The sequence below is a fragment of the Pleurodeles waltl genome, chromosome 2_1 (assembly GCF_031143425.1).
Source record: "Pleurodeles waltl isolate 20211129_DDA chromosome 2_1, aPleWal1.hap1.20221129, whole genome shotgun sequence".
Lineage (NCBI taxonomy): Eukaryota > Metazoa > Chordata > Amphibia > Caudata > Salamandridae > Pleurodeles > Pleurodeles waltl.
In genome coordinates this window covers 286,966,125-287,038,213 of record NC_090438.1, presented here as the reverse complement: position 1 = coordinate 287,038,213, position 72,089 = coordinate 286,966,125, and positions in this window count along the sequence as shown.

Below are 72,089 nucleotides of genomic sequence, written 5' to 3'. Positions count from 1 at the left end.
AGCCCGTTTTCCTTAAAGGAAAATGAGTTGCAAAACAAACGAAAAAATAAAACGTTTGTGTTTCATTTTTTCAGAGCAGGCAGTGGTCCATAGGACCACTGCCTGCTCTGAAAAAATGTTTTCGGAGCCATTCACAAAGGGGAAGGGGTCCCATGGGGACCCCTTTCCTTATGTGAATGGGTTAGCACCCATTTGAAATGGGTGCTAAATGCCAATTGCTTTGCGACAGCGTTCGCGGTCACAAAGCAATTCTACGTCCCGATGCAAATCGCAAATAGGAAGGGGAACACCCCTTCCTATTTGCGAGTCGCATTCCCATTTTGCGAGCCGGTAACCTGGTTACATCTGGCCCTTGGTCTCTTCCAGGTGAGTCAACATCAATTGAGAGTTAGCAGGCAAGAGTTTTTGGACAAGTGATCACAATTCTGCTGTTTGGAGTCACTTGAATAGAGTCTCCTGGGAGTTGAAATCATGTTACTCCCTCTACTTCCCAACACTTGCCGATTGGTAACCTCCCAGGTGAATAAACTTCATTTGAGGTTACACTGGCAGATGCATTGTGAAAAGTAGACATTGGGCTGGTGATTGCAGTTAGCAAAACAGGGCCCATTGGGTTTTGCATTCATGTCACTCCTTCTACTTTCTAACACTTGACAATTAGTAACTTCCCAGGTGAGTGAACTTCATTTGAGGGTTCCCTGATAGATGCATTGTGACAAGAGGATACTGGGTTGGTGATTGTAGTTAGAAAAACAGGGCCCATTTGGCTTTGCAGTCGTAGCACTCCATCTACCTCCCAAAACATGACAATTGGTAACCTCCAAGGTGAGTAAACTTAATTTGAGGGTTCACTGACAGATGCATTATGGCATGTGGACACCTGGCTTGTGATTGTGGTTAGCAAAGCAGGGTCCATTGGACTTTGCAGTGATGCCACTCCCTTTACTTACCAACACTTGCCAATTGGTACCCTCCCAGGTGAGTAAACTTTATTTGAGGGTTCACTAATAGATGCATTGGGGCAAGTGTACACTGGACTGGTGAGTGGAGTTACAGGAACAGGCCCACCTGTGCGTTGCAGTCATGTTACGCCCTGTACTACACACAGTATAGAAATGTTATCATTCCAGGTGAGTACACTTCCATGGACAGTTGAAGAACAAGGGCATTTGGACAAGTAAACCCTAGGCTTGTGTTTGGAGTAGGTAAGACAGAGCCTCCTGGCCTTGGCAGTCATGTTACTCCATCTACTTCATACACCTGAGAAATACCATGCCCCAGAGTGAGCATACTTAATGTGGGAGCTCCAAAACATGTATTTTGGAGAAGAGAACCCAGGACTGGTGGTTAGACTGACAGTAACAGAGAGTCTTCTGTGATTTGAAGTCATGTAACTCCCTGTACTACACCCACTATACAAATGGTATCCTGCCAGGTGAGAACATGTCAAGAGAGAGTTAAGACACAGGGGTCTTTGTACACAAGAACACTGTACTGGTGGTTAAAGTTACATAAACTGGGCCTACTGGAAGTTGCAGTCATGGCACTCTCTGTAGTACACACACTATTCATATGTTATCCTCCCAAGTAAGCACACTAAAATTATGATTTAACAAACAAGGGTATTTGGTGAAGAGGACACATGGCTGGCTGAGTGGAGTAACAGTAACAGTGCCTCCTGGCCTTGGCAGTCATATCAGTCCCTGTACTACACATACTTCACAAATGTTATCCTCCCAGGTGGGTACACTACAACTGAGAGTATTTGGTGAAGGATACACTAGTTTGGTGTTTGGAGTTGTAGAACAGTACCTGCTAGTCATGTAACTCCCTATAATACACACACTATACACAGATGTTATCCCCTCAAGTGAGTACAGTTCAATTGTGAGATGTCAGACAAGGGTCTTTAGACAGGTGGGAACTGGGCTGGTGAGTGGAGTGACAGTGGATATGGCAAGAGGTAAGCAGTGAACATGCATGACATGGCATTTTGGTGATATCTTAGTGTTGTGACTTACCAGACTCCACTCCCCCAGGCTCTCAGGATGCAGGATGGCCAAGACCTTCTCCTCCCAAGGATAAAGTTGTAGTGGGGCACCGGGGGGGGGGGGGGGCCCTTGCCAGTCTCCTTGGTTTGCAGCTGCTGCTTGGAGACCAGGGAACGGACCTTACCCCTGAGGTCATTCCACCTCTTCCTAGGCAGAGTGGTACCTACAGCATTCCCTGTGTCGACTATCCTGTCCCACATTTCCATTTTCCTACTGAAAGGAGTATGCTGAACGTAGGCTCCAAACAAATGTGGCTCTACTCTTATGATTTTATCCACCATGATTCTTAATTCTTTATCTGTGAAACAGGGATTTGTTGAACGTGACATGGTGGAAAAAAATAGAAACATTGAAATTCAGAATAGTGACAGTGACCTACTAAAGGGGGGGGGTAGTGCAGATGGATGTAACTAGACAAAAATGTGTTCAGGATGTTGTATGGGATGGTGAAAAACATGGTGCCTAGTATGTGTGCAGTGTGGGAAAGCAGTCACTCTGTCTTGCTGGGTCTTACAGTGTAAATGCAAAGGATTGTGGGGGGTGAAGAGGTGTGTTTTGCAGGTGTGTCCAGTGTGGCAATTTGTATCAGCTGTGTTGTTTTCAAATCCATCCAATGTGCCATTGTGTATTACTTTAGTGACTACGAAAGGCTGTGGTTTGAATCACCATGGGCGCCCACCTCTTTGGGCTTGTAATACGGTCAGTGGTTAGTTGCTGAGCTGTCAGGGCTGGAGTTAAGCCCACCTTTTTCCGGGCCTATGGGCCGCTGGCGGTCTGCCATTTTTGTCTCTAAGACCGCCAACATGGCAGTCTTTTCAGGACTGCCAACACGGCAGCCTGGCAGTCAGAAATCGTAATGAAGCCCATAGCTCGTAACTGGAATTCTGACTGCTCTCCTGATCTCTCGAAATGGAAAGCAGCCAAGGACTGGGGCACGAAAATGAAAGAGCCCATTTACCACCCCTTGGTTGCACACACAACCACACCAAAATATGGGGTCAATGGTGGGATTATTTAAGATTAGTCAATCCACCAATGTCTCTCTTATGATATTGCTGATTTTGAGTACATGCACTACCACATACTCGCGACTGTCATATTAGCGGGACAATTGATGGATGTGCTGTATTATACATATGGAAAAAGATTTGGGGGGAAATTAAAAGAAAATAACTTCCCACCCTGTTCCCAAACAAACTCATCAACCCACTACTGAAATACAAAACTACTGAGAAACGTATTAAAATACAGATTATAATTTACAATTTAAACCTAAATATATAAAATAACAATTAAATATTTAAACAGCAAAACATATTAACCAATGATATATTTAATTTACAATCAAAATTAACATATATCTTAATTGTATTATTCTTTAATTAACTTCCTACTCGGTTCCTATAAAAACTCGACAACCTGCCACTAAAATATAAATTTCCTAAATAAATGTAAACATTTAAATTAACAAATTGAAGTTAAGCAAATAAAATAAACAATTGCACAAGTTACATAATTAATAGTTAAATATTTGATTAAAGGGCTGAAATGTACTATTCCTATCCCAAACAAAGCAACAGTAGGAAAAGTGTCGAACTGTGAAGAGGTTAATTTTACTATTCCTACTGCAGTCTAACCAAGAGTAGGGAAAGTACTTTACTTCAAACACATTACATTTTGAGTAACCCCATGAATGTAGATAATATATTAAACTCAATATAAAATGATAAATTAACATTAAATACATACTTATATCTGCAATATATATAATTTAATTAACTTCCCACCTTATTTCCCTAGAAAACCAGCAACCCACTACTACTTTATAAATTACAAATTAAACAAAACAAAAATATGCTAATTTAAAATTTCAAACTGTGGGCCTGATGACGAGTGTGGCGGTCCTCAGACCGCCACACTTGCGGTGGCTGTCAGACCGCCACGGTTGTGGTGGTCTGACCGCTACATTATGAGGTTGGTGGGCAGCCCGCCAACCTACCACTGGGATCTTCGATCTCGAAGGGCTGACGGAATCAGAAATCAGAGTCAGCTACAGTGGCGCCGCCTTTGAGATCACGACCTGGTTCTCCGCCCACCTTTTCATGGCGGTTTCACTGACATGAAAAGGCGGGAGGAGAACAGGTGTAGGGGGCCACAGGGGGGCCCTTGGCATGCACTTGGCATGGGCAGTGCAACGGTCCCCCTGCATAGCACACCCCGCAATGCTCACTGTCGAAATCAGGCCCTATATTTTTAAACAATCAACAATTATACTAACACAGTTAAAATTAACATACTAACATATGTTGTAATAATAAAAAAATACTTAGTACAACAATATTAAAGAATTATAAATATGATATTCTTAAAAAACAATGTTATATATAGGTAAAACAAATGTCCTTATTTTAGATATTCAGTTTCATTATATTTTGTTAGTCACAATATTTTGACACATTATTCATGTGACAATATTTTAATCCCATATTTTGGTCATTCACCATGGAAATGTTATTCCTTTGAGCTCTGTCTGTCAGGAAACTTGCTGAAAGTCTTATTCAGGATTATAGGTTCCCTCATATGCTCTACATTTCCATTAACTACTCCCACTCAAGTTGTGCTGTCTTTGGATGACTATTACTAAGATCAAGTATATTAGAGAAGAAATTCAAACAAGCATTTTTAAGGAATCTGAACTCTTGCTCTCTTATACCGATTATTCTGCCTTCAGTCAGCCCTTCTGCTTTTAAATAACTTATCACTAAGGCTGAATCTTTGAGGATAGTCTCAAACTTTCTGGCTCTTTAAAGGATATTTGTATGGAACAATTTATGACAATTAATCAGTCGACCCAGTATTGAGCAGATTACTATTGCTTCTCTCAGGGAAGATGTTGTGCTAGAGGAACTTAAAACTTCTATTTTGAAAATATCCCCTGAAAAAAACACTCACTTGACCATTTTGAGTCAGCTAGATTTAGGCCAATATCATTGATTCTCTATATAGCTAAGTTAGTGGAATGCCTTGTTGCCGTCCAATTCCAGGATTTTGTTGTGAGGAATCAGTTCCTGAACACTATTCATTTGTACTTTTGCCATAACCGTAGTTTGAAGTTGTGGTTTTGATTCCGGATAAAATGAGGAGCATTGTGGAGAATGGCAGTGTTGGCACCCTGATCTTATTAGATATGTTAGTGGCCTTACATATCGTTGACACCTGCTTCTTCCTTTGAGCGGCGGGTGGTTCCATTAAAGCAGAAGAGCATTACCCTTCCGCTGCAAGTGCTGGAAACATGAAAAATAAAATGATAATACAACAAATGTATTTCCGTTTTATTTTTCATGCTGGCAGCTGACAATTCTGAGGGTGGGGTCACCAGTAGGGAAGAACAGTGTGCACCTCATTTTAAAGTGCTCATGTCATTTTGGCCAACTGCCTTGTGACGGCCAGCCTGACATGCACGCTTTAAACACTCCAACCCAAGGTGTCTTAGCCAGCTAGGTGGAAAGCAAACATAGGCCCCCAGTGCCTGAAGGAGCATCGACAATCCTAGTGCCCCTCTCATGCTGCCTGAGCAGCAAGAGAACAGCGTCTTGATTGGTAGAGTGGAGTTGGACCACTGAGACAAAGAGAAGCACGAGGCAGTTGGTAAGTAAATCTTTTAATTTTTTTCAATTCAAACTTGATTTAACTCACTGACAGGCACTGTGAGAAACTCGCAGCGCATCCAGCCTGAACTCCAGAGCTCTCAATCATGGCCCATTAGAAACACTGTTTAAAACCGACCATGATTGAGAGCTTAGGCATTGAACCTAAGGGCACTGCTGGTTTTTATCAGTGCTTGTCAGTGCTTTAAATACTCATCCCACCAGTTTAATTTGCTGCTATCCGTCACTGCTTCCTTTTTTGCTTTCTGAGCTTGCCATTCCTGGCTCTGTATTGCAATGGGTGAATTATTTTCTCTTAAATAGATATCTTCAGATTTACTTTTGTTTCCTCACCCTTAACCCCCAATAGCCTTAGGTGTATTTCATAGCTCTATGCTCTCACCTTTGCTTTTTGCTTTTTAATCTTTACGTGGTGTCGTTGGCACAATTAGCAGATGGGATAGATATATCATTCTGCATGTATACTGATGAAACACAAAAGTGGCTGAATGTGAGTGCAGGCAGTGAGCAGGGAATTGTTTATTTGCCTGTGGCACTGCAGAGTGTTAGAGAGTGGATGAACAAAGTAGATCAAGCGTAATTCAACTCAGCATGTGGCTACTTTTTCCTCTGCCTTAATTTTTAAACATTGTTATAGGCCTTTTCTTAAAGATTTATGTCCCTCTTTTTTCAAATTAGCAGAATGCATTACTATTTCCCAACCTTTCTAATTCAATCAAGTGATAGAGCACTTCATATTAATATTGTAAGTAATTTGCTATGCGTGTAGCACCAATTTCTCACCATTACATTTATGAGTAACTCCATGAATGTAGCTAATATATTAAACTCAATATAAAAATGATTAATTAACATGAAATATATACTTATATATTTATTTTTTAAACAAAAACAATTTTTCAATTTACAAAATTACTATTCAATAAAATAATGAATTATAAATTAATGAATAGTTGTTCATTGACTTCCCAACATATCCCCCTAGAAACTAGCAGTCCACACCTAACATATACCTAAACAATAAGTATTACATCATTTATATATTTAAAATCAATTAAATAACTGACAATTAGTAATAAATTATATATAGTTAATACTTAACTTCCTACCCTATGCCCCTACAAACCTAACATCCTGTAACTAAAATATAAGTAAAATAATTCAGTATTCCATATTTTACATGATAAAAATCAATTAAATAACTGATAAACAATTCATTCTTAATTAATTAACTTCTCTAAAAAAAAGCACTACAAACCTAGCATCCCGCTACTAAGATTTCAGAAAAATAAATCAGTCTTCCATTTTTTGCATATTTCAACTTCATTTAAATAACTGATTAACAAATAATAAATTGTTAACTATTATACTTAATTAACTTCCCACCCTAGGCCTCTACAAGTCTAGCTTTGCACTACTAAAATACAGGTAAAAGAAATCAGTATTCCATACTTTACATAGTTAACAATCAATGAAATCACACATTAACAATTATTTTGTAATTGTTAATTATTACTTAATTTACTTCCCATCCTAGAGCCCCTACAAATCTAGCAGCCCACAACTAAAATATGAGTAAAATAAATAAGTATTCCATAAATTACATAATTAAAAATCAATTAAATAATGAATTAACAATTTATAATTCATTATTACTTAACTTTACACCCTATACCCTTACAAATACAAACCACTACAACACTATTAATAATTTAAAATGTTCAATCCTTTAAAATTATGAGAAATATTTTTACAAAATTACATTTATGTAAACAGTAAGAAATCAAATTAATATATCAACTAAAACACATTACAATAACGAAAAAACAATATTTTCCCAACTAGTTTACTGAAAATTATTTTACAAACATTGGTATTCTTTAAAACAATAATACTTAACTAAAAAATGATATTCTTGTCAACTATCTTAATGCGCCACAATATTTGTATGCCATTATATTTAATTTATTTTAATTATGTCTCCCGATATTTTAAAATTGAGTTTTGTCTACACACCTTCTTTGGGCATGGTTTCTTTGGGCAGTATTAATTTTTGGCTTATGTGTTTTTTCAAGTAAGTTTCCTCCTGTCATAAATATGCCCTTCTTTTCAGTGTATCTCAATATTTTGATAACTTTGCAGAGAACCTGGTGGTCAGGCTTAAACATTCGCGTCCTGATGGTGATTCATTGCTAGTGAAAGGGTAGAACTACTGTTGATGATTCTGGCAAAAAGACTATAAAAAATCTAATGAAAGAAGACTCAAAAAATGACATCAACACACAAGGTTCACAACCAATCCATTCTCCTCTAGCAAATCTAGAAATAAAATATGTTCCAGAGGACAAGCATATTCCCAATAAAATTGAATTTAAATGTTTTGAATACAATGATAAAAATTCTCTGCTGTTACTTTCTGATATGGTGAAAGATAACACTGAGCAACTTTTTTCAAAAGTTCTGTGAGGTTGTTTGAAATGCTCCACCTCATTCTAAATGCGGTAAAAGAAACTAAATCAATGTTAGTGGAAACAAATGTTCTATTACATACCAAGACTGAGGGAATAATTCCAAGACTGGCGGTGTACTGATAGCCAGACTCGTGGTGGCGGTCCGAACGCCACATTATGACCACGGCGGATGCACCGAGGTCGGACCGCCAGCACTGCCAAGGATTCGTTATACCGGCGGTCTGGTGGTCGTGGCCAGGGCAGTGCTGCCCTTGGGTTTACGACCCCCTTCTCTGCCAGCGGTTTCCTTGCAGTAACTTTGCCATGAAAAGGCTGACAGACAGGGTGCAAGGGAACCGAGGGGGGTTGGCCTGCATTGTCACAATGTTCACTGTCTGCTCTGCAACAGATTGGTATTCAAGCCATATTGTTCCAGCAAACCACTTTAAAACGGAACATGAACAATAAAATAATAATAGTAGTCTTACCACCACAAGAAGCAGAACAGAGTTTGACAGCCAAATCATGAGACATTGTCACAGTAAAATGTCCAAATCCCTTCAGGAAGAAGCATTTGTCCAACACAGTAAGTGCAAGTCATGGTGCCTAAAGAAGGACACAAAGAAAGAAAGGATTGTAAGTAACTTTACTTCACAGGAAGAAAAATAAAGTTTGGGGGACAAAGTAAAGCAGGGTAGGGGCTTTGATTAGGGAGGATCAAGGAGAGCACAGAAGGAACGTTGAGAAAAACATTGAGCTTCTCTTTCTTCCAGTAGAAATGAAAGATTATAGGACTATTTGAGCAAACCTAATAAACAAACATTGTTTTTATGTAAAAGACATTGGGCCTCATTCTGACCCTGGAGGCCGGCTGAAGCACCGCCAACAGGCTGGCGGTGCTTCATTTTGAATTCCGACAGCCGCGGTCGCCCAGCTGGGTCCGGCGGTTTTTCCGCCGGATTTCCCCCAGCAGGGGGAATCCTCCATGGCGGCGCTGCTTGCAGCGCCGCCATGGGGATTCCGACCCCCTTCCCGCCAGCCTGTTTCTGGCGGTTTTCACCACCAGAAACAGGATGGCGGGAACGGGTGTCGTGGGGCCCATGGGGGCCCCTGCACTGCCCATGCCACTGGCATGGGCAGTGCAGGGGCCCCCTAACAGGGCCCCATAAGGATTTTCACTGTCTAAAATCGCGACGGGTGCAACTGCACCCCTCGCACCCCTGCAACTCCGCCGGCTCCATTCGGAGCCGGCTTCCTTGTTGCAGGGCCTTTCCCGCTGGGCCGGCAGGCGCTCTTTTGGCAGTCGCCCGCCGGCCCAGCGGGAAAACCAGAATGGCATCCGCGGTGTTCTGACCGCGGAGCGGCCATTTGGCGGTTCCCGCCAGGCGGGCGGCTCCCGCCGCCCGCCAGGGTCAAAATGACCCTCATTATCTAGTAGAGAAGTAGAATCAGAATGCCGTTCTTTATTTGTAACAAGCTGCAATACCAGAGAGATGGATACCGAATCAGAGGCCATCCACAGTACTGCTGCAAGAAATGTATTGGATAAAACAAATACATGTTTGGGAGTTGGCTGCAACATCTATTCTAACCCTTAACTTGGGGCAGCACATAGGGGTGTGGCTACAATCATTTCTGAATAAATTAATATTTTAGTCAAACATATAGGCAAACATAACAATGGTAAATTGGGTTGAGTCAATTGCAAGATAGCAGAGTAATTTTATACATTGGTTAGCTTCAACTGTTCAATTGAGGACAAACCTAAATCAGTGATCTAAACCCCTCCCCATCTCTTCATTGAAAAGTGAACCAATAGTACAAGGCAATTTTAATTTTCTCCAAATCCAAAGATAACCTCCACAATCCCCAAAAGGAAATTAAATAAGGCTACAGTAGCAGCTAGAACAAGAGATTAATCCTGGTAGATCCCCGCAGGAACAAATATCCCAACATGCCCAGGGTTATCTGCACATCAAGAATGTTTAACTCTTCAGACAAAATAGATTACTTTCTTACCATTAGCGGGATATGAGTACATAGTCCCTGGACCATCAAAATGTTTTTTTCGGACCATTTCACGATACTGGCAAAGTTAATTGGGTTAAACAAAAAACGTTTGGGAGCTGGGCACAAAATAGATTTCAACTTGTAACTTGGGACAGCACATATGGGTGTGGCTACAATAATTTATAAAAAATGTATTATTAATGACATAGGCTAAAAATAATAATGGAAGATTGGTTTGAGTAAACTGCAAAATAGCAGAGTACTTTTATACATTGGTTAGCTTCCATGCCTCAATTGAGTACGACCCTATGGGACTCATTATGACTTTGGTGGTCTGACTGCCAGACCCCTGCTGTGGCAGCCGCCAAAAGACCACTATGTTGGCAGTCATAGAGACCGCCGTATTATGAGCTACACAACCAAGGCCACCAAAATGACAGCCAATATCCTGACACCTCGAGGACTCTGGAGGTTGGGAAAGAGGCGGTCCAATCACCTGCACTGCCAGCCCGTCACCCAACCACCGAACCTATTACAAGTTGAAAATCGCCATTGCGGTCTTGCCATGGTGGCCTTCCAATGGAGGTGTGAACTGCCGCGGTCCCCACAGTAATACAGCACACCACATTGGATAGATTTGAAAACAACACAGCTGACACACACTCACACATTTGACATACCTACTAACCACACTATAAAACACACACCACAATCCTTTGCATCTTCCACGCCAAATACAGAAGCCAGAGCAACATCAGAGCAAACCAAACCATAGATTAGTCACCACGCCATCTCTCACAAAGCACATATCACACATCCTCACAACACCCCCAACACACATATTTGCACCCTATCACATTATTTAATCCCAGTAATCCCCTCATCAGACAGCACATACAATTTATTTTCTTTATCACTTCTTTACCACCACCATGACACCATAAAAACATTCCCGAGTCACAGATGACGAGCTAAGAGTCATAGTGGATGAAATCATTAAAGTAGAGCCAAATACATTTGGAGCAAGTCCAGCAGACTAATATCACTAGGAAAATGGAAATGTGGCAAAGGATAGTCAACAGAGTGAATTGTGTAGGTAGCTACCCATGCACAAGGGACAACATCAGGAAGAGGTAGAATGACCTCATGGGTAAGGTACGTTCCATGTCTGCCAGGCACCAGCTGGCAGTGGTGCGCCACCTCTTCCCCCACAGTTCACATCATGGGAGGAGAAGGTCTTGGTAATTCTGCATCTTGAGGGCTTGACAGGAATTCCTTGGGGAGTCGAGTCAGGTAAGTCACATCAATAAAATTTGCCCACCAAAATGTATTGGCATGCATGCTCACTGATCACCTTTCCCTACCTACAATGTCACACCACTCAACAGTCCAGTGTCCACCTGTCCATAAACCCATTTCTGGCTTCCTACATGCCAATGACACCCATCTTGGGGGACAACATCTCTGTATATTATGTGTAGTACAGGGATTGACAGCACTACAACTCCCAGTAGGCACTGTTCCACTATCACTAATACCAGAACAGTGTAGCCCCATCCAAATCACCACCTTTGTCAACTCTACATTGGAGTGTACCCACCTGAGACGATTTAAACTGTACAGTGTGTGGGTAGGACAGGCAAAGACAGCAATGCCAAGGTCAGCAGGCACTGGTGATATCACTCCACTTAGCCATTACTGTGTTCTTTGCAACTAGGACCATTCTCCCTCTACTCAACCTTTGCCATGTACTCACCTATGGGTATATCAACTGGATAGGGTGTGGGTAGGACAGGCAAAGACAGCAATGCCAAGGTCGGCAGGCATTGGTAATGTCACTTTGCTCAGCCAATACTGTGTTCTCTGCTACTAGGACCATTCTCCCTCTACTCAGCCTTTGACATGTACTCACCTATGGGGATATCATCTGGATAGGTTGTGGGTAGGACAGGCAAAGACAGCAATGCCAGGGTCAGCAGGCATCTACTTAATGCAAAAAACATGCTCACTGTGCATCTGTCCTAACATCCATGTACATCAACTCGCTATAAAAGTCTACTCACCTGAGAGGATGACTTGTGTATGCTGTGTATAGTAATTGGTGTAACATAACTGTAAATCCCAGGAGGAAGAGTCCCTCTAGATTCCATAACCAGGACACTGTCCACAACAACATTGTGCTGCTGTCTGTTAATTCACAAATGCAGGTTACCTACATGGGAGGGACCAACATACAGATCATGGTACACTCTGTGATCTGCCTAAACAACTAGATCCATCTTGAGCAGATGATCCAAGATAAAAAATAATGTGTACAGGAAGGACAGCCCAACCTATGTGTCCAATGAATGTAGGACAATTCTAAGGCACTAATATGCATCATCTAAATGCTTGTGGTAGAACTCATATTCACAGTGCACTGACTACATGATGACAAGTAACATATACAACAACAATGATCCAGGTCTGCCCTCATAACAGTCTACTAGGTCTAGATGACCTAAGCCACATCATACCCAGCCACTGTTTTGACTGCACTGCTGGAAAGGTAGGAGTTAATGAACAGACATCCAACGGCCAAGATACTCAGACATCCTATAGCAAGGCAACTTGATATGGAATTGGACTGTTCCTAAAATGTCAGTTCTATACCGTTGACAGCAGGTGTGCCTCTCACATAAGGGAAAAATACAAAGCCAATTTGTACATGGCCTTAATCAAATGTCACTGTAAACTGTTGGAAGTACATGTCACAATAAAACCTGCAACATTCTTTCTCTCACTTCAACAGGTCTACCTGCCACTGGGTACACAGACCTCTATCAAGAGACTGCTAATCTCCCCATAGATAAAGCTCTCAGTGAGAATACCACTCCTGGATCTATGGACATTGAGGATGGCAAACTAGGGAACCTATAAGATGACACCTGTCAGCCTCACCCTGACCACATCGACTCCTCAACATTGCATCACATCTCAGGCAACCAGTCGCCCCCAATCTGGGTCCAGAGAAAAGAATCAACAATCTTGTGCCACCCATTCCTGGTACCTGAGTTACATCTACACACCTCTGACAATGAGACTAAGGGTGCAGGCATGTTGGGGTAGGGTGCGTGGGAGGCATGGTGTGGGCCAGCGGCATGAGACTGCTGGGGATGGGTCTAGCCAGGACACCATCACCCACGTTTTGGAAGACTACCAACAATCCCAATGTGTGATGGGCCAGGTACTCACCAAAATCAGGGAGATCAAGCAGTTGCAGATGAATTACCACCATGAAATATTGCAACAGTGGGAGGCCCACAATGCCATCTTGGCCTCCCTAACAGGGGTGCTGAGGGACATGAACACCACCCTGAGCAGGGATCTAGAACAACACCAGACCCCTTATAGTGGCCTAGTAACATCTGCCCCTTCGACCTCTGTAGCAGCCAGTGGAAGGGAGGCCCTGCCAGTGGAAGGACCTGCCTCAGACACCCCTGTCTCTGTAGCTGAAGATACCCCCTCCAAGCTGGGACGTTCACCCAAACAACCAGGAGGTGAAAATGCCAAGATCTCAACCACTGCCGGGAAGTGACCCATCCCTGATGGAGCCCCTTTGTGTGCCACAGAATCACTCTTTTGACTGTTTTTCACACACTATCCATTTTCCAGGATAGTAGGACACTGGACTTTGGACTTCAAATGTTGAGACAGGTTCTCCAATGATTACAACCACTATGACTGATTGCTTCACTATTTGACTTTTTTAAATCAAATTCCACCTTTATGTTCAGAGCACATGTGGATAAATACAACTAGCACATAATCAATGCCCAATAGTGATTTTTCATCATAGTGGGATGTATAATGTGAAATTCATGTGATGCAAAAAGGGTACTCTTAAGATGGTAATGTAAGGAGAGATATTAGCAACACAACAACACAATTGGTCACTCACACCTAAAAATTGTATTTACACTGTACAGCTCATAGGCTGCTAATATGTCTGGACTGCCAATGCCAAGAATGAGTAAACATTGTTGCTTCTGGCTACATATCTCAAAGTACCATCCTACTGTCCACAGACGAAAGGGCTATGTCAGACCCTGTCCCGTAGTATGGGCAAACAGATTGGTGTTTGTTGTCACCAGTTTGACTCTTATCACATACCAAACTAGGTCTATCCAACTTAACATACCCATGACCCAGGCAGAGGACAGTACAACAGCCCCTAGTCAGAGACCCATCCTATTACAATGGTTCGCCATCTAGTGGCATGCTATGCACCTATGTCAGTGTTGTGGCACAGGCACTATGGCCTGCAATGAGGAAACACATCGACATCTACGTATAGGGCATACAGGATCATTATCAACACAATGCGAAGGGAGAATGGATAGATTGCACAGGATGACATGGTACAAGGTCACATGAGCATACACAGGAGCACACACATGAAACCAATAGACCAACATACCAGGGCAAACAGGTCTATTCTGCATCTCAGATAACCGCCCTCCCACTGTCCAGGTAGCCTGGGCATGGAACTCACAGAACCAAAATTTGCAACAAACAGTACCTGGATCAATTCCATGTCCCCATTCACATGTCAGACAAACTACAGCCACCTGCCAAATACACTACTCTGAAATGCCCGCATGAGGATGGCATGGTGAAGAGGCCTGGAAGCAAAAAGTGACATACAAGTAGTTTAGGAAGGTAAAGGCATATACGGGACACAAACGTCATTTTAAACTTCTGTTGTTTCTCTGACAGTACAATGTGGCTGCTCCAAACAAAGGAGTTCCTCAAAAGAGGCACACCTTCAAGTCTGATGTAGCCAGCAAACCTGGCCTGTATGATGCATAGCATGAGATGCCCTGTCTCATGGTGACAGAGATACCCTTCTCCACAAATTCTGACCCCTACAATACCCCATCCATTCACAGTAATCACAGAACATCACATTCTTTCTCAACTTTCATCCTCATCACTGTCATCCTCACTTGGCATTTTAGGAGGCTCACCTGGTGAAACTGCCAGCTCTCCATCATCAGGGACGTATGGGATGTTTCTCTTCAGGGTAAGACTGTGGTGCATGCAGCAGACCACAATGATCTTACAAACTTTTGTGGTTGAATAGAGGAAGGCTCCACCTGATTTGTCTATGCTGCGGAATCTTGCCTTCAGAAGGCCAAAAGCTCTGCTTCCCGACACAGCGTGTTCTTCCATGTGCCTCGTTGAAGTGGACTTCCCCTGTGGTAGTTAGGTTCCTCACTGGTGTCAACAACCAGGGAAGGTTTGGGTAGGCAGAATCCCCTGTAAGGCAATGCGACATGCATGCACCCATCAGTCCAGCTCAACGTCTCACTAGCAACAGACATAGCATACAAACACACTTGACATATGTGACTTACCAACGAGCCAGGCACTGTCTGGGTACAGTTGTGTCATCAGCTGGGGAATTACACAGTTCCGCATGATAAAGGCATCATGGACTGAACCAGGATATCAGACACATACTTGAGAAATTTAGAGGTCTGCCAAACACACTACTTGGACATTGATGGAATGGAAGTTCTTCCTGTTCCGATAAACCTGTTCATCGCCATACAGTGGAACCAGGGCTACAAGGGGACCATCAATGGATCCCACAACATGTGGTATGTGTGCCAAACCACAGAACTTTGCTTTCACATAGGCAAAATCCTCACATTGAGGGAAACAAATGTTGCTATCCAGGTGTTTCAACATTGCTGAGAGGACATCCTTCAACACAAAACTGAACATAGGCTGGGACATCCCAGCAGATACAGACACTGTGTGTTGGAAGGACCCTGTGGCCAGGAAGTGCAACACTGACACGACTTGTACTCTGGGTGATATGCTATTTGGATGACGTATTGCTAGCATCAAATCAGCCTCCAACTGACGACAGAGATCCATGACTGTCTGTCTATCCAGGCAGTAGAACTGTATGACATGTCTATCCTCCATGGTCTGCTGGTGGACGCTACACAGGGGGTTGTCTGATCCTTCTCCTCCTAGGGTAACTATGTGGGCCAAAAAGAAAAAAAGGCATTCACTCAATCTGTTCCTGGCAATTTACATAATAGATGTCAGATATGAAATGTGTCATGTCACATGAGTCACTGTATACATGATATACAACACACACCAGGGATAACACTTGCACATTTGTGAAACGTTGACGCCTTGCTTATCTACATATGTGTACAAAACCTCTATCTGGACAACTACCTCACAACCAAATTACTCCATAAACTGCCTGTGATTCACTGCCACAAATCCAGGATTACATGTATGGGAGAGGGTGGAGGTTGTACCCCAATAATGTTGTCACATCTGCAGGACCACATATCTACATTATAAGGAAACGATTGACCCACATGACAGGACACGGCCAGCACTGAAAATTTGCAAGGACTTCATTTTTATACTTGTGGTGCCTCAAAATATATTGTGTAATTGCACTGTATACCTCTAAAATGGTGGCTGCCTGACCTACTCAACTGGAAATTAGAAACTGCCCACGACCACAAGCAGGAGTCGTCATGGTGGTAGGTGGATGCTACCGCAGCGGACACTGACATAGGAAAACATTGCTGCCTGTGGCAGTCTTAGGCCAATGGCAGCATCTGCTGGCAGTGACGGCCGCATAAGTGGCGGACATAACCACCATTTTCTACTGATTCTCTCACTTGACTCCTGACACTTCTGCCAGCAAGACTTCCAGGACCTTAGCTGTTGTGTACCACCTTTGGAAGCAATCATTCCATGTCCTACAGATGATAGGGGCCCTGCATTCTCACCCGAAGACCTGGAGAAGCCAGTGGAGAAGGTCCTACACATGTATGGACAGCTCTATAGTGCACCAGAGAAGCAGATAAGTGCACCATGGGCACACTTTTCTCTGTACCTCTACTTATATTATCTTTTGTTATCCTAGGCTTAAACCTAGTTTGTATGATTGTGTCTGCAAAGCCCTGCAGGTGCTATTAGTGTGCATTAATGGTTGAGTCAATGGGCATGTATCTATGTCAAGTGACAGGTTTGTAGTTCTGAGACAATGTGGTGAGTTTGCATTGAGTGTTCCCTGAACCAGCTTGCGTTTGATGCGTGTGTCTAGGTGAGGAGTTATGAAAGCCATCCCCAGTCTAATCTTGACACAAGCTGTCTGTAATGTGTAGTCACATATGGTTGCATGAGAGCAGGAGGGTTGAATGCATGTTGTATGTGTTGGTTGGCCACCATTTGTGCTCTTTCTGTGTTTGCATAGTGATCTCTGGCCACATATGGCCTTGTTGGGCTGTTGATCTGAAGCCAGGTAATGACTCAATATGCCCCTCAGCTTTGCACATAGACAGCCAATGTAAATTAGGCTACAATACAGGATGTACTGTGATGCATGTGATGTTTGTTTTTGGACATGGTATATTGTGTAGGTATGTCTCCTCAGCCCACCCAGCAGGGGTGCTTTGTATTGTCACTCGCTCCATAACTGGACATCTGGGCTGGTAATGACTCCCTGTGCCACTACACTTGTGACACAGTGCCCACTCCCTGTATCCCTGGGCATCATGTGATGGTGCCAAATCATGCCTCACTGCCAATATGTAGCTTTTTGAGGCAATGTCCACAGATTACTATGGGAATTGCATTGGGGGGAAGAGTTATAGTCTGTGACTGATGTGCTCATATCATCTCTGACAATGTGTGTCACACAGCCTTGACCGATCCCTTGATCCCACAGCCCTGTTGTCTCTTTCATCCAGGTCTGATGTGTCCAGTCCAGGTGCATATTAATTTGGATTTTGCACATCTGTAGGTAGGGTGCTGTTGTGTGATGTGCCATGACAGTGGACTCTGCGGTTATGGTTATGGTTATAAAGCAGAACTTGTACAATGCAGGGCCAGGTTTCTCTTTCAGTACTATAGGATTTGCGAACACAAATGTTGATGTTACTCACAGACCACCACAGAACTAGCAGGTGTCTGGATCTATCTCCACACATGTCCACACATTGACAGGCTTGCCTCTTTGTGTGCTCAACATGTCTCACCCTTCAATGTGGTCCAAGCACAATGGGTCTGTATGTAGGCTTGCTGTGACATGTCAGGACTGTATGCAGCGGGTGACATTTAGAACTGCTGTGCTCATCCTTTTAGAGCTGGGACCTAGGACTAAACTATGATGAACCCTCAGTCTAAATGCCTATGGAGCAGATATGACTGTGTTTAATGTTCAGATATCCTGTTATAACTGCCCTGGTGGTTGCTAGTTTCCACTAACAGATCACTTCTGACAAATGTTACAAGACAAAGGTAAGTTGGATGTGGGTCACTGTCCTCTGTAATGTGTCTGGGGATATGTGTAGGTTAACATCTTCAAACCAGGTGCAAGTTTTCTCCATTGTATATTGGGTGCTAGTGCCTCACAGCAGTCTGTGATGCATGTGCGTCCATCATACATGACATGACTTACATGGTAAAATCTTGGCAGCTGTAGCATACTACTCTCCCCTGGTAAGTGGGGAATGTGCATTGTCATGGGTGATGTGTCATCATTGTAGTAAACAGACCTTGTCTGCACATACATGTCTGCATGTGCTCCATTCCCACTAGGATACATTTATATGCAGTAAATGTATGGCATGTGCTAGCCATGCATATGGATGATGTTGTGAAAGACTAACATATATGTTCGTGGGGTCCTGTATCGTTATGACACAGATCCAATGGTTGTCCAGTTACTATGATGACCCAGACAGGATTGTGTCACCATCATATGTAGTCAAACAGGAACATTCATGCCGCATAGTATGTCTTAAGTCATGTGTAGCTGCAGTAGCTAGGATGGACATGACAGGTAGGGGCAGGTTGTTGACCCACTTGATGATGATGTGTACCCTTGATGTGGTATGATGGTTGTAGGTTGTATGATGGTTGTGGGTCCACAGCACCTGTGTATTGTTTGGGAATTGTGCCCTGACTGTATGGATGCATCATGAATTGACTTGCAGTGATGTTTGCATGACGCGTTTGGGATCAGGGATTCATCCACAGATGGATGCCATGCTTGTCATGTCTGATATGTGGGTAGTAATTTTGATTCTCACTATACAACAATTTGTGGGTGTGAGACATTGGTGGGGGATATCCTGGGCCTAACAGGGCCTTTCATGTGTGTATTCTGGAGACATATCTCCATGAGGCTTGGGACATGACTTCATTGTTGTTCCATGTAAAACACATGTGGTGCACATCTGGGTGACCATGCTACTACCTCCTTGACTAATTTTTGAAAAGTGTGACTTGTGGAGCTGTACACTGTTGTGAGGTGTCTGTTGTGACACAGATGTCACCTAATCGAGGTATGGAATGTTTGAACCAGTGTTGTCTGCCTTTCCGTACGAACATCACTTATTGTAGAGACATCATATTGGTGGAAGTTAGATGTGTGCATAGGCTTGTGTGAGTGTAATTGGTAGAGTACCTTACAATGGTATCCAATTGTTGGTTACTGGTTCCATGTGGTGGGCTGCATGTGACACAAGTTTGATGTGGAGTGGTCACCGAGTTGGGTTATGGTTAGTGTGGTAGCTACACTTCATCCATGCTAATATAGTTATCTGTGACCAAGGTTAGCTCATGTGTTACCTTTGTGACTCCAGGTGGCATGCATGGTTTTTATTGGCACATGATGCTGGCACTTTGCTGTCACTTTATGCGGTGGGCCACTTGACATGATGGTATGTTTTGTCTCTCAGAGTTGTGGTTGCTCTGTCATCATGTACATGTTCTGATCTTACTTCACCTTTTTTGGCAACATCAGCACCGGCAGGTAAAGGAGATGGGGCTGAGCTAAGTGGGTAAGCATCTGGCCACAGGACCTCAGGTCACAAGACCACTGACAGCAAGGGACCCAGTGGCCCAGAGGGCAGGGGGAGTGCCGCGGGGGAGACCATATCTGGCTCTACATCATTGGATTCCTCCTCTAGTGGCCACTTCCTAGTGGTGGCTGACACACCGGGTACCACCCCAGAACCATCATTGTCCACCACCCCCCCATTCTATCACCGCCCTCCCTGTTGCTCCCTTACCCAGTTGGCCGTGCCCGCTCACCCAAGAGGGTGGGTGTCTCCTTTGCCTCAGGCACCTCTGCCCCCACCTCTGTTAGCCCTGCTGCCTTCAGTGAGGAGGCTATTGAATGTCTGAGGTCGATCTTTGTGGGTCAGACGGCCATCGTGAATGCCATCCAGGGACTGATACGCCAGATCCAGCAAAGCAATGCGTTCCTGGAGGACATTCACGTTGCAATCTCTGTGCTACAGAGATCATTTCAGGCTCTGGCCTCCACACTGATGGCAGTCAGTCACTCCTTGTCTTCCATCTCCCCTCCACTTTCCTTTTCCCAGTCCAAATCCCCCCTTCCTCGACCCACCCAAAGCACACAGGCAGACTTGCATGCATCCACCTCATCAGACAAGGCTAGCACACCCAAACACAAGCACCACAAAACACATCACTGGCACGCACTCAAAGAACATCGACCTGCAGACACAGCAACATTCATGATTCCCATGACACACCTCCACCCCAACATCACACACAAAACATCTAGCACACTTACACACACTGCATCACCAGTCACTGATCCAACCACCACTCCTATCTTACCTGCAGACACCACCCCAGCAGACCCTCAGACATCCACCCCAGTTACCACACCTGCAGATGCCACAACCACAGACACACCTACATACAGCACATACACCATAACTGCAGTCACTACCCCAATAGACACCCACCCACACACCACGGCATCCCCCAGCACCTCCACCCACCTCATCCTCAAACACATAAATGCCCTCATTCACCCACCCCACAGACACCCACCACACACAAGCATACCTCCCACAAACACACACCCAAAACAGCCACGCCTTCATGTCAGAAAATCACTCCCTCAACCTCCAAATCCCTAACACCTTGTGATGACTGTTCCCATGTGTCAAAGAAACTTTTCCTCTGTGAACTTGACCTTACCCCTGTTCTTCCCCTGTAACACCACCAAACAGTCAGTTTCCCTCACCAAGGCCATCCCTTCCACCTCCAAGGCCTCCCACGCCCCCCCTGCAAGTACCCATGCTCCTCCTCTGACATGAAGAAGTCGACCCCTTCCAAGAATGTTACCCCCAAGTCAAAACCCAAACCCCCCCAAGACCAAACCCCCTTCCCCCACACCCTCTGATAATCCCTGCGGTGCCTGCCAGTCCCCTTAATGCCCCTTCTGGTGGAGGTTACATGGCAGTCAGGGGTCAAGAAGGGGGCCAAAACTGTGCCTTTTGGGAAGACTTATTTGGAGTGGCCTATGGCCTGACACTACAAAACATTCCTTGAATAAACCCACCAAGTTGTTGGTGTTTTGGATACACCTTTGTCCTGCATTTGCTTCCCTAGCTTTCTGTTGTTCCCTGCTGACATTGGTTCATTGTCTGTAGTATTGGTATTTTTGCTGTATGTGAGTTTGTGTGCAGTACTGATTTCCCCAAAGTAATGGGTGTGTGTTGTGTGATGGGTATGTGTGTGTTGGTGCAACGTTGGAGTAATGGCATTGTATTGTGTTTGTAGTGGTATGTGTATCTTTTTCTGTTGTGCGACGTAGGCATTTATGCCATGTTACAACCCCCTTCTGCTCAACCTAAAGATATCTGGCAGCCACTTCAGGAGTATCTGGTTCCCACGAATCCCGACTGAACTGTGCAGCACTGTAACTATGTATGTGCCCTCGCTGTATGCCACTATGGGGGTCATTTCAACCTCGGCGGTCTTTTCACCCAGTGGTGGCGGTTTTCCGCTCTGCAAATTATGACTGCTGGCAGCCCTCCGTCCTTTTCCGGACTGGCGGTCGGCGGGGAAGTGGAGGTTGCTCCACCTCCACCGCCCCGTCAACAGAACACCGCCCACCAGATCACGTTACGTGATTTGGCGTGGCGGTGTTCTGTTGACGGGGTGCTGGCGGCAGAGCAGCCTCCATGGATCCCGTCCCCTCCTGGAGGATCAACGGACCAGGTATGTTGATCGTCCGTTAGGGGAGGGGGGAAGGGGGGTGTTGTGTGATGTGTGCATGCATGGGGGTGTGCGTCTGAGTATGAAGAGGGGGGTGTGTGAGTGCGTGTATGCATGCGGGTGTGTAGTGTGTTTGGGAATGTGTGCCTGTCTGCCTGTATGTATGTCTGTATGGATGTGTGCGTGTATGTCTGAATGTGGGTGTGCGTGTATGACTGTGTGTGTGTCTGTTGGCATGTTTGTTCGTGTGTATGTGTGTTGGTGGTGTCTGCATGCATGTCGGGTGTGTGTCTGTGTAGTGATGTCGGGGGTAGGGGTGGGGAGGGGGGTCCTGCCACCTTTGGGGGTGGCAGGGGGGTGGAGGGTGTCGGGGAAGGACTCAGGGTGGGGGGTGGGGGAGACCCCTATCAGTGCCAGGGAATTGATTCCCTGGCACTGATAGTGTTTACTGCCATGGATTTCATGGTGGTGCCCAATCCCATGAAATCCATGGCGGTCAGCCGGGTCATGATACCACGGGCGGTCTTGTGACGGCCGCCGGGCTGCAGACCCAAGTCTCCAGCCCAGCCGTCGTCTCCGCCCTGGCGGTCGGTTCGGAGAAGTGGCGGATGACCATGGCGGTAACCGCCATGGTCATGATTCCAATTTTTTTATCGCCAGCCTGTTGGCGGTAAGACCGCCACTTCTCTGCCAACTGCCAGGGTCGTAATGAGGGCCTATATGCCTAATGTAACCTTTCTCACCCATTCTAAGGTTGCACCCCCACACCCCCTACTTCCCCTTCTATTTCTTTGATTCACTACTGTAGGTGTGCTGTGTTCATGGTCACTACTGCCCCTTCTGGATATATTGATGCATTCTTATTACTCTTCAATGTCACCCACGATGTGGGCTATTTATATGTATGATGTAGTGGTTAAACAAAATGATAAATAAAGTTTACAAAAAACGTTCAGCAGGTGAAATCTGCTCCATGTTACAATATTGATTAAAATTACTATCCTTCTAGTATTCAAATTTCTATGCACCTGTCTATCAATAGGTTTATAGGCCATTGTTTTGCCCAAATGAACTCTGCAGTTTCATTTGGAATAACAAGAGTCCCCCAAATTTGTGCCCCAAAATACCAAGGTAGACTGGCTGCTCCGGGCAGTTGGCTTTATTTTGCAACAGCTTTTGCCAACTGTTGCAGCCTAATATTTTCAACTCAAGATGCACATTATTATGATGACTTCATTCTATGCCATAATGATGAAAGAGGGAGTCCCTGATATACTATATATTATAATGACAGAAGTAGTCCCTCGTATCCCTTGTATGTTGAGAACAGCTCAAAATCTCCAAAAGGTTAGATACAAGACTTAAAATTATTGTTATAAAAAACACCAGTTTTTTCAAGTTCTTTAAAATCTAGACTTTTAAATCACAGGCCACACTATTAGACTATTCCTATTTCTTACTCCTGCCATCATCAGATGCCAGCAAGATAAAGAAGTTTTGTTAGGTGCCATTTTTTGTTTTTTATCTGAGTGGGACCCAAATTAATGGTTTCTGGAACAAGGGTAGCTAAGAGCAGTTGTTTTTCATGTGCTCAATTAGTTAGAGTTGACAGAGCTAAAATAGAGATTAGCAGACTTTTTGAGGCTGAATTAATTCTTCAAAAACTAGTCAACAACACTCAATAAGAAAAAGGTTTTTGGTATAAATTTCTGGAACTAAATACCCCTACTACCACAATCAGTAGAATTACCAAGAAATGGGGAAAAGCGATAGGTCTGGTTGTCACCGATTATTTATTAGACAACATAAACATTCTTAATTTCACTGCACCGAGGTGGTCAATTTTCGTTTGAAGGACTTTCATACTAAATTGGTATTGTACTGCAGTGACACCTGCACCTTCCTTTGTTTAATAATTGAAGGCTATCAACTACCTCAGTTGCCTTTGATGTTGAAATAATGCGTCCAGCTGCATATGTTTCGGCTTTGCCCCTAATTAAATATTGGAGTATGGTCTGTAACTTTGTTAGGACAAGATTGGGTGAGGTCATAAAGTCAGATCCAGTGATCATGCGTTCATATGTCCCTTATCTAAAGTAGCTTTGACTAATACCCACCTCAAGCAAATTTTCATCGCCATGGTGGTAGCTAGATCACCAATCACTAATAACTGGAAATCCTTAACATCTCAAAGTTTTGGAGATTGGAAAGATAAAATGGATTAAGGGCCTCATTATGAGTTTGGAGATCTGTGGACCGCCATTGCAGCGGTCAAACCACCACAACAATTGCGGTCGACCGCCAGATTATGAGTTTGGTGTTCAGGCCACCAGAAGACCGCCTACAGACCTCTGGCATCACCATACTCAGTGCGACGGAGTGTCCGATGTTGGAGATCCAGGCATTGGGACTGCCATGGCCATTACGAACTGTGGGACCGCCAAGCTTTCAATGAAAATCCCACCGACATGGAAAGATTGGCGGTCAGGCAGGTAAGGGGTCCAAAACGGGGGTGGGCAAGGGGAAACAGCCCCATGGAGGGTGAGGTGGGGGCCCACGTAATCTGGCAGTCTTGGGGCCGTCGGCTTGGCGCCATTCAAAAGACCGCCACCTTGGCCAACCGCCAAACTCATAATGAGGGTTTTAGAGTCAAATAGAAAAAAAGCATTGAGGACTAGCAGTCAAGTTTAAGAACATTTGGGAAACTTTTTTTAGACTGATGAGCCCAACTGTATGATACATATAATAAATGTAATTTTATGTTCTGGTTCTTTACAAATGCCGGCTGAATACTTGCTTTCATATCATTACATTTTACCTCTCTATTGTTCACATTATATAATATTTAAATTTGTTGGAATGACTGAATAAAAAAATAAAAACGAAGTCATTCCTGGCAGTAACCTAAGGCATCACTGTCCAAAGGGTTCTGTTGCGACCAGTTGACCTTAGTCACCAAACTGTTTCAGATGTTTCCAGTCATAACTCTTAGCAACTGATTGATGTCAACCCAATTAGGATTATAACATTGAAATTCTGGAGGTCAGGCAGGGTCCAGGATGCTCTCTCTCCAGCTGTTTATTGATAATCAGGTCAGGCAGGTACCATGTACGTTGACTCTCCCTCCAATTCCTGGGCCCAGGTAATGTCTCTTCAGCAAGATGGTATCTAGGAATACAACTGAGTCGTCACTATATTGTCACTGGGGTTTGGCGTTCATACACTGAGCATGGGTACATGGTTTGGGGCCCTAACTCTTAGTCCAGTAGTCAGTCATAGACCATCCTGAGTAAAGGACAAACTACACTACTGACCGTTCTGAGTACAGGGATCAGAAAGATGAGGTTAAGGTCGCAATTGTGTCGGTGGTGGCAAATGGATTGTCCTACAATGACACCAACCACAGTGCAGCTTGTGCAACCGCTGCACTGACTTGCACGCTCACTAACTGTGCAGCCCCTGTTTGTGCCCCATTTGACACTCTATTAAATGGTGCCGCATTTTCAACTGGAATTCCATCTTCTGTGCCTCCTTCTCAATTGGACAAGATGAGAAGACTCAGATTATATAAGAGATCCTCGTGCCTAACATCTTTAACTTCACCATAATTTGAGCAAACATATAATTTAAAAAAAAACTACTTTCTTTCTTACCATCGAGGCTATTATAATTCATGTTCCTCTACCTGAAGTCTGGAAAATTTCTTGGGTCGGATCAGTATGTATAAATATTTCAGTAGGTCGCAACATTTAGTCTAATTGGAACAACAAGACCAACCTAGATATCTTTCGTGGTTACAAAAGCGATGTATTTTAACTTCAAGATGGACTTATTTCTTTTTTTTTATCTGACTTGGCAGCGGAGATGTGTTTAATGGGTGGAGGGCGGGCGTTCCCATGCATCCACTCATGGATTTTGATGCAATCCGAGATTTACTATAGTAATTAAACCCCGGATTGTGCCAAAATGAAATGCCTCCCAGAACCATGAGGAACGAGGAGTGATATTGTCATTTCTCTTTGTTACTCCATCTTTCCATGAGTGCTGCAATCTGGAGCACAGGTAGAAAGAACAAAATTCCTTTAAGGATTGTTTTTATGCAGGAAGGTCTGCCTTCCTGCACAAAAACAATACTGTCTATGGTCACAGGGTGCCTGCGTTGAGGGTAGGCAGCACAGAGTGCACCTGTGCCAAGCTGCAGCAGAAATGCCATTTCTTAAGGGATCTGGCACATTTTTGCTGTCTGCCTTTCACACAACACAACTAGTAACTTTAACTTTGCTTACTGCTCTGCGTTACTTGAAAAATTAGTAAAATTCCTCCTTATTGTTGTGTCTGTTGGTCCTCGTGAAAGAGTCCTTCAATTGTGTAAAAAGCGAGGACCTACATCAGGAAAAATATTCCATTTCACGAGGAAATATTATTTAAAAAGTTTGAGCTGATAAACTATTACTTCTCAGATTCCACAGTAGTGTTCGAGGCTCCTGCGCTGTTCTGTTTTCTGTATGTTTAAAATCCAAACAATTGGTTTCGAGATAAAAATAAAAAAAACGTTAAAATGCGGAACAGGCCTGTTTTAAACAAATTTGAATCCTCAACTCGAATCTAGCACATTTTTAACACAAATAACTCTGTCCAAGCCTTTGAGTTGTTAATGTGAGTGAAGTCACTTGGCGGACATTGTTGCTAACCATCCATAAAAGTACTGGAAAGAAGGCACATTTGTAAGGCTCATGGAGCCCTTTGATGCTCGTTTATGGGGGCAGTCATTAACAGGATGTCTAATGGAATGGCCTTCATCCTCCCACTTTCATCTGGTTTATATTACTGCAGAGATTCCTTTTGAACTTAAACAGTTACTCCTCCTTTTTCAGTTTAGGTAGCCAGATGTGTCAGGTAACTCATGCTAGCAGTAGCAAAAGGCCCATTAGCAAGCAGGGCAGCTGCCATCAATGACAATCCCCAGAAACACCGCTAAAATAGATGGTCCTTTGCGAACAATAACATCTGTTACCACATGTTTTAGACAATGCTCTACACGTAATCACAAGCAGGTTTTTTTTTTTAACGTAGCGCGAACTTGGCCCCATCGCAGTAAAGCGCTTAACAAAAGAACCCTATCTCGTTACACTCTTTAAAGGCACGGGGATATTAAGTGAATTGCCAAGAATCACAGGCCGCTGAGCAGAAGCCGGGACTCAAACTAGGGGTCCTGGTTCTGAAGCCGGCAGTTCTAGCCAGTACATCACAACGAGCAGGGCAGAGAGCCTTAGAGTTGCGGGTGGTGAGGTGTGCACAGGGCCTAGGAAGGCAAGGAGCTATGTTCATGGGAGAAAGAGGCGAGGGGAGGAAATGGAAGAGCTGGAGAGGCGAAGGGAGGGAAAGGGAAGAAAGGACCGAGAGTGAGACGCCATGAAGTGACAGTTCGAGGGGTGAGGCAAGGATTCAGGAAGAGGCAAAAATACTGGGAAAGACAGAAGTGGTTCGATAGACTAAATAGATTGAGGGGAGAGAAAGTAATGCTATAAAAAAGGGATAAAGAAAGAAGGAAAGATATGGAGGGGCGCACGAGAAATCTAGTGAAGGTGATGGTATTACAGAAAGGTGACTGAAAAGAGAGCATCCGATAAAACATAAGTACGGGTAAACTCTCGATTGAAGAGATTCACAATCACCACTTCAGCGAGAGGCCAAGAACCGACTGGTCACGGAGTCTAACTCCATCAGCCTTGTGAGTAGGTTTGATGCAACACATGAGGCCATTGTCAGGATCTAAAACTGGTAAGCTAGGTGAGGAGATGGGACTGGTGGGTAGTGGGAGGATGTGGCTCTGGTGAGCAGTGTGTAAGGGGGCACAAGTGGGAAGTGGAAGTAGTTGCCCCTGGTGGCTAGTGTAAGCACTGACACTGGTGGGCACTTTGAGGAACTGGCATTGGTGGTTGCTGGGAGGTTTAATGAGCAGCTGGCACTGACAGGCCAAGTGAGTAGTTGGCACTGGTGGATACTGTGAGGAGCTGTACAGAAGGACAATGCGAGGAGCTAGCCCTGATGTCTGTGTCAGGACCTAGCACTGCTGGTTCGCGCGAAGAGCTGCCGCTGATGGACAGTACGAGATTCTAGTGGGTGCTGAGGAGCTGGCACGGGTGGGTACTGTGGTCCGCTGACAGTGGTGAGTACCGTGAGGACCTGGCTGCAGTGGGTAATGTGAGGAGCTGATGTTGGAGGAAAGTTGGAGATGATGGTAATGGTGGGTACTGAGAGGTATTCTGAGGAGCTGGCACTGGTAGGGTGAGGAGTTAGCCCTGATGGTCTGTGTAAGGATCTAACACTGTTGGATATTGGGAAGAGCTGCCCCTGATGGGCAGTGTGAGAACCTGGTGGACGACGTGAGGGAGTGGCACTGGTGGTCAATGCTAGGGCACTGCGCTAGTGAGCACTGAGGCCCGAGCGCTGGTGGTCAGTGTGGAACAAGCTCTCTTTCACCCTTCGACTTCACGCTAATGACATTGCTTTTCAGAAATCACTCAACATCTCAAATATTCCACGATTCTGTGTCTATTCAATTTATTCAGCTATTCCAGGACCAGCACGTTTTATAAAAACTCTTCTCACTCCAGTCATTTCATGTTTATGTGTCCCCTCCCGCTTTCTTTGTCCCGTCATTTGGTTACTCCATTTACATGAGCATGGCTGACACCCGGATCCTCCTGGAAGCGGGACAGCTGTGGGTCCTCATTGGGGCCTTTCAGATCTGCCTCCAGCACCCCTGTTTTTTATGGCCTCACAACTTTGGGATAATTCAACTAAGAACTCTGTCCCTGACAGTTCCTGTAGTAAAGAATCCAGGCCTAGATTTCTGCTGGTTGCGTGGTTTTTTTTGCTTGGAAGGCAAACCGGACGCAATGTGTTATGCTCGGATTTACTACCCAATACATTTCAGGTTTTGCAATGGATAGTTTCGCAAAGTGACACAAAGTTGCACTACGACCTGCTTTCCATGAATTTGCATCAAATTGGCGTTCCATGGGTGGTACGCGGGTGTTCCCATGCAACCACCCATGGGTTTGATGCAAACCCCTATTTACAAGCATTCACAGGCAGGGAATTGTGCCAAAATCTTACACCTTCCCGAGACGGGCATAAAAGGGAGGGGATGTGCTGTAAAGGTGAGAGCTGCCGACTTTGGAGCATGGGTGTAAAATCAGGTTTGAGTCTGTGGCGTTGGCTCAACATGATGTGATTGCCAACAATAAAAAAGGAATGCACCCTTGTGTAATGTAACTGGTGCTCATGTAAAGCGCTCCAATACCTTTGGGTAGCGTCTGCGCTTTATGAAAAGGGCAACAAAAAAAACAAGGACAAATTAAAACATGTTTTCATCTCTCCTTGTTTTTCCTACGCTGGATACGTTCTGCATTGTATAGCACACATATAATGCAGCGAAAGTGTTAAAGGATTTTTTTTTGTCAGGTACTCAGTTTAACGTGCTTGGAAGGATGAGAGGCTGAGTCTGCCTTGCTTAGATTCAAGTTTGTAACTTTAGACAACCTTATTGGACACGTGAGTGGTCTATTCACAGACAAATTCTTTATACTATACTGCAAAGTATGGATGTGACACCACTCACCACTGTGTTAAGTTGGAAGTGGTAGGCAGCATCTGAATCATGCATTTTTGGGCATTGTAAGGGGCTGCCAGTGATGGACAGTGCAATGACCTTGGCACCGGTGTGTAATGTGATGAGCAGTCACTATTGGGCACTACAAGCAGCTGGTACTATGAGTAGTATAAAGGCCTTTCACCGGCAGCCGGTGTGGCTGAGCAGAGTAAAGACTCTTGGATGGTGGCCAGTGTGAGGAGCTGCCACATGAAGAACATGTGAGAAGCCGGTACTAGGTGAAGTTGTAGGGACCTGCACCAGTGGGCAGTGCCAACAGCATGCACCGCTGGGCATTGCGAGGAGCTTCTAATAGAGGGGAATATAAGTCTTGGCAATTCAGGCTGGAGTCTTCCCATTAGGGCAGGCCAAGTCAGATTTGCATGCGGTAGAAAAGTTCACATTGGTGGCCAGTGTGGGAAGCAAGTATTAGTTTGCAGCTAGAGAAACTGGCACCGATGGGCAGCACGCAGAGGAGGCCCTAGTGAATAGTAAGAGGAAGTGGCACTGCTGCTACTATGAAGAGCTGGCACTGCCAGGCAGTAGGGGGTGCTGGCAATGGTGAACAGTGTGAGAAACCTATACTGGTAGGTAGTAGAGCAACATGTCACCCGTAGCAAGTGTGAGCAGGAGGGTTTCTAGTTAGTGCAGCAGGTGTAGTGGCACTGCCTGTGGGCGTGAGTTGCTCAGTGCTCCTCAGTTATGGCTATCTTTAAATATCCAAGTGAGAAGAGGAAGGACAATGTTTACTGTCTGTACTGGGGCCCATGACACCCATGCTCAGTCCACTTCTAAAATCTTTAAAGAACTACCCCTAGAGACATACAACACCTTCAAGACTGCTTGTGTCACGTACAGGGCCTTGTGTTCAGAATCTCTGTCATGTTTAGCCCCCAAACTGACTCTTTACTGCAGAAAGAGAACTCTGAGTGGTCAAGCAATCCTTCAACTTGAGCTCAAAAGATTAAAAGAAAATTAATCCATCATGACTGCGCTTCCTCCAGAAATGTGCCTAAAACACAGAATGCTATTACTTTGAATCTGTGCACTGCCCCTTCTTTCCCACTGTTCGTGTATAAAGTGAAGAAACCTCTAACGGATGCTCGCTAGACTCTTCTCCTTCTCAGCATGGCCCCTGCCTCATTTTGGCCCTCACTGTTCCTTGGATGTCTCTCTCCAGCTGCAGCCTTAGCCTTCTTCTCAATGACCTTTCTTGAGGCAAATATGTTTTTGCATCTCTGCTGGATGCCTTTCCTGTGCCTGCAACATGATATTGTGTAGTATCTCTCTTATTTGTTTTGATCTCTGTTGCTCTATGTAAACTGCACTGTGGACCTGCTCTAGGTAGAGCTACACTGTATAAGAACTTAAAAAAAGAACTAAAATCACTGAGTGTCAGGAGGTGGAATTGTTGGACACTGTTCAGTTGGCATTGGTTTTCACTGAAGAGCTGATGGTGGAGGGCAGTAAGAGGAGAAAGCAGAGATGGAGCTTATGGGAAATCTTATAGGTATTTGTCTGCAGGATGACCAGGCGGTGATGAGCACTGAGAAGGTGGAATAGGTGGCAGGAACCAACTGGCATTGTCTGAAGGATAACCTGGCAGTGGTGAGCATTGAGAAGGTGGGATTTTAGGGCAGTGTATGCAGTAGACATTGGTAATACTGACGGCAGTGTGAGACGCAGTCGCTGGTAGACACTGTGAAGAGTGGGCAGTGGTAAGCAATGTCATGAGCTATGGCAATGATGGGCAGTGTGAGAAGCTGACGCTGGAAAGCAGCCTGAAAGTCTGGTCTGACATTTGTGGGCAGTAAGGGCTGGAGGTGGTTGGAAATGTGAGGTCAGTGTGAGATGAAGGAATTAAAGAGAACTTTGAAGAGCTTGCATTGTTGGTCAGTGATGAGCCAACAGCACAAAGATTTGGCACTACCCAACAACATAAAAATCTAGCACTGGTGAGGACTTTGTGAAATCTGGCACAGGTGGGCACTGGGATGAGTTCAGGGTGCTGTATGGGACTTTATTCGCCTACACTCTTAATCTCTCGCCCTGGGACTGGAAAAAATGAGGAGTTAGCCTGGGCTCATTTTTGCTAAGGTTTGCAACGAGGTACAGACAAGGAGACAAAAAACATAAGCCGCTCTACTCTCTGGCTTTTTTATGCATAATTCCTAGTTGTGCTTCATCTCTCATTTTGATGAAATTGAGCCCCAATAAATCTATTTTGTACCGTATCCAACATGAAACAAATGCTCTTTTTCAGCGTGTTTTTTTCTTATCTAACAAGGAAATTAGTACAAGGGTTGCTCCATAATTGTTTAAAATGCACTAGGCCAAAATTAGAGCAAACTTATTTTGCACTTATGCAAATGCAGGCGCACCCCCTTGAGACACTCCGGCATGTTGCATATTGCAGAATGCTATGCCCAAGCATCTGCAGCATTTTCTGTAATACGAAAGTGCCCTGGGATGGAAAAAGAGGACACACATTCCTGTTGCATCTTCAGCGTACCTTGTATAATACGGCCTATGGTGCCTTCAGTGGGAACCATGGCTTACCCTAGTATCTGTGGCTCAACGAAACTGGGTTCTCTAAATCAAATGATTGCAAAAAAACTCAGCAACACCGGAACAATATTAAAGTTGCAAAATAAAACAGAAAACATCCCTAACCAATTTACTAAAAAGGAATACATTAAATGACACAAAATGATAAGCATTGGTTAAGGATGATTATGGGTTACGAACTGGTAAGAAAAAAACACGAGGCTTCTATGGAAAACAGTAGCAATCTCAAACTCCAATGCGACATGGGTGACTGGACCTTAAGTGTTTTTGCGTGGCTGGTTGTGATAGAGTAGTTGTTGGGTAAAGGTTACCATTTTACCCTAGTCAACAAGCTTGTCAGGATGTTTACCTACAAATCCAACCTCTGAAACTGAAGTTAGAAATCTCCATTGAGGTGAGGGAGGACACTATGACTAAGATGAGCTCCATCAGGCTGGAAATGTCGATTTCAGAGACCTGCTGAAGTCTTGAATTTGATGCCAAAACCCAGTGGGCGTTCATGATCTTTAAAAGTGGGTGTAATTCTTACTACAAGTTTACTCTACTTTTTCTAAAATGTCTCTTAGTGTACCCTTTATGTCAGGAATTACCTTCACTGTGCAAGCACCAGCATTTTGCCATAGGTGCTTGTATATGCAAGTATTACTTCCAGTATTTCAGGGTCTGCATTTTGCTATTGGTGTTCTCCCTTACACCAGGAATCACCTTCAAATGTCCAGTGCTAACATTTTTTCCAATGGTGCCCCATGCCATATCTTGCTTCCTTTAAGTCAGGGCCTACATTTTGCCATGGCTTCCCTCCCTTATGCCTAGAATTACCTTCAATATTCCGGTGGTAACATGTTACCTTGGGTGTCTCCATAAGAATAATTATCTTGTGTATACCATGGCCAGGGGAAAACTTACAATCATTAATCACACCAACAAACATGCTCATTCACACTGTCTCACTCATACTCACTTCTTCTCACATACACTCTCTTTCCCCCTCACTCACTCGCATATACTCCCTTCCGAGCAAAAATATTCCCACTTTCACTGCTTCTCTCTCTCTAATTCAAAAACACACTCACTCTTGCATACCCACTGACTCTCACTCTCAACTCCTAAAGTACCAGTGCTCTGCTTCAATAAGTAGGATTCAGTAGGCCTCTTAGGCCTCTGGGCTCTGGTGCAACTGCACCTGCTGTATAAATGATAACCAAGAGACAGATGTGGTAGCATTTTCCGGTTGCAAATGGCCCATCGGGCTGTTTGCGACCAGAAAAATGCTTTTTCTATGTACCAAAGCAAAATGTGACTGAGTGACTTGTTTACTGAATCACATTTTGCTTTTGCGATTCGGTATTAGGAAGGGGCGTTTTTAGGGCGTCCCTTTTTAATATCTAATTGCACGGGCATGTAGGAATGTTTTGCGACCGTGAATGCAGCCGCAAAACATTCACAGTTACCACCAACTCCAAGTTGGTGGTAACCCATTCGCAAACAGGAAGGGGTCCCTCAGGGACCCCTTCCGCTTTGTGAATGGAAGCAGAAACATTTTTTGAGAGCAGGTAGTGGTCCCACGGGCAACAGCCTACTCTGAAAAAATAAAAATAAAACTTTTGATTTTTTGTTTGAAATGCATCCCGTTTTCTTTCAAGAAAAACGGCTGCATTTAAAAAAAAATGCTTTATTTAAAAGCAGTAACAGACATGATGGCCTGCTGTCGCCAGAAGGTCACCAACCCTGTGAGTGCAGCCATTCCCAATGGGTCGCAAATTGAGACGTACCTCATGAATATTGATGAGGAAGTATTTGTGACCCCATTGGGAATTGCTAAATTTGTCTGAGACACTTTTGTACATTTCATTTTGCTAGTCTCTAATTGTGACCCGCAAAAATACACAATTAGAGACTGGCAAAATGAAATGGACTTGCATCTGGCCTCAAGTCCATGGGTTACTTCTCAAATTCTTTTTCACAATCTCCCTTTATGCACCGCTTCTAACTGACCCACACTCCTTCACTCACTTCTTCACACTCACTTTCACTTATTCATACTCACCATGTTTCACTCTCACTGATTCTCACTTAATTTCACTCTCACTGACACTCAAAAACACACTAACATACAGTCTCTCTCAATCTCATTCACTCACAAACACGCGTGCACACACATGCACGCACACACACACACACTTTTTTTTTTACCTACCCTACTTTGCTGGCAACTCGGTGGCTCCTTGGCAACAGCAGAGTAGGAATCTGGCACTTGACATTGGAATGGCAAGCCATGATTTACCAGCGAGAAGCCAGACAAAGCTGCAGTGGCACGATTAAGAGGCAGACTCATCTCAAGCCATTTACCAGCTTCTTAAAATGCCTGGAAACACAGCACTATCAAAACCTAAGACAGAGATGAGGATCCTACTCCTGCTCCTCTGTTTGGCTACTTATTGACCTCTGGGGTGTCCTGAGAGCCCTATTTAACAGCTATTACTGTGCTGCCTAAGGAATGTGCAGTAAATCTGCTAAATAAAATGGATCGTGCTGTGAGGGCATTGTAGTTGAATTACAATTGTCGGACATGCACAACCTAGACCTCCATTATCAGAGTGATTTTTAAACACTTTTAATTATTGGCATTTCAGAAATCACAGTTGTACAGTTTTATGCTGGCATTGGTTTGATACATCAGTAGTACTGCAGTGGTCACATATCATAAAGACTTTCATAAAGCATCTCTCGTGTGTAGTGTCCATTGTCTCTCTCTTTGTAAACCAATGCACTCGTGTGGTATAAAGGGTCAGGGGTAAGTGCATCTACAGCATTAGTAAATGCCACCTAACAGATTAGGGATTAAACAACTTCGTAACATTCAACTGCAAGTGTAACAATGTCCTTATGTGCTGGCGGTTCCTGGTGTGGAAGATCAGGTACGAAGGAGGGTCTCATGTGTGAGGGTCTTTGGTGGGGGAGGTGTAGGGGACAGCTCCAGCTGACTAGGGGAGGGAAACATTGGTACACTGCTGTTAGGGTATTAATACCTCAGCGTGCCGGGGACAGCTCACCTCGACCTGTCCTGCCCATGGGTCTCCTAGGATTGATGGTCACTCGTTTTTGTGGGGGTCTAGTTCCTCAACATCTGTACAGCCTGCCTCTCAAGCTGACCCAGCACTTACTTCTCCAATGGAGTAACCCTCCAATCCCTGGGATTCCCAATCATCCACCACCTCTATCCACAGAGGTGCGATGGGCCGCCATCTGACTCCTCGCACCTCTTACTACCGTGGTGCCCTTTCCTCCGCCCATGTCTATTTTGTGATGTCTTTCACCAAATTCTCAAGTCTAGGGCCTGTGGGCAACTTCTACGCCATGGCTATTCTCTGTTTGGCTAGGGCCAGGTACAGATCTACAAATCTATTCCCCACGTTCTTGGGGACCTGCCTATGGAAGAGGCCTAGCAAGCAAACTGCAAGGGTGTTATTGAGGGACCTGTGCAGCGTTTGGTTCAATCTTGCTATAACGTCATCCCAAAACCCAGCAAGCCCGGGGCATCCCCAGGGTAAGTGACCAAAATCAGCATTTAGAGCAGTGCAGCTGGGGCATCCCCTGGGGTCTCACCCATAAACAGCTATGATCCTATGTGCAGTGAGTTAGGTCTAATGCGTGTAGGTAAATTGTATGCATTTGAGTCTTGAATTACGTGATATCTTCTGTGGGTAAGCAAGCACATTCCCCCATTCCATGTGTGACAGATCACGGCCCACATCATCAATGCTCCATGAATAAGGCCAATGCTCCATGAATAAGGAATTATCCCAAGGGGAGACTAGTCTGTTCTGACAAGTCACCAAAAGGAACAAACACACCCATCTGGAAGCAACCTCCCAGAATCTCAATTTCCACTTCCATCCAGGAACCCAACTTTCACGCTCTGAAAAAAGTTAGGGGATCACCGTGGGGAAGGTCCAATCACAGAAGTTCAGGGGCACAGGATGACTCAGTGTCAGTACACCTCAATCTGCGCCGCCAACAAGTAAGAGCTGTAGCCAACAAGATGCCTGGGCAAGGAATGTGTAGGGCTGGATGCAGTAGTTTCACCAGTAACATTCCCTGGAGCAATTCAGCACCCAGTGGGCCTAGCTCCGGGTGGCCTGCTCTGCCAAGCCACTTCGTGAGCCACGAAAGCTGGCTTGCCAGGAAGTATAGGTCAAAATATGGCATCCCCAGCCCTCTCTCAGTAGGAGAGCGACGGAGAGTGGCTATCCAACCTCAGAGTGATGTGGTTTTAAACAGCAACCTGTGGCTGGATCGTGCCTCAGCCTTCCTCTCTTCCTCTGTCATCATGAGCCTATAGATAAAGCTAAGCAGGCTACCCTTCAGTGTTTCTGAAAACACAAAAATTGTGTTTTTTATGAAGACGGCTAAGTTAAATAATTAGCAGTCATGGGCAGGGGCCTAGGAGAGCATGTTAAGTAGCAGCCACTGCCAAAACTTCTATGTGGGACAAACTTGAAATCTGTAGCTCCTGATCTTACTTTGAGGCTGGGGTCACTTTCCTGTCTTTTCCGGCTATCATGCTTTATGCTGAGGAGGAGTCACTTTTTTGAGTTCAAAGTCCTTTGGTGGGGCAAGGCGCGGAGCCATAACTGGGGAGGATTGCAAGAGGATGAATTAAAAGAAAGCCTCCATTTAGCAGCACTCAAAACGTCACTGACAATCTCCAGTAACCTTCAGCTGCAGGTTTCAAGAGAAACATGACTCAGTAGCGCTCCCAGTACAGTATGGTCAATGGGGTCCGTTTTTGGAAATATGCAGTACTTCCAGTAAAGCAAGGCTTGATAACTATTTTTTTTTTCCAACATTTCATTTTCTGAGCTTGATAACTAATAATTTTTCATTTATTTAGTCTCACACACACATGGAGGATGAATACCTGGTTCTCACAGGAACTTCAGGAGCTTCAACCTTCACTGCAAAAACCTGCAAGTGAAACTAACTAGGATATCTTGCCCACCAGGGATGCACCTTTTTAGGTAGTCTCAGCACATTGCCCTGGTCTGGTTGAAAGTTTGGAACATTTCTATGTCTGAACTTTACAGAATTCTGAACATCTTCATGATCTCTCCTAAAATTCCCAACTCCCAAAAACAGTTCTTGGGTAGCAGGTCACAGGTCATGGAGAGCAGAGGAGGATAGCCTCAACCACTCTTTTGAGAGAGGGCTCCAACTGAAGACAAGTTCCAGTGGCCTGCTGGTTCTTCTCCCTAGAGGCCCTCTTGTCCTTTATATCTATATGACCTTCAAGAGCCAAGCTTTATGAACCTTGAAGACACACCTATCAGTTTTTGGGTTCAAAGATGGCAGGTTTCTTTTGTTGGACAGGCAGGAATGTTCAGAAAGCAGTCTTCTTATCTTCACCAAATTCCAACAGTGCTCCAATTTCCACATAGTGGGAACCCCAGATTCCAAGTGCAACACAACTGTGATTGGTGGAAATCACTGAAGATAGCCCCTGCTTATCCCTCCCTAACTTTGCAGCACTTCCTTTGTCTAACGGCTACAATGATGCCAAAAAGCACCATTCTTAATTATTTTCAAGCTGGTGGAAGGATGACCCTTGGCTTGTTTAGTAAAATATGGTAACAGCCCCTTCCCATCAGTGGAAGACTTTTACAAACTGGTCCTCTATCAATCGTACTACAGAGTGTGAGGTGTCAGCGAGTCTGTAGGAAGGCATGCATCAAACATCTACCTACACCATGCCCCGCCTTTGATATAAGAATGACCGTTCCAAATAGCCTGCCTGTCTTGTGTCTCAACAATCCCCCTACTCTGTCCCACTAGCACTGCATGACAGGAGTGCTTTTCTATAGACCGCCTGTGCCCGCTGGCCCTTTTTTAAGTCCCTCAAAAAACCAATAGCAGACCTAGCACTGGGATATGCTCAATTTAGTCTCCTGGGAGATTTTAATCTCCATATGGATAAGATCAATAATAGTGGGGTAGCTGGATTAAAGGAATTGATGATATCCTGAGATCTTACTCAATATAAATTCAGATCTTAGATCTTACTCAATAAATATTCAGTCCCACACATCAAGCTGGTCATGTGATTGACCAGTTATTTTCAAATATGTCTTTGATGGTTGAGGACCCTCTGCCTCAAGTTTTGTTTGATCATTTTCTGATTAAATTTCTTTGGTCAGCCTCCATGAAAGCCCCTATTCACCCTTTGGACCCCCTGACCACTAGTAGAGCCTTGCATAAAATCCAAATGGAGGAATTCAACTAAATTTTGGAAGAATTGCCTCCCTCTTTGGTGGGTCGGGTGGATGTCGATGTTCTAGTAGTAGATAATTGGATCAAGGATGATCTAAAAAATTAGCACTGCCTTTTACCTCCTGATTGAAAAAAGCAAAGCCCTCTAGTCCTTGGCTCTTGAGCTGCCTTATAGCTGAGAAGAAACAAATGTAAAAGTTTTAGGAAGCCAATACAGGAAAGGTTACAAACTAAAAGATAGGAAAAACTATAAAATGGCATTAAAAGGTATCACACTGACATTAAAACTGCAAAATTTAAAGCCAACATTATGGGAACCGGTAACAAAACGAGAGAAAGTTTTACAATAGTTAAAAGGTTTCTAGTGCCTACAATGGTTGCCAACTCTCACCAAACTCCTACCACTTGGTGTAAACGGCTTGCAACCTATTTTCAAGCAAAAAGATATTCAATTTAGGCTAGTTTTTCCTACGGCCTTTCACCAAAAAGATGAGATTCTGGACATGATAAAGAGTTCTAGGTGTCCATGCATTAAGGTGTCACTATCTAACTTTGAGCCTATCGCTCTGTAAAGCTCCCTGATGGTGCTAAGCACACTAAAATTGGGCTCTCCATCCGACCGATGTCCGCCCAATGTGTGTGCGCTAGGTGCTGCTGTAATTAACCCTCTAGTAAATAAGGTATTACATTTATCCTTAGAGTCAGCTAGGGTACCAAGCTTCTGGAAGCAAGCAAACATCTTGCCTCTATTAAAGAAATCTATAGCAGATCCAGGGACTCCGTCAAATTACAGACCAATATCTCTCCTTACGGTTTTTCAAAGATACAGGAGAAGCATGTTAATCAACACCCCTCCAAGTATCAGGAATCCAGCAACCTGCTCCATCTCAGCCAGTCAGGGTTTAGACCTCATTACAGTACTGAGACTGCTCTATTGGAGGTTAGTGAATTAAGCAAAGGCTCTTTGGATAGAGGGGGTATGGTGGTGCTAATAATGCTATATTTATCAGCAGCCTTTGACATGGTTCCCCACACTGGCCTCCTTGAGCTCCTGCAGTCAGTTGGAATAGTGGAATATGCCCTGAACTGGCCGTACTCTTTTGTAGAGGGCCACAGCCAGCAGATCTGGATTCCACCATATTCATCTGAGCCTCGTGAGTTGACAGGTGAGTGCCCCAGGGCTGAGCCCTACGTTATTTAATGTTTATATCACCCCTCTTGCTCAGTTAGCAGAATCCCTAAATGACAAAGTTATGTCATATGTTGATGACACCCAGATACTGTTTTCTTGTGGCAAGGGTGAAGAGCTCCCTGGGAAACTGATCAAGATCTGTCTAACTGCAGTTTTTTATTGGATGGCAATGCATCAGCCTAAGAGCAATGCTGAGAAGACAGAGATTCACTTTTTTGGCGATATCCCAGCTGGCAGGCCTTTTGGCCTGAAAATGCCTCTCCTCTTCATGGCCCTCAGGAGGGTATAGTGGGGGTGAAATTTGATGACCGTCTGTCATTTAAGTCAGAAATAAAATCGGTGGTGGGTACTTGCTTCTGGGTTCTGCGTGGACCGAAAAAAAAATCTTATACTTACTGTCTTTCTCTGCAAAAAAGCAATCATTCAGGCTCTCATTACATCGAGATTAGAGTACAGCAATGTGCTTGACTTGAGCCTGCCAGAATACCTTCTTGAGAGATTGCAGGTGGTGCAGAACGCGGCAGCTAGCCTCCTTCTGAGACTGCCTGTTAGAACGCATATATCCCCACATCTGCGTGAACTGCACTGGCTTCCGATTAGGAAAAGAATTGTGTTTAAGGCACTGGCACTGACACATGGGGCCTTATATCAATCCGGGGCTGCATACCTTAGGCCCTGATTCAGTTTCCATTCTCCCAGCCAACATCTGAGATCTGCCAATAAATTATTGGCAGCACTCTCTAGAGTGCGGAAGTCTAGAAAGGGAGATGCATCATTGGCTTTTCTAGTTGCCAGTGTTTGGAACAAGCTCCCGTTAGAATTGAATGCTGTTTCAAATCAAGCAGCTTTTAAAAAAAGCTGAAAACACTGCTTTTTAACCAGGTTTGAATGTTGGTTACTTAGGTGGTCATTACAACCCCGGTGGTCGGTGTTAAAGCGGCGGTAAGACCGCCAACAGGCCGGAAGAAAAAAAAATTGCAATTACGACCGTGGTGGAAACCGCCAACAAAGACAGGCACTTTAACACTCCGACCGCCACGGCGGTACAAACAAACAGCTTGGCGGTCACCGCCAACAGACAGGCGGAGGACAATGTACCGCCCACAGTATCACAACCTGCCAATCCGCCACCTTTTCTGGGGTGGATTCACCGCAAACAAAAACACGGACGAAACAGGACTTTGAAGGGAAACCGCTCACCTCTACACACCCCACGAGGAATCTGGACGCCATGGAACCCGAGCTCCAGATCCTGCCAGCCCTCATTTTCTTACTCCTCTACCAGGAGCACGAACGCCGGCGGTGAAGACAACGGTGAGTACTGCATCTACGACACAGGGGAGGGGGGTGGGAAAAAACAGGGACACACACACGCAACACCCCCACCCCCACCCTCACCCACTACAACACACACACACTAATACAGCATGATACATTACAGTTACACCCCCCAACCCCCTTGGAAGAATGCAAAGACAAAAGCAAATGAGTTTAACCATTGTAATATATTAAAATCCAGGACACAAAAATATATATACACTATAAACAAATATATACACCAAGAATAGTAGTCCAGGTAGTGCTCCATTGAAGTCCGTGGAACACTGGGCCCACATGGCATGGGCGAGACCCACTCTCAATCCCCGAACATGACGGAGAGAAAACTGCAGGGGCATCAGATAGCAATAAAACAGGCACCTCAGGGGGAAGGGAAAGGGGGGCACCTCAGCTGGTTGAGTGCACAACGCTAAATCCACGAGGGGGCCACATGCCCACTGTTAAATCCTGGGGAGTGCAAAGCCTCAGTCTCTCAAGTCTCTCCAGTGGGTGGGTTGTCCACTGCTTTATCCTGGGGAGTGCAAAGCCACAGTCTCTCAAGTCTCTACAGTGGGTGGGTTGCCCATTGCTTTATCCTGGGGAGTGCAAAGACACGGTCTCTCAGGTGGATGCCTTTCTCCACTGGTTCTGGAGGGGGCCTTGTGCCCAGAGTGCTTCTTCCTGCCAAGGACAGAGGTATTGGATGTATCTCTCCACTGGTTCTGGAGGGGGCCTTGTGCCCAGAGTGCTTCTTCCTGCCAAGGACAGAGGTAGTGGATGTATCTCTCCACTGGTTCTGGAGGAGGCCTTGTGCCCATGTGCTTCATTCTGCGGCAAAGGTGATGCCCACCCTCCTGGGTGAGCGGGCACGGGGCAAAGGCTGAGGGGCTACTGGGAGGGCAGAGCTGGTAGGGGGGGTGGCGACGGTACCTGTAGATGCGGGGGGCACAGATGTGGCCACCACCACAAGGGAGCTCCCATCAGAGGACGAGTCCGTATCACTGGTCTCAGCTCCTGTCCCCGCCGAGGAGTTCCCCTCGCCCTCCATCCCACTGGTGAACTCTGAGTCCGTTGTCTCGCCCTCCAGGGCCATGTGGTATGCAGCTCCCTCCTGCTCTGGTGCCACTGCTCCTCCGCCTGATGATGCTAATGCACACAAGAACAGGGAGACCACAAAAAGGGGGGTGACGACAGAAAAAAAACATGTTGAGTGCATGCATTACCGCTACCGTTGGCGTACACGACACAGAAGCCCCCTGCACTACACCGCGCACTTGGGCTCCACTGTTCAATTCCTGGGACATGGCCCACAAGGCTATGGCCGACATCTGCACACATGGATGACACAGGAGCCTGACTAGGTGTACTTGGCACTGTACATAGGAGGGGTGGGGTGCCACAGGGTCTGCCAGAACAAGGGGACCTAACTAGCACACTCGCCCTGGCCTAAGGAAACCCACAGCCCACCTCCCCCACCCATACACCTCAACTGCGCGCAAAATCAGCAGAATGAGAGTGTACTCACCCCCTTGTGTCTGCTGTGATGCCCTCAAGCGCCCATCCAACTCTGGGTACGCCACCACCAGGATCCTGAACATCAGGGGGGTCATGGTGCGATGGGCACCCCTCGCAAGTTGGGAGGCCATCCCCAGCTGGGCCTCCACCGTCTTCTTGCTCCAGCGGCGAATGTCCTCCCATCTCTTACGGCAGTGGCTGCTCTGTCTGTGGTAGACCCCCATGGTCCGGACGTCCTTGGCGATGGTACGCCAAATATCCTTTTTCTGGTGGGCGCTGACCTACATGAATTGTACAGGGGGAAAAGAAAAGTTATTACCAACTGCACCGTCACAGTCATTGGCCCCCATCCCTACCCTTACCATGTGGCACATGCACTCACCGTCATTTCATGCACGCCTCAATCCCCCCCCATCTTTCATCCACCCCACTCCACATAGGCATAGCCCATACAGCATGCTCCCATTGTACTTACCTGTTTGTCTGGAGGACCGTAGAGTAGCGTGGGAGGACCCCATCCACGAGTTTCCCCAACTCCTCCGATGTGAAGGCAGGGGCCCTTTCCCCAGACGCACGAGCCATTGTCTCTTCCAGACCGAGGTCACAGCAGCACTTGCAGTGTAGGTCCTCTCCTGTCGAAGATCAGGTATCGAGTGATTGAACAGATAGAAAATGGCGGTCACGTCCACGGCGGTGCGTACCGTCACCGCCGGCATACTTCGTCATTGGCTCCTGGGACCCATAGGGTCCAATGTTAACCAATGCAGAATTGCGCCGCGGTCTTCGACCGCCTACCGCGACGGTGTACAACACCAGCGCAGTTACCTCACATCCCATTGTCCCACTTTACAGGTCAGACAACCACCATTTCAGGGGCCCACATGGCTTAATTTTTAACTGTGTCACACAAACCTAGGCCTTGCCTCAACACTCATACATGCCAAATTTCGGATTATGATTCGTGTTCTGTGTAAGCTGTGGGTACGTACCTCTAAGTTGGTTGACTCTATGCTCGTTGTTGTCCTTCATAGGCACCTTCCGCTGGGACATGTGAGGAGATGGCGGCATCCTCCGGCCAGGTTCAGGTGCCTGCATATGACAGGTGGATCCCTATTCTACTCACCAAAGAAGGTGTGCCAGATCATCGTGGCCTACTGTATGCTTCACAACTTAACTTTGCGATGACAGGTGCCTTTTCTGCAGGAGGATGGTCCAGATGGCGGTGTTGTTGCAGCTGTGGAGCCTGTGGACAGTGAAGATGAGGAAGCAGAAGAAGAGGACATTGACAACAGGAACTCGGTGATGCTGCAATATTTTCAGTGAGACACAGGTAAGAATACAAACCTGCTTACTACATGTACTTTAACACTACTACCTCTCAACTGTCTGTCGTTTTCACCCAGTGTATGGTCACTGAGTTGTCACTTTCCCTTACGATTTCACAGATGTGGGTCCCACTGTGTGACATCTGCTTTGTTTCCTCATGGACTAGAGATGTGTGACATAGGTATGTTGACATTACATTTGAAAGAGCATTTTGACACTGTAATTGCTAATACGCTATTTTGAAATCTCATACTGACTCCAGATTGTTTTGTGCTTCAAGGGTGTTTATTTAAGTGCTCAATAGTGGAAGGGGTTGTAAAATGGTGAGGGGTGATGTGGAGGAATGTCCATGGCAGAGTCCAGTCTATTAGTCTCACAGGTGCAATGCCCAAATGGGCATAGGAAGTGGAGCTGGGGCAGTTTGAGGATGGACAGGGTGATAAAGTGGGACAGAAGGATGACATTCAGGGTGGTCTCATTTCTTGGCGGGGGTCTTGGCATCGTTCTCTGTCTTTGTCCTGGATCTCAGGGACCGTTTGCGGGGTGGTTCACCCTCTGCAGGGGGTGGGGTGCTGGTGTGGTGGTCCTGTGGCGGTGCCTCCTGTCCACTAGCGCCGGCAGAGGTGGTGGGCATTTCATCGTCCAGGCTAGTGTCAGGGGCCCCTTGTTATGCCACAGTGTCCCTCCTGGTGTTGAGGACTTCCTTCAGCACCCCTACGATGGTGCCCAGGGTGGAATTGATGGATCTGAGTTCCTCCCTGAAGCCCAAATACTGTTCCTCCTGCAGGCGCTAGGTCTCCTGAAACTTGGCCAGTACCGTTGCCATCGTCTCCTGGTAATGGTGGTAGGCTCCCATGATGTTTGAGAGGGCCTTGTGGATAGTGGGTTCCCTGGGCCTGTCCTCCCCCTGTCGCACAGCAGCCCTCCCAGTTCCCCTGTGTTCCTGGGCCTCCGTCCCTGGACCGTGTGCCCACTGCCACTGCCCCCAGGTCCCTGTTGTTGTTGGGGTGGTGGGTTAGCCTGGGTTCCCTGTAGTTGGGGAGTACACTGCTGATTGACGCGTCCTGGGGACAGAGGTATGGGCCCGCTGGGTGGGTGCTGTGCTGGTGTTTCCAGAGGGGGGAAGCTCTGTGGTGGCCTGTGCCAGTGTGAGGGGAACAGAGTGTCCAGAGGTCCCCGATGGGCAGGGCTGGTCATCTAGATCCAGTTGGACAGAGCTGCTGTCATCACTGTGGGCCTCTTCTGTTGGTGGTGTGGACATGTGTGGACCCTCCTGTCCGGTGACGTTGGGTAGGAGTCCTGCAGGGGTATAAAAGGATGTTTATTACATCTGTGTGTGGCATGGTGTGCAATGGGTGGGTGACCGTGTACCCCAGTGCTTGAATTCCTGTGTGGGTCCTTGTGTGATGGTGGTTTAGGGGATGTATGGGTGTGTGCAGTGGCCATGCTTTGGTGATGGGTGTCCATGCTTTGCTGTTGCATGCAGGGCTTGGTGTTAGGATGTGTGGTTAGTGAAGTTGGGACATTTGTGAGGAGTTGGAGTGATGGGGGTGAGGGTGGGGGTGTGTGATAGCATGCAAGTAGGGTGGGGGATGTAATAGTTAAGATTCGACTTACCAGAGTCCATTGCTCCATCTACTCCTGCGCGGCCCTCAGGATGCACATTTGCCAAGACCTGCTCCTCCCATGTTGTTAGTTGTGGGTGAGGAGGTGGTGGTCCGCCGCCAGCCCGCTGAACCGTAAGGTGGTGTCTTGAGACAACGGAACGCACCTTCCCCCGTAGGTCGTTCCACCTCTTCCTGATGTCATCCCTATTTCTTGGGTGCTGTCCCGCTGCGTTGACCCTGTCCACTATTCTTCGCCATAGCTCCATCTTCCTAGCTATGGAGGTGTGCTGCACCTGTGATCCGAATAGCTGTGGCTCTACCCGGACGATTTCCTCCACCATGACCCTGAGCTCCTCCTCAGAGAACCTGGGGTGTCTTTACCGTGCCATGGGGTGGTGTGGGTGATGTGTGGGGTGGTGTGTGTAGTGATAAGTGGGGTGATATTTAGTGGTGTGTTGTGTGAGGTGCGTGGAAGTTATGTGGGTGATGGTATTGTGTGCCTGTGGATGCTTGGTAGTTGTTTGTAGTGTCTCTCTCTGGCCTTCTCTCGGTAATTTTGTTGTAGGGATTTGTGGGTGATGTGGGAGTGTGTTTTATATTGTATTGGGTGTGTGGGAGTGATGTGTGTATGTGTATCAGGTGTTTGTATTTCGAATTATCCAATGTGGTAGTGTATTTTGAGCGTGGCGGTGTGTACCGCCAGTGGAATACCGCGGTTGAAAGACCGCCACGTGGATTCGTGTGTTGTGATAGTGTGGGCGTATTTCTGTTGGCGTGACGGTGGAGGTTTTGTTTTCGCCAGTTTATCACTGACCTTTGGTGTGGCGGACTTGTGTGGGTGTCTGAATTTTGGCGGATTCCGAGCAGTGGGTCATAATGACCGTGGCGGAATTCCGCTGCCGCGGCGGTGTGTCGGTGGTCTTCTGCACGGCGGTAAGCGGCTTTTACCACCAATGTTGTAATGAGGGCCTTAATCTTTAACCCTTGGTTGTTGCACTGGGACACTCCGCTGAGTAGCTGTGCACATTATAAGTCTAATTTCATTATAAGTCTAATTTCATTTGTTCATTTGTTCATTCCCTTCGTCCCAAAACAATCGGATAAGAGCAGGGAAGTGATTCCTGAATTTATAAGTTACTTGTCCTAGTGATGGAGGACTCCCAACAAGGCAGATGCACCTGAACAGCTTTTTTTATCCAGGCAGAAGGCTTAGCATATGTACTTCAAATTTTTCTGGCAGAGCTGTGGGCTGTGGGGAATGTATCTACTGTCACTGTAGGAGGAAAGGTTCCTTGGTTAGGGCTTGCCAGCACTCGTAGATCACCAATGAATTACATTTGTGTAATTAGAAAAATGCCACACAAATGAACATTCTAATTTAGTCCTAAACTACATTATGCAATTGTATTTATTTTGTAAAAAACAAAACAGGCTTTTGCAATGGGAAAGCTACCTTAGCCTATACCTTAAATGGTAATTTTATTCTATGTAATTAAAGAAACATTCAGCTTAACATACGAACGCCACAAATTCACAGTAATAATTTTTTTAAAAACAAGCGCGCTCTCCTGTGCTTGTTTTTTAATAAACTCCTGGGGGCAAAATATAAGGAGGGAGGCCACCTATCTTTGGCAAAATGCCTTAACTAATATAGGTGGGTCATGTGAACCATCACCTCCCTGGGGCTTTTTTGAGTATTTGTTCGGGCTGGGCCATCTCCCCAGGACTTGATTGTAATTCAGTGTGGGGGGCACATACCCCCCTCCCGCAGCTCTAGGGACCGCCAACTTCCCAGGGCTTGAGTGTAAGTCTCCCCTGGGCATTAAAGAAATGTGATGTGAAGCAGGGAGCTTTGCCCCTCCCCCCCTCAGACCCTACAGTTGAGGAGCCATTGATGGTCCTGGGGGACCACCGCCCTCTAGGGTCAGCTCCTGCAATGTCCTGGGGTGCCCACCCTGGGACATAGCTGCTTGCTTTTGCTTGGTGGAAGCTGACAGCTCCCTCTGAGCAAAATCAAACAAAGTCCGCATTCTTGCAGCAGGAGCTGTCAAACAGCTCCCACTGTCAGAAAGCAGAATTTTCATCTGTTTCCCTGCACACAAATATGCGTGTAGGTAAACAGATGAAAACATTCCTTCCGTAAGCATGGAGCTGCTATTTAAAGCAGCTCCCTGCTTGTGGGAGCAATGCCTGCTCCTGCTGGATGTGGGGAGCTGGCTAGGATCACGGGGTCATTGAGGCCCCCCGCAGTCCTGTCACTCTCTCGCTTCAATTGCATAATAGGATGGAAGAGAGTGAGAGATTGTAATTGCAAAAGTCTCTTCATGCAATAACTTGAAGGAGTTACACTAGTAAAATGTTTGGAACAAATGTTATAGTTACATTTGGATGCAGAGCAGAACATAGTAACTTCTGGCCTAATGGTCAAGGTCTTGTTCTGTCACTCAGTAGGCTGAAGGTTCAAATCCTAGTATTGCTTGGCAGTGAATTAGTTTATTTACTAGTGTTTTGACTGTTAAACCTTCCTAGTGATGTAACTTTCAAGTTTTTTTCCAATCACATGTATGGCTTGATCATCATAGGTATGTCTGGAAGCAGAAAGGAGTCACCTATGGCATAAAGGTTAAGGTCACAGACCCTTGCACTGAAAGTTGAGGGTTCTATTCCAGGTGTGCAAGTGGTCATTTTCCTTCTTTCATTTCTTTTAAACTTCAAAAATTTAAGATTCACACTGAAACGTGATCTCACTCTTTTTAATTGACAAATACATTTTTTTTTTCAATTTGTCCAGAAGTATCTCAATCTAAATATATCATCCATCAAAGCCAAAAAAACTCTCTCTCTCCCTCTCTATCACTCTCTTTCCCTCTCTCTCTCTTTTAATCTTTCTCCCACTCACACACTCACTCAGACCCTTACACATCCACTCACAGACCTACTCTGACACTCATGCACCTACTCACAGACCCACTCAGACCCTCACACACCCACTCACAGCCGCAGTCAAACCCTCACGCACCCACTCACAGACCCATTCAGACTCTCACACACCCACTCACAGACCCACTGAAACCCTCATGCACCTACTCACAGACACTGATGCACCCACTCACAGACTCACTAAGACACAGACTCACACACACCCACACCCAGACAGACACTCTCACAGCCACTCTCACACCCAGATACATTCTGTCACACCTATTCTCACACCCAGAGAGACAGGCCACAACTAACTCCTGCTGCACATGGCCAAAGGCTGTGCGCATCGTGGGGTTGGGTGGTTAGGGCTGTTGGCTGCAGCAACTGACTGCAGGCCAAGCCCTGCGGCCAACCTCCTCTGGTGCATCGCAGGTTTGGGTGGTTATAGGGGTTGGTTGTGGGCAGTGCGCAGCACACAGTTGGGTGGTTATAGGGGTTGGTTGCAATGGCCTGGCCACAGGGCAGGCCCTGCAGCCATCTCGTACTGCGCACGGCTGAAGACCAAGTGTAGCGTGGGGTTGGGTTGGTATAGGGGTTGGCAACAAGGCCTGGCCACAGGCCAGGCCTTGCGGTGAACCACTGCTGTGCACAGCCGAAGACTATGTACAGCAGTGGTTGGATTAACATATAGTGATGAAAATTACTTTACGTTAAAATAACCCTAGAAATTCACTGAATAAAACCAAAGGTTACAGGGACGTTATAGTTAGGAAATAGAATTAAAAAAACATACAAATTAACTTAAGAAACCAAAGGTTACAGGGACATTATAGTTAGGCTCACATTTTAAACATACAAAACCATAGAAATTCACCTGTTATAGTTAGACTTATCTCAACCAACTTGTGCCCTAACGTAATTATAACTCTCGCCGTCACCTTGCACTGCTAATTACCCCACAAATTAGGGCTCTCATGACATCTTGATAACATCATTGACAATATAAATGTAGTATTTTCAGTAACATTTTTGACAAACAAACTGTGAATGGTAGTGGCACAAGTTATATTTACCTTAGGGCAAGAGTTATAGTTGCTTGAGATAACTATAACTACAACATGTGAATTTCTATTGTTGTGTACATTTAAAATGTGAGCCGAACGATAACGTCCCTGTAACCTTTGTTTTTTTAAGTGACTATATATATATATATATATATATATATATATATATATTTTAAGTGACAATATGATATAATGGTAAAAAGGGATGTTAAAATACTAAGGAAAGTTTGCGCAACTTCCTGAGTAGATTAAGGGGGTCATTCTGACCCCGGCGGCCAGGGTTGGCGGGAGCACCGCCAACAGGCTGGCGGTGCCCCGCAGGGCATTCTGACCGCGGCGGTTTGGCCGCGGTCAGAAGTGGAAAACCGGCGGTCTCCCGCCGGTTTTCCGCTGCCCAAATGAATCCTCCATGGCGGCGCAGCTCGCTGCGCCGCCATGGAGCATTCTGACACCCCATACCGCCATCCTGTTCCTGGCGGTTTGCCCGCCAGGAACAGGATGGCGGTATGGGGTGTCGTGGGGCGCCTGGGGGCCCCTGCAGTGCCCATGCCAATGGCATGGGCACTGCTGGGGCCCCCGTAAGAGGGCCCCACTTTGTATTTCAGTGTCTGCTTTGCAGACACTGAAATACGCGACGGGTGCCACTGCACCCGTCGCACCTTCCCACTCCGCCGGCTCCATTCAGAGCCGGCGTCCTCGTGGGAAGGTTGTTTTCCACTGGGCTGGCGGGCGGCCTTTTGGCGGTCGCCCGCCAGCCCAGTGGAAAACCCAGAATCACCGCAGCGGTCTGACGACCGCGGTGCGGTGTTCTGGTGGGGGTACTTTGGCGGGCGGCCTCCGCCGCCCGCCAAGGTAAGAATCACCCCCTAAATGTGTTGCCACAGAGGCAAGTAGCATATTGCCCATGGACATTTCCTATTAATAGCTTTCCCTGCTATTAGGCAAACGTCAGTCTTATTTTGCCTAGAACAATTGTTTCTGCACTCTAAAACAGCTTGTTCGTTGAGTAGGCATGAGCAACCACAGTCACCAAGTTGCTATTTTGATGGGGAAAGTTGTAAAAAAGTGATCCCCTTTTTCACTTCCAATTTGGGAGTGCCTAGAATTTACATTGATTAACACTATCTTAAGGGGCTCAGAAGGGTTGTCACTGCCAGGCAACTCTACATTGGTATTGTGAGCAGTTGAACATTATATAGATAAACTGTGGAAATGACACAGAAAACAAGTTGGGATGTTTGTGTAAGCTTTAAATGGGGATCTATGGTCTGTTAATAATGTTTATAACTGCTGTGTTAATACATTTTATATTATTTGCTACATTTTTATTATTGTGAATTATGTGTATCAGAATATGCATCAATACATTTCCTTCTCCACTATTGTATCTTTCATAGATTAAATTTCGATGTTTCCCATCATGAATCTGGAGGTCTTTAGAAATAAATACTAAACCAGCATTGTAGGCAAACACTCATTAAGCATTGAATCTTGGACAGTTTATCCATCTCACTGGATGGCCCAAACTCTGTCCAGAGAGATGGCAAGGTGTATAAATGCCCTCCACCAGAGGCTTCCATGGCTCAGATTTTCTACTGCACATCACATGTATTAGAATCCACTGGAGCTCTGCTCCTAGAACACTTCTACTACAACTTCAATCACCACTTATGTCATAATTCTTTAAAACACACATGGAAGAGAAAGACATAGAAGACTTTAAAATCAGAGCCCATTGGATTAAAATCATCACAAGAATATCTATCTATCTATCTATCTATATCTATCTATCTATCTATCTATCTATCTATCTATCTATCTATCTATCTATCTATCTATCTATCTATCTATCTATCTATCCATCTATCTCATGTAATTCGTTTTTACACTATCCTGGCAGACAGCTAAGAAGAGATTTTAGCAACACATATTGCAGTGTAAATCTTCTCTCCCTAAGGTTTGTCAGAGGCTGCAACCACATACATTCCCTACAAATGTAATATATGACAGTTCATGTAATAAAAGAACTATCTGAATGCTTTAATACAGAGGTATTCAATACCCCCTGTAATGCCTATTAAATTTAACATACGCTTTTTATAAACAGTATGTCACTCCTACTGCCTTTATCACTGGCTTGTCGCGTTCAGCAACTCATTGTACTGAGCGCATTGAGCGTAAGCTTTCCACAAGGCAACGATCTGGCATACAGTCATAAAAGTACTAATGTATACAAAATTAGATTTGACGGGGGTACGGCCAGCTGTCATGGCCGTGTTAACATAATCCACAGCAGCTCCAGATTACACTGTGACAAAATTCAATTGACGCTATCTTTATTGCTCACCAATCGGTCCCGACTGAATGGTACCTGGGATCGGAGTGCCAAGGGCACCCCGAACAGGCCTGATGTGTCGCCAATAACCCGCCACCAGTAGTAAACACAGCTGTGGCCCTCGAGATGGTCCAAGCACACCTGCCTGACATGGTGGCAGCCACGAGGCATGCATAGAGACTTGCAGAGGCGACTGAGGTGGGCTGGGGCCCTCAGACTGCCAGCAGTGAGGTGAGCCATGGACTGAGTGCTCCCTTTCATGAGACTCCATGCTGCGAGCCCCGCCTGTGGCAACTGCGTGCTCCCTAAGCTGGGACTTGGTGATGGAAGGGGATCATTGCACAACACAACACCCAGCCCCTTTGGCCTTTGAGACTGCTCCTGCTAGGCCTGCGGGCCAGTGAAGACAGACATCACCTGCATCATTGGCCTTGAGTGCCCATGGCCAGTTGACCCCCTGACAGCGCCCTGAACAACTAAACTCCCCAGGAGAGACATCTGCTTCTGCCCCCCACACCTCAGAGGCCTAACAGCCTGCTGAGGCCTTCACTGACATGCTCCCCTGCACCCTGAAGCTTTTGGGAGTCATACATTTGGTAATAGAGAGTGAGGAAGATTACCAACGGAGCTGAGCTCCATGGCTTGTGGTGACCAGGGGGACTGGGGTGCACTGTCCGTCAATAGTGCACCACACACAAAGAGGCCCACCCTAACCCAAAAGCCCCTCTTTCCTTACAGTGAACCTGCGGGGAGCCATGCCATATTTGGTCCTCAGGGAACCAGGCCGGTCATTTGGTGACCATTCACGGTCAATAGCCTCTATGCCACCTAAGAAGGGCCAGTCTAATGGTGTCAACTGCTACTTTACTCAGACAACAGAGCTCAGCCAAGAAAACACGGGGAGAGATGGTTTTGACAAAGGACGACCTTCTGGATTCACTAAGAGACTTTAAAAAAAGCTTAGGGAGAAACTACAGACAGACAGGACCTCATCACTGGACACCCTGAGGAAAGACCTGAGCGCCCGGCTTCCCTCCTCCAAGTGACGTAGACTCTGTGGGAGCTAGAGCTCTAGACCTTGAGGCAAAATGTCTAGACGTCAATCAGTGGTTGGCCCCACTAGAGGTAGACAGAGAACATATACGCTCCCAACTACAAATGCAAAGACCTGGAAAATCTCTCCAGGCGCGATAACTTCTGCTAATGGGGGCTGGACGAAGGGGAGAGGGCCCTGATTTCGAGGCATTTGTGGTGGGCCCGTTTTTGAGCCTCCTGGGCGACAACCACCCTGAGGTGAGAATAGAGCAGGTCCATAGGATGGGACCACAGAAGACAGGAGAGGGTACTTGTGCCAGAGACATTATAGCCAAGCTACACTCCTTCAAAACAAGGGAGAAGATCCTCATAGAGGCTCGCAAGTCAGATCCAGTTTCATTACAGGCAGCTTCCTGTTCTTTCTTTCAGGATGTGTCCCCTGATACCCTGGCAAGGAGATTACAACTTCAACCAGTCACAAATCATCTCTGGAAGGAACATGTGAAATACAGATGGACATATCCATTTGGTATATCCTTTGAACTCCACAACACGTTGCATCACTTCACTGAGTTGTAGAGGGCAGCAACAATGTTGGGTCTGAATGCCTCTGTCTCACAGTAAGAGAGTGGAGCATGGCGAGACCCTGCCCTCGGGATGAGCCATGCCAAAGCAAGTGGACAAGCAACAGCAGCATAGAGGAAGGTACTAAAGAAACAATGGCAATCCCCCTTGTTGCCTTGCTGCTGACCCTACTAATGAGAGTTTGAAGGGGCAAATCTCACTGACCTCGATTTGAATGGAGTGAGTCTGCCCTGCCCAGGCACACAATCCAGGTCTAGTGGCCACATAGGCCCAGAGGTCCGACTGAATCATTTTCCCCCTGGAATGGACACCAGTGGGAGATGCTGGATGATCATGGTTTTCTTAGGTGGTGCTGCGATCTTGAGCTAACATCTTGAGCAGTGCATCTGCAGAATTGGACCAAAGTCCTAGGTGATATGTATCAACAGATAGGTTTTTCCAATAGTAAGGAGAATAGGCATCTAAGTAGTATAGCATCCAAGTGCTTTTCGACCTGTTGTAAATATTCTGTGGGCTTTTAACCACGTCCATCTCACAGCCATCCCTTTCACTCGTTCGTGGGCTTGCCTATCAAAAATCCCTTGATATCGTAGGTAAATGCTTTACATTTGTCTCACCTTGGGGCGATTTTGTTACCGCCTTGCAGACTGACTTACATGGATTATTGCACGATTTCCGATATACTTCAGGGTGGGTGAACTAGTTTTTTCTTTTATCTCTCTCCTCTGTGCTTCATGGCGGCCATGGCGCTCACAGCATCAACAGCGCGGTACAGCAGCGCAAACTCCATCGGCGGTATTGAAGAGCTGGTCACATCGTTCACACTGTTACCTAATCAGAGTAATTTCTTTTGGCTTTCTCCTTCATACTCCATAGCTCTCACAAAAACACTTGTCATTGATAAATTACAGAGAGCTAACACTACAATATTCACTGCACTCAGGAAACTCGCCCTTTATTGCTTTGCAAGCATTCTTTTACAAGACATTTTTGCCCATTACTCTGTGGTTGTCCTACGACAATAGGACCACCACCAAAAAGCTCAGCACAACACACTCTTTCTGTCTAGATCTCTGGGTCCACACATTAGATAAGTGGGGACCACAAAATAATAACTCATCCCACCATTCAGTGCATTTGTAAGCTCTCCTATGGATGGAACTTTTGTTTTGCACCTGGGAGTAGTGTATGTTTTGAGGGCCTTGTTTGAAATAATATTCCAGTAGGCCTCCTAGCCCTTCACTTATATGCAGGGTCACTGGAATTATGTGGCAGAAAGGACCAAAATATGTGGCAGGGTTGACCAATTAATGTGGCAAAAAAGGTCCAGTTATAAATTTACAATTTATTCGCTGTGTGTTGGCGAGGGGGCAGGAGCCCTTTAAACTCTGCATCTCTGCTCTGATTGGCCGTGAGGCCTTATTTCAGCAAGGAAGCGCTCCCGCTGCGCGGGACACGCGCAGGCCGCGCCCGGGCCAAGCCCGGGCCAAGGGCAGGCCCGTCCTTCGCCCGTCATCAACTGGAAGAGGCTGGGCTGGGCCCCCCCTCTTTAATTTTTGTTTTGATTTGGCCCCCCAGTGACAAGAGTCTTCAAACCCTGTGCCCAAAGTAAAATATTGAAAGTACCCCGCCCAGTTCTTGTTAGTGAACGTTCTTTTTCCATCTTGTGCAGTCTGATCGGGCGGGGAAGGCCAAGGGCTATCCCAAGTGACTTTAAGATATTTCATTAAGGGAAACCGTTCTACACACACGAAAACAGACCCCTGAGTAACCGGCCACTACGTAAAACGGGTAAAAGGAAACATTCAAAATTAAATAACTCAACAAATTTAAAAGATAGTTCATCTATATTAAAATACATCTCTGGGGCGATGGGAATGATAGATAAACAAATCGCCACTGTCGAAGGGAAATTGTCATTACCTAAAGACCAATCTCACGAACTACCAGGGACTGTACAATCACATCATAATTCCCCATCTAGTGAATTTATGGATGAGCACTCAAAAGGAAGGCATTCAAATGGATGTATTTAAGGCATCTCAAATTTAATTTATTTCGTGGATGAAATATCCCCTGTTGCTAAGCGACCAAGGAAACCGGAGGTGGGTCTGGCGGATAAGATCCAAAAAAACCCCCCAGTGATAGATCTAATAACTACCCCAATTAAAAAACACTCTAAGAAATTAACTCGGAAGAAACCCCCAAGCTCAGCAGGAGACACCATTCGATCACTCCTTATAAATCTCCATGAGACAGTAAATTCGCTGAAATCATCCATTGGAGCCACCCTTGACTCCATGTCGGAGCGCTTAAAGGGGGTGGGGAGCAGCCTTGAGGCAGGTCTTGAAATGATAAAGTCCTTACAACGGGAAGACACGCATTATGTAACTAAGGACTCCAAAATAACATTGCGGTCCTCAGAACACGAGAATAATATACAATCTATCCCGCACAATAGGTCAAATGGCATACACCGGAATGTTAACTCCCAGTGCGAGTCACAACCTCAACCATTAGCTCCTCATTCGAATCAAAATCTTCATTTTCACCGATCACATCGCATAATCTTCCCCCAGATAAAAAAGTTTTAAACCCTACACTATGTAAGACAGCAGGCAATGTCATGCGTAGGACAGTGACTACCTACCCCCATTCAAATCTAGGGAGAAATACACCTAGTAGGTCTAGATCCCCGAATCCTGCTTACCTCCCTAGTGACCTACTACATCTCCCCCCGGAGGTTACACCATATGTAGTGGTCTTGGCCAACGTCCCACCGATAGATGACCAACAACGAGAAACATGGACGGCCTTGAGAAACAAGGCCCTTAATTGGATCGGAGCCCGAATGGGCCCTGGAATGGTGAGGGTTCTTTTTGATGATATAAAAATGGTCAGAAGAATTAAGTGGATAGGAAATAGTAAGAAAGTGCTGGTGGGATATTGTGTGGTCCTCTCTTTTGGCTCACCAAATCTAGTGAAGGGAATCATTCACGATTTGGGAGCCAGACAAGTTACTTCACGAGGAATCTCGTTACTACCCCTGGGTTATTTCTATCAAAGACCAGCGGGGTATAACCCTATCTATCCACAACGAGCTGAAGCACCCTTATCCAGTCCAGAGTTTTCTACACGGTGCAATAGATTCCATCTCCTTTCAACTTTGGAAAATATAGATTGTCTCGATAAGAATCAGTCACTTCTCTCTGATGAAGTAGCCCAGATAGAACACACACCAGGGACGGACCTACTAAAGGAAGGTATATTGTATACAATGGCTTCTATAAGGAACGAGATACTACCCCACCTAAGCCAGTGCGATGCTCCTAGAAACACACCCAACACAACTCGCGGCGATATACCCCCCCCATCCCCCCAAGGACCAGTACTGTAATTTTAAACAGAAACCGGAAATAGTCTTATTATTTTGGAACATTGCAGGTCTAGCTAATAAATTAGGCAATGAGACCTGGGCTAATTTTATAGAAGATTATTCATGTGTCTGCCTACAAGAGACATATCTTTTAAGCCCTGTCCATGTAAATGGCTACAAAACATTTCATACTCCTGCCGAGCAGTCTAGGTATGGTAGACCTAAAGGGGACTGTGCACATATATTTCCACCAAGTTATCCTTACAGAATTTAGAGATGCAATTTATGGGTCCGTATTACCAAATGATAGAGAGTAACCTGGACCACAAGACTCATTTAGTCATTATTAATTTTTATAACAACGTTGCTCCAGGAGAATTTTCTAACATTTTAATGGAAATGGGAAATGACCTAAAAAAAATATGTGAAAAAAATAACCGCGAGATCTTGCTGATTTGGGGTGGTGATTTTAACGTCCATCCTTGTAAAGAAATTTGTGATAAGACATGTGGCTGGTACCTGGAAGGTGTAGGTGTAAGGCTTCACTTCTCTCATAACACTCAAGGAGATGAAATGAATTTATTGGCCCAAACTTATAACCTATCCTTTGTAAATGAATCACTTTTGGGCGAATCACAGTTTAAACCAACGTATAATGGAAGGGGAGCAAATACTGTGATCAATTATGTCTTAATGTCAACTCACTTTGCACACTATCTTACAAGTTATACCTTGCATGATATCGCAATCAGCGACCACTACCCCCAGAGTATGAATCTCTTACTATCCCCCCTTATAGCAGCTAGGGAGGATAGGATTACACTGGTAGACGATATTGAATTAGTGCCGCGCAATGGATACACTATGAAGTGGTCACAGACAGACCCCAAGTCTTTGTTGAAACAGCTAATATGCCAATGTAAACACGCTTTTGCAGACTGCTTAAGAGAGAATCCACAACCAGGGCAATGTCTAAGTGCGTTTATGTTGATTACCCAAACCATAAAAGAAGCCCTCACCATTAGAAGTAGTAAGATAGGGAAAAAAAGGACGTGCGGCTGGTTTGACCATAACTGTACACAAGCACATAAGAGATTGAAAAAGGCTCTAAGTGCCCCAAAATGGTGCTCAATTGATATACGTAAACGTAGACATGAATATAAGATAGCAATGAAGGAAAGGAAACTCATCATGAAAACAACTTTGTGGGAAACTCTTCACATAGCAAGATAGCAAGTCGTACGAAAGATAATATACTCTTCTGGCAGACAATAAACTCCCCTGTGTTAGGGGATAGAGACATCCCTAGGATGGAAATTGCGATTTCCGAAGAAGACTGGGTTGCACATTTCTCCAAAATATATTCATTGACTAGCGATATAAAGTTAACAGATCCCACACATGATCAAGATTTACAGGAAGGTCCGCGCTTGGTTATAACCCCCCAATTTAGTCTTCAGGAGGTAGAGGAAGCTATAATATTAAGCAAATCAGGGAAAGAGCCGGGCCCTGATGGTGTTCCGATCGACGTATTCAAGGCCAATATCGAGTTGTGGGGGCCAGTACTGACGCAGACATTGAGGGCTATCTGCATATGCGGATCCCTACCATCTTGGAGAGATTCCAACATTATTCCAATATACAAAAAGGGTGACCGCCTTAATCCAGCCTGCTACAGGCCAATCTCCCTGCTGGATACAACAGCCAAACTAGTGGGGAGAATAATTCTGAACAGGCTGCAATCATGGGCAGAAGAAAAGAACGTTTTATCCCCGGTCCAGTATGGATTCCAGAAAGGAATTGGAACAGTGGAGCAAACCCTAAATTTAAGCCTCATTATTGGAAAGTATACTAAGATTAGAGCAGGCAATCTGTACCTGGTTATGATCGGCTTTTGACTGTGTAATTCATGATAAATTATGGGACATTTTAAATAGCATGGGGGTAGAACCGGCCTTAATTCAATTTATACGTGAAATGTATACAGGGTGCAGAGCAAGAGTGAGGTATGGGTTAAAAGGAGAATGTACTCGCCCCTTCGGTCTACACAGAGGAGTGCGCCAGGGCTGCGTTCTCGCTCCGTTCCTGTTCTCAATGTATATAAACAACCTAGAAAAAGAATTGGCTACTAAGTGTAAAGATCTACCCCAAATAGACAACCGAGCCGTCCCGGCACTACTTTACGCAGACGACGCAGTATTAATGGCCAGGACCCCAATAGCTCTCCAAAAACTTTTAACAACTTGCATCACATATATGTCACAGCTGGGTCTTACTGTCAATCGCTCCAAAACCTTTATTATGAATTGTGGAGGGAAGCGCGGCAAGACTTTAAACACTACTATTGCGGAAAGGAAGGACGAAACCGCGCAATCCTTTTCCTACCTGCGCATAATGTTTGATAAGCAGGGTTCTTGGGCCAACTGTAGGAAGACGAAGAGAGCACACCTGATCAAAACAACAATGGCATTAAGGCTTTTTTCCAAAAGGCTCGGGGGATTACACCGCCAAACATGATAAAGATTTATAAAGCCAAGTGCATTCCGGCCGTCATGTATGGGGCAGGAATTTGGGGACATACAAATTGTGACTTGGTACAGACAGTGGAAAATGATTTTTTAAGACATTTGCTGGGGGTACCAAATGGCACTTCATCATATGTCATCCACTCAGAACTGGGGGTCCCCTTTATTGTAGACCTGATAAAGATCCAGCCACTATTATTATGGCATAAAGTTTGGACCTCGGAACATACCGGTTTAAACAAGGCCATCTTGATCGATTGCATGGAGTCATTATACACAGCGAGGGTACCATGGTTAAAATATATTATGACCTTTTTTGATAATATGGGCAATAAAGTCTACTATACAAACCCAGCCTCGCTGGGGAAAATATCTAGGAAGGACCTGAGTGTTCTGGCATTAAAGTATCTAGAAGATATACGTTGGGGGGCTGAATTTTAAAAAAACACCGTCATTCACAACCAAATAATCTTGACGGCTGAGGGCATGCAGCCGTACCTGGCAAATGTGGTCCACCTTCACCATCGTTATGTTCTTACCAGATTCAGGTTAGATACATTTCATCGCTTAGTTTCATTTCCAACCATGAACGATTGGTCTACCACGCTAAAGGCATGCCCCTGTGATGCAAAGGCACCTCAATCCACAATTCATGTGGGTTTATTCTGTAAATTTTATGCCTACCAGGGGAAGCGCCTAGTAGTGCCACTTTTAAGGTCAATTAATCTCCCCCAGTGTCGTACAGCGTATGCCTGCCCTCAGTCACTATCCTCTTTAGAGATGTGTGGAATTCTGGCAAATGTTTTATGTTCTGTATTAAAGATAAGAAAATCCATGGGGCTGGTGATGTAATTGTAATTTATTGTGCTAGGGATTTCATCGTTTTATTGATACACTACACAGTTTGTTGTGGATTGTTTTTCTTTTTTTACTATTTAATTTATTTAATTTTAACATTATATATTGAAATGTATGATAATTTGATACTTTTATGACTTGTTGAAAGTCGAATAAAGTTTGTATATAATAATAATGTACAATTTATAATTCTAATAGCTCCAACTCCTATTGCATTGCAAATGCTTAAAATCAGTTATGTTTTGTTTCTGAATGCATATCCAGGGCCACTGAGGGGAACAGGGGAAGGGGCTGGGCCTTGGGGGGGCAGCATGGAGACGCACAGAGATGCTTACCTGCTTCTATTCACATATTAGAAACCAGACTACATAGGGCGGTACCTACTTTTATAAGTCCATGGCAGTCACCCTCTGCACTAGAATCTTAAAGGCCTTAACTCTCTACACGAACGGTGCAAATTCTGGTAATGTATCTTAGATTGACGATTTGAGATAGTGGCCCTGCAGGAAACCCACCTAAAATGCACTAAGGAACATCGGTTAAAACATAAATCATATCCTCTGATCTACAGGTCGTCAGCCAATTCTAAATATGAGGGAGTGGCTCTCCTATTTCACTCCTCTGTTGAATTTGAAATGACCACCATTAAAACCGACAGGGAAGGGAGGATGTTGATGGCTAAAGGTTCCTACGTGGTCATAAATGCATAATAGCCACGATCTACACCCCAAACTCAAATCAAACAGATTTCCTCCTCTCCTTTTTCAGCCACCTCAGAGGCTTTGCAGAAGGAGAGATAATGGCGTTGGGAGATTTTAATCTCATTTGGGATGCAGACTTGGACAGTACTCATCCCCAGAGATCACACACAGGAACCTTCTGCAACCTCACAAAGCAAGAATCAACACACCTTGGGCTCTTAGATCCATGGTGTTCATTCTTCCCCGCAACCAAAGACTACACCTTCTTCCCACATTTGTGTAGAACCCACTCCTAACTCGGCGATGTCTTTGTGATCCAAACATTATAACAGGCCATTAGGACCGTTAATAACCACCCCATAACGATGTCCGATCCTGCTATGGTGGAGGTTACTTTGGACTGGCCAGGCCCAAAACCCTCATTCCGCAGATGTTTTTTTCCAATATACCTGACATGGAACTGCCTCCTCAGGGACGAGCTTAGGGTGACCATTAGGGAGTACTTCCAGACAAACAACCTCCAAGACTACTTTTGCCATGATCTGGGACACTTTAAAAGCAGTGATGAAGGGGAAGTGCATATCACTTATGACTACCCTCATGAGACAAAAAAACAAGGAGCACTTGGCACTGGAGGAAGAAATTCTCAAAGTTGAAAGAGTTCACAAGGATTCCCCCACCTTTGTCCTTCAGAGGAAAATTACTGCACTAAGGGGTAAAATTGCACCCATATCCGCCAACAGAGCAGAACTCACCCTCTTTCACCTCAGCCAGACTACATATGAGAGGGGGAACAAGGTAGGCAGCCATCTGACCTGGCAGTTAAGGGTGAAATAAGAAAAGACTGTATAGGCCCAATTCTGGAATCAAATGGGAATCTTACCTACATGGAAGAAGGGATGGTGGGGACTTTTTTGACCTTTTTATAAGACCTCATACCCCAAAGACCCAGTGAACACCCACATGCAACTTTATTATTTGGCTGACACCATGCTCCCTAAACTCTCGCCAGCCTAACGGGAAATCCTGGACAAGCCCATTCTAGCAGAGGAGGTCCAGGATTGACTCCCTGAAACTACACCAATCCCCAGGACCAGACGGGCTTATAGCACAGTTCTATAAATCCTTTAGCTCCGACCTGACTCCCCCACCTGACCACTCTCTTTAACTCCTTTGCAGAGACTAAGCTGTACCTAGTTCCATGAGGGAAGCCCTCTTAACGGTCATCTCAAAGCTAGGGGAAAGACCCTGATAAATGTCCGTCATACCTGCTGATCGCACTGTTAAAGCTTGATGCAAAACTGTACACTAAAATATTAGTTAATTGGCTGGAAGATGTCATGCAAGATCTGATCCACCCAGAACAGTCAGGTTTCATTAAAGGGGGGAAGACATATAATAATCTCCGGCAAGTGGTCCATTTAATAGAAAAGGCAACCAAGAAAAAGATACCTGTAGTACTATTGGTATTAGACACCAAGAAGGCATTCGACCGGGTGGACTGGTCCTTCCTCTTTCACACACTGCAGCAATTTGGTTTTGGACATAAATTCATTACACAGATTCCTCGCTCAAGAGTCATCACTAATGGCACAGTTTCTAACTACTTCTCGCTGGAGCGAGGCACACAACAGGGATACCCCTTCTACCCCCTTTTCTTTGCCTTAAGCACCGAACCTTTGCCATCCAGAATACAGACTTCTCCTCTCATCCAAGGCATTCCCTTCAGGTCAGTAAACTACAAACTTTCCTTATTTGCAGATGATGTCCTCCTTACCAAATATTTCCTATTTAATCTGACAGCTTCATCTGGGAAGATGGAGAGACCAGTTTCTAATACACCCTTCTGCCTGATGAGAAAGGGGGTCACATGTCTGGACATTAAAATCACCCCGCAGATGGGGAACCTGTACAAAGCTAACTATCCTCCACTGCTATGTGACCTACAACAAGATCTTAAACATGGGCCCTACTCTACCTAACCTGGCTAGGTCATAACAATGCTATAAAAATTCTGGTTCTACCACAAATTTTGTACCCTTTCCAGGGACTTCCTGTAAAGGTCGATGGACAGTTCTTCACCTCCCTTTGCTCCATGCTCATCACCTTCATCTGGCAGCAGCACAGAGCTTGCCTCCCTAATAAAACCTTGACTCTCCCTAAAACATAAGGAGACTTGGAACTTCCTAATTTCCCCCATTATTATAAGGCGGCACAACTTCAAGTAAATGTGTGCGATGACATTCACATCCATGTTGAGAAAGAACAAGAGGTGTATAAACTATAGATAGAAGTAAGGATATATGTCACATATGTAAAATACATGTGGTGTATGAACTGCTAGTGTAAGTAGAGACAAAATCATTCCCAGTGCAACATACTGTCATCACGTCTAGTGTAAAGTAACTTACGTACAAATAAATGAAGGCCTACACAACCTTTTGGAGGTAAGCACGTCATATGCGCAACAGGCATTCACTGCAAGCTAAAATGGGGATGCATAAGGGAAAAATGAGCGCTAGGGTATTCTGCAAAAAATACATTTTGCAAACCAGGTCCCTATACTCATGTGCACAAGGGGACTGAGTTGTGATATAGAAGGAACATCTACCCGCTAAATTAACATAGTGGGGCAGCAGGAGTAAATATGAGGCAATACAGTCCGCAACGTACACTAAAACAGCAGTGCGTACTACAGCACAAACAAACCACAATATAAGCTGCACCACAACACCAACATTGCAGAAAGGTACGACATAATCCATCTACCTATCTACACCTATCAAACAAGGATGTGTAGTTGTTCCTCGATATTTACAAAGGTTGCGAAGTCCTGGACATTAGGACTAAAATGTAATAAAAGAAAATAAGGCAGTAAAAAGGGTAGAGCAGACCGGAGCCTTTTGGGAGCCCAGCATGCAATGTGTGAAGAATCATGCAAGAGGGCATGAAAGATAGATAGTCAGTAACCTAGAAATCAGGGTTACCATTTTAGATAAATTGGGGACACAAGTCAGAATATTTGTAGTCAATAAACATGCGTTACACCTTGACTCTACTCCTCCTGATTGTTCAGGCCATTTTCCATGGACTTAACTCGGTACATCTATTGACACTCCTGTTCTCTTTTTGTTATGACCCCCTCTCGAGTCTGGTGGGGCAATTTTAACCACTTGCCAGCGAATTGGGTTTACAGAGTGTCCTTGGTCGATGAAGTGATCCACCAATGGTGCTTCAGTGGTTTTACAATTGATGCAACTCCTATGTTGAAGAATACGCATCTTGACCTTCTGAGTTGTATGCCCAATATAGATCTTCTGAAATGGACAACAAATGACATATACAACATATCTTGTGTTAAAATCAGAATTTGTGTTTAGAGTATGTGTCACATGCCCATGGGAAAAAATGTTTGTCTCTATATACAATCCACATTCCAGACAATGACCACATTTATAATCTCCTTTAATGGATGGTAAACCCCACTGAGGCTGTATTGTAGGGGTAATTTTAGATGGTAAAGCTGCTCGTACTAATCTATCCTTGATATTAGGACTTCTTTTGTATGAACATAATGGTGAATCTTTAAGATGTATAATGCCATTTATGGTGTGCCAGTGTTTCAGGATGTATCACTGCTGCTGCTATTAAATGTGCTAACAAAGATCATGCAATCTTCTATATCCTTTGATGTCTTGGGAACTAAGAGGTGTTCTCTATGTACAAACCAAGCCCTCTTTCTCGATCTCTATAGTAACTTGCTGGGATATCCTCTCTGTTCAAAACAGGAAATGAATAAATCCGATTTGCTAAAGTAGTCCTCTTTCCTGTAATAATTTCGACAAACTCTCAAGAATTGTCCACATGGGAGATTGTCACGAAGGCCAATCGAGTGACTTGTGACTCGGATACATCAACAAAGAATTCCTTTCTGTGGGTTTTGTGTATAATGTGGCATATAGACAACCGTCCTCTGACTTGATGGTAAGGCCCAGAAAGGAAATCTGTGATGCACTACGGTCTGAGGTAAATTGAATATCAGGGGAACAAGTATTATTCCAAACACTAAACTCTTGAAGTCCAGATGCAGGACCATTCCAAATCAAAAACACATCATCAATGTACCTGAGCCATTGTGTGATCTTAGTTTTAAAAGGGTTTGGTGTTGTTGAACAAGTACTTGCTTTCAAAATCATCCATGAAAAGGTTAGCCAGGTTCGGAGCAAACCTAGCTCCCATTACTGCACCTTTTTTATATTAGAAATCATCAAGAAATTTGAAGTAGTTTATTTCAAAAGCATTTTCGGTGAGGCCAACCAAGAATGATGTGGGTACCTAATGAGGTTGGTCCCTAGTATCCAGCACTTGTTTGATCACTCGCAATACATCCTGTTGTGGAATGTTAGTATAAAGATCCTGGATGCCCATAGTGGCTAAGATGTGGGATGTGGGATCAAATGGTCTGCCCTCTTCGTGTATGATAAAATCCATACTATTGCATACATATGAACGTGTTAGTCGGACAAATGCCTTGAGAAAAATATCCCCAAATCTACACATAGGTGCCAACAAGGATCCACACCCAATAATATAAGGTGGCCAGGTGGTTCATTGCTATTTTTATGCATTTTAGGTAAGGTATATATCACTGGGATTCATGGATGTTTGACATTCAAATAAGAATGTTCTTGTTCATATAAGAACCTCAAGGCCAAATCCTCATCTGTGATATTCCTAATGAATGTTTTGATTCCCTGATTAGGGACCCCCCCCAAGTGTGATATAATGCTCCTCAACCCTTAGTTTTTTCATCAGTTCCATGTAGAAGGTCTCCCTGTCTTGGATGACAATTCCATTCCCCTTATTGACCGGTTTAATGACAATGTTGGAATTACCTCCAAGGGGTGACATAGCTTTTCGCTCATCTGATGTAATTTAGAACTGACATATTTTCTAGTGTTGAAAAGTTTATCTACTGTTTTTTTGACTACTTTCTTAAACGTGAGTAATTCAGGTAGTATGGAGCTAGAAGGAGGGTTGAACTTTGATGGAGGATGCAGCCCGAAGCACTTTCTTTGTGCACATAGGTGCTATTGAGGAAGAAATGTCTCAGCCTAATTTCTATAGAACTTCTGTAAATCCAATCTCACCAAAAAGCGATCTGGTCTATTACTTAGAACAAAACCTAAGCCCTTTCTCAGGACAGAAGTCTCAGCCTCAGTGAGCGTATGTTGTGATAGTTTGAAAATGGGTGCTTGGTCAAGGGATCCGTCTATGTTTCTAGTGTTTACCACTGGAAGCATTGTCTTCTGGTCTGATGTTCTCAGTGTGCGATTTGATTGTAATTGCTTCTTCCACAACCACGCTTCCTGCCACGGCCCCTCCCTCGTCCTGAGAAGCCCCTTGGTGTACCTCGTCTGGGTGGCCATTGGTCACTGGTATACTGTTCTAAAAAAGGTTGTTGTTCAGAGTGGGTAGATCTACATATATTGCTCCCCACACTGGTACTGGGCTCCGAGTCAGAATAAACAGAGACCGAGGAATCTGAGAAAGGGACCCCTTTCTGTATGTATTGTCTTCCTCAATTTACAAATCTACTCTCGTTGTCCTGTTCATAATAGCCCTCTGCTAAATATGGATATACACCGTTCTTGTCATAGTTCTCAATGCTTCTTGCAAGTTTATCCACTTTCCTCTGCTCAGTTACAATCCTGAAATCACTTATAGTTTTCTCTAACCCAGTCAATGCTTCTTTAGAATGTTTTAGGACTTGATCATCTAACATCTCCTTTACTAGATCAGTATTTTCTTTTTCCAGTTTTCTCACATGCTCTAATACTGTGTCAATACCTAATAACATACAGAATTGCAGCAATACTTGCTCATTAATTGTTAGACAATAAGAACACTATAAATTTCTATTTGTGTTTAGTAAGTCGAACCAGTGGCTGACTCTTTGTATTGTTTGTATTGTACATATTTCTTGGAGTTGCTTTTGGACATCACTCCTGCACTTTTCACTGCGCCTTCACTTTGGTGCACCTACGTCGCCGAATCGGCCTCACCATTTTTTTTTCAAATATAAAGAAAGTACAATGGTATGTCATGAAGTTTGAAAATTATGTATTTGAATATGTTTGAATCATTGATTAATTGAATTTGGTGTGCTACTCATTACCATTGCAAAAAAAATCCATCTGTGGAATTCCTGGCAGAACACCTTTTTGACATTGCACATTCTAGAGCTTGGGCGGCCGTACTATGAAAGTGGATGCACCAATATGGGACTTCTTAAACCTGATTATAGTCAGGAACAATGTCAGTATGGATCTAAGAGTCTCTTTTAGTTAGTATGTGAAATTTGTTTTGGAAAAAAATCAGCCCGATCCAGCACTAGAGATGGCTTGATGGGCCATGCAGAGGACCTTGAAGGACATTCTCCTGGCCACTGGGAAACAGGTAAGAGCTTGAAGGACAGGAATGATGTGAATTTAATAGTAAAGGGGTAGAAGCTGCCTGGAGGTGACATTCTGAATACACTGTTGTCCACTTAGGACAGCCATTTAGGTCACAAATAGAGTAAGTACACTTCCACAATGTAGGCACAAGAAAGAGAAGTAAGGCAATAGCTGCCTGGATCTTTGGGAATTCAACGTATAAGAGGTGATGCAGGGCCTTAGTGATGAAGAAAGCACTTTTGGTGAGCTGGTAAAGAGAAGCAGGTAAGGTTGGTGAGGACTGTGACCAAGTACACGGCTGTAATGGTAAGGAGAATATCCTCAAACATGTGTGAGTCGCACAAATCCATAGGAAGCAGTAGATCAGGAGAATTTTATGAGGCTTACATCAGTGGAGAGAGGGCTGTGGAAGTGGAATCTTGGGAGTGAGATGAAAAGAGGGGTCTTGGAGATAGGGACAAGGAGATGTGTTAAGTAATCTTCAAGCAACGTGGATATGACATGTGTATCAAGGGCTTTGGAGATGACAATGTATTGCCAATGAGTTGCAGGGGGCTTGAGAATGGCAATGAAAGGAGAGGGACATTCTGTAATTCATCAAAAAAGTTGTGGAGATTTCTGGATGGGCAAGTTCAGTGCTGCATGCCATGTAATGTGCTGTTGTATTAACATCTTCTGGATATTCAGAAAGAAATCAGGTTGTAAGAATTCTATTTCTACTTTCTGTTAAAAATCAAAACAGTTCATAATAGCATTAGAAACAGTTATCCGCACCTGCACCCTTCAAATACAATAATCTAGAGAATGAGGTAAATATCCAATAGTCAGACTTTGAGTTTTTATAGCCATCTGATACCCTTGAGCGCATTAACAAATCTAAGGTAAGCTAGCAGTTGTACTTACACCTGGTACACATGCTCCAGAAGCTATAAGTATGTTTGAGAAACCCTGCTACAAAACTGTTCAACTCAATCTTACAAACAGGTGCAGTGCCTGAGAACTAGAAAGTGTGGATAGTATCTGATAATTTACAAAAAACAACTGATCTTATTACTAACACCCCTGATAATTGCAGACTTATAATGCTACTTCCCTCCCCAACTAAAAGTCTGAAGTGAACTGTTTCTGCATAGCTGTCCATATTTCTTGAAGATTGTGTTGGTATTAGATGCGTGGAAACTGGGCTTTTGTTCTGGCAATGGAACAAAGTCTGCTCTTCTGATGGCCATGGAAAAATATGTAGGATATAGGACATAGGACACATGCATGGTGGGGGAAATGTGGTCCATATAAGCATTTCAGTAACTAACAGCAACATTACATGACCAAATTAATACATTTGAAGCCATTTGGCTGTCATTCAAAACTTCCATGAAAAGTGACAGATCGATGGAGGCTAACCCCACTCTGGTACCTGAACTGATCCAAAAAGCTGGGCTTAATGTGATATCGTCGGCGTCAGATGACTCGCCTGACTCTGGCACCCCCTCATAACCTAAGGAGGCTGAAATTCATGTTTAGGTTTGTTATCTTATCCTTCTTTTATACTTATGCCATAATGTAATGTGAAGAATAATGGTGAATGTCTCACTTGTGATCAAAATATAGCAGTGATAAAATGTTAAAAATATTAAAATACAGTGATTAAAAGGAAGATATAGGATAAGGGTCATACAGCTGCAAAGATCATACCGGACCTGTTGGCTCCCTTTGATACAGTTGACCACTTGATCTCAATTACACAAATGGCTAACATAGTTAGACAAGGCACTGTCCTATCATGGTTTGAATTAGTCTTAGCCATCTGCACACAGATTCTCTCATTGGCATCTTTTCAGATAAAATATTCATCAACTGCAGATTTCAACAGGGACCATCATTATGACCACTTCTTTTTAATATTTATGTATTGTCCCTGTAACAGTTAATAAGATCCTTTGGGCTCAATGCATTATCATACATTGACGATACACAAATAATCATCAGACTAGATCTACTGACCACATTTATGCTCTAACTCTGAGGCATGGACTGGTGGAAATCAAGAAGTGGGTGACACCGATTTCCAAAATTGAATGCAAAGAAAATGGAACTCAAAATTCTAGGAAGCAACCCATCACATTGGGATTGCATCTTGTGGTCCTCAGAGCCATACTGATCAGAAGAAAGCCAAAGTCCTGGAGTCACAACTCACAGTCACATCTTCATGCTTCATGTCACTGTGAACATTCAGAAAAAATCTTTTATCATACTGATGAGAAAATATTAGCCAGAATCTGCCTTCATTCTATCACGTGTAGACTATTGTAATAGTCTATTCTTAGGCCTTGAAGGATAGCTCCTGGCCAATCGTAAGTGTATCCAAAACGCAGTCATTGATATGTTTGCAAGATCCCCACATTTTAGCACACCACAGGTGGTCGCCACTCCCTGCACTGACTTACAGCTGAGATACAAATACATTTTAGGACTCTCTGTATTCCCCGTGTCCCGCCGGTTTCCCGCTGCCCTAGGGAATCCTCCACGGCGGCGCTGCAAGCAGCGCCGCCATGGGGATTCCGACCCCCTTACCGCCATCCTGTTCCTGGCGGTTTTCACCGCCAGGAACAGGATGGCGGTAACGGATGTCGTGGGGCCCCCTAACAGGGCCCCACTAAGATTTTCAGTGTCTGCATAGCAGACACTGAAAATCGCGACGGGTGCAACTGCACCCGTCGCACCCTTCCCACTCCGCCGGCTCCATTCGGAGCCGGCATCCTCGTGGGAAGGGGTTTCCCGCTGGGCGGGCGGCCTTCTGGCGGTCGCCCGCCCGCCCAGCGGGAAACTCAGAATGACCCCGGCGGTCTTTTGGAGAGGATGAAGTTACTCAGCCTGTCAGAAAAATAGAAGGGCTGATTTGGCAGGAATATAGAGCAGAAAGAAGAGCTGAAAGTAATTGAGGAAGTTAAAGTAAAGATGAGCCAAGGCTCAGATGGGCTTAGGGAATATTTTTTATAAAGTGTTTGCAATAAATTGGGCTTGCACTCGATAACTATTTTTACCTCTTTTTTCCCAATACGTAAAGGTCACAGGTGCAATGAAGAAAAATATCACAGATAGCCAAGGTGTACAAGGGCGGCACACTGTGCTCCTGTTTCCCAGTTTCACCCAGAAGTTGGATGTTAACATCCTTATAAAAGCCTTGAATTTTTCTCTCCAAATTGCTGAGGAAAAAACAGGCTTTGTAAGATTGTTACATGCATCTGACAACATACGAAAGAATACACTTCTTGTGGAAGTAGGAAAATAGCAGTCAAGATAAAGGCATTGCTGTTATCATTAGATGCTCAAAAAGATTTTGACAGGGTACTTTCTAGAGAAAGCATTGTTGAAGTTTGGCTAGGCAAGAGCTACTTTAAAACTATCATGACTACACAAAAAAGTGATGGATGGAATGATTAAATTAATCTCAGCCGCTGGTAGTTACTCGGTCGCATCCCAATCCATCGTTATTTTGCACACTATGCCACTTCTGTTTGGACCCAGCTATATGCAAATCAGTCTTCATTCTGCTCCAGTGTACAAAAGTCCAGACCAAACCGCCAAGCCAGGTCCTCCATGAACACGAACCATGAGCTTTTATGAGACTTAGTTGAACTTTATCCTTCTTAATGCTTTTAGTAAGTGTTATACACATATCAAACCAACAGAAGAAGATTAGTCACTGTTGAATTTGGCACAAATCTCTTCTGTAAAAGGTCACAAAGGATGCAAATTTACTTTAACTTCACTTGCTCGCTTTTGTTTCTCATAGCCACTGCAACTTATATCCATTCTTCGTTGTACATACATAATTATTCTAATGCATGGACTCAGCAAACCTATTGCAAAAGTCAGATATTAGTTAGGTAAGTATCAACAATGACAGTTGGGCACATATCCTCTGTGCTAATGGAGAGAAAAAGGGGAATTTTTATGAAAAAGTGGCGTATCAGAGCTGATGCTCCACTTTTTCTGCGCACCCTTACCGGCACCTAACGACACCATGCGTGTGTCATATCTATGATACAGTGCACCATGGCACACGTTAGGGAACTAGCATCATAAATGTTGACGTTAGTTTGGCGCTTTGCAGGATTAGCACCAAAATGTTAATGTAATCTTGCAAACGCCTTATGTAGGCATTAAAAAGTACAGTAAAAATGGAGCAGTGGAATCTCATAGATTCCACTGCGCCATTTTTCTGGGCCTCCTAAGGCCAGAACGCCTACCTTGCATACATTATGCCTGGTGCAGGCATAATGTGGTGCAAGGGTTTCCAAAGTGGCGAAATGCATGCATTGTGCCACTTTGTAAACATGGCATGGCGTTTTTGCCAAACTAATGCCACATTCGTGTGAAAAAAATGATGTTAATGTGCCTCAAGTTGGGCCTTCATAAATATGTCCCAAAGTATGACTGTTCCATTCAAGTATATTTACCCATTCACAACTTGCAATTTACCGATTCACAACTTGCACTGGCAAGCCCGTCTGCGCCTGGACCGCG